General features: G+C 37.0%; 2 protein-coding genes and 1 pseudogene across 2 annotated transcripts; 2 read left to right on the top strand and 1 right to left on the bottom strand.

Moving 5' to 3' along the window:
* Window positions 1-32,011: 32,011 nt before the first annotated feature.
* On the top strand, window positions 32,012-32,947 carry LOC138078674 (olfactory receptor 6C65-like). Its single transcript, XM_068971463.1, has one exon. The coding sequence runs from the start codon at window positions 32,012-32,014 to the stop codon at window positions 32,945-32,947; it is 936 nt and encodes a 311-aa protein (XP_068827564.1).
* Window positions 32,948-46,803: 13,856 nt separating this feature from the next.
* Window positions 46,804-50,656, top strand: LOC138078673 (olfactory receptor 6C2-like; annotated as a pseudogene).
* Window positions 50,657-56,463: 5,807 nt separating this feature from the next.
* On the bottom strand, window positions 56,464-57,627 carry LOC138078370 (olfactory receptor 6C70-like). The gene is made up of 2 exons (XM_068971084.1): window positions 56,857-57,627; window positions 56,464-56,631 (listed from the first exon to the last, which is right to left on the bottom strand). The coding sequence occupies exons 1-2, from the start codon at window positions 57,625-57,627 to the stop codon at window positions 56,464-56,466; spliced, it is 939 nt and encodes a 312-aa protein (XP_068827185.1).
* Window positions 57,628-72,089: the final 14,462 nt, after the last annotated feature.

Genomic DNA, 72,089 nt, shown 5'->3' with positions numbered 1-72,089 from the left:
ATGTTCTAGCAACATTTGTACCACTATTGAAACAGAAAACGGAAGATTATGTCCAAACTGCTAGAAAAGTATGAGAAATAGGATAGAAATAAATGGAATATTGTGCATATTCTCTATATAAAAATATCTAAACCTGCAAAATTTTGGAAAAAGATTTCCTGAATTTTCTAAGTCAGAATTCCTCTGAAGACTAGGCTTTTTTACTTCTTGCTTGCTGAAATACTGGGAATGTATCTCATGTATAAATGTTACACTTTCTTTTCTCATATAATAAAATGTCTCCATAAAATAACTTTGAAAAGGGGCAATTCTCCAAGAAGACCTAAAAATTCCTAATGACTATTCTTAATTTCTAACAAGAGATAAAATATGTCATGCATAAATTAATAGAATGACTAAAAGATAGATGAATGCACTATCACAGTTGGAGACATCAATACCCATCTATCAGAAAGAAACATATCCAGCAGGTATAAAATCAGTAAGGACATAAAGGAACTCAACAAGGTCATCAACCAACTGGTTAAAACTGACACCTATAAAGTACTTCATCCAGTAACAGGAAAATATATGTTCTTTTCAAACTTCATACAGAATTATTGTCAAGACATTTTGGACCATCAAATGCACTAAATGAATTCAAAAATGAGAAATAATATAATGTCTACCCTAAGTAGAGATTGAATTGTTGAATTAAACTACAAATAGTTGAATAGTTGAATTAAACTACAAATAAGTTACAAAAAGATAACTAGAAAGCCACCAAATCTCCATTTAATGAAGATTAAATGACGTGCTTCTAATAACATATGGAGCAAAGAAATGTCAGAATAAGTTTTAAAATATTTTAAGATAAGTAAATAAACTGACCACATCAACATTTGTAGGATACCAAAAGCAGTGTTTAAAAAGAAATTACTGACACTGAAAAAATATTAGAAAAGATGAAAGATCTAAAATTAAAAATCTAAGTTGTGCCTCGGGAAACCAGAAAAAGAAGAAATTAAATGCAAGGTAAGCCACTCATGCAAACTGGTATCAAGTATTCCAGGAGAAATATCATAAACCTTGCATATGCAGATGACACCATTCTTATGGAAGAAAATGAAGAGGAACTAAAGAACCTCTTGATGAAAGTGAAAGAGGAGAGTGAAAAATCTGGCATAAAACTCAAACAATGAAGATCATGGCATCCAGCCCCATCCCTTCATGGCAAATAGAGAGGGAAACAATGGAAACAGTGAGAGACTTTATTTTCTTAGGTTCCAAAATCACTGCAGATGGTGACTGCTGCCATGAAATTAAAAGACACTTGCTCCTTGGAAGAAGAGCTATGATAAACTAGACAGCATATTAAAAAGCAGAGACATTACTTTGCCAACAAAGGTCCTTCTAGTCAAAGCTATGGTTTTTCCAGTAGTCATGTCATGGATGTGAGAGTTGGACCATAAAGAAAGCTGAGCACTGAAAAACTGATACTTTTGAACTGTGGTGTTGGAGAAGAATCTTGAGAGTCCCTTGGGTCAAAAGGAGATCAAATCAGTCAATCCTAAAAGAAATCCATCCTGAGTATTCATTGGAAGGACTGATGCTGAAGGTGAAGCTCCAATACTTTGGCCACCTAATGTGAATAACTGAATAATTAGAAAAGACCCTGGTGCTGGAAAAGATTGAAGGCCAGAAGAAAAGGGGACAACAGCGGATGAGATGGCTCGATGGCATCACTGATTCAATGGACATAAATTTGAACATGATCCGGGAGTTAGTGATGCACAGTGAAGCCCGGGAAGCTGCAGTCCATAGGGTCACAAATTGTCAGATTGGACTGAGCGACTGAACTTAACTGAAACTAAGCTGCTCACACAGTATAAACCTATGTGACTTTTGTCACATTGGTGACATAGAAACAACAAAGGCATCATCCATGAAGTAAATATTTGATAAAATGAACTTCATTAAAATTTAAGACAGGTTGTGAGGAGGACAACGCTTAGAAAAGTATAAGGCAAGCCACAGACTGAGAGAGACATTTGTGAAAGAAACATCTGATAAACAACTGCTATCCAAAATATGCAAAGAATTATTAAAACTAAACAATAAGGAAACAACCGGATTAACAAATAGGTACTAGACTTTAACAGACCTCACCTAAAGAGGATACACAGATGATAAATAAACATATGAAAAGTTATTCATATCATCTCATCGTGGAAATTTAAAATGAAACAATGAGACCTACTGCATAAATACTGGTACGGCCCATTCTGGAATACTGACAACATCAAATGCTGACGGGGATGTGGAGCGACAGGAAACCTCATTCATTAACGATGGGGATGTAAAATGAAACAGCCATTTTGGAAGGCAGTTTGGCAGTTTCTTCCAAAGTTGACCATACTCTCTCTGCAATCCAGTAATCATGCCCCCTGGTATTTACTCAAGGGAGTTAAAAACAAGTTTCCCCCCAAAAGAGGAACTCTTCTTAATGCTTCTTTCCTCATTTCCATGGTCTCCCAAATTGCTATATATTCTGTCCTGGATTCTGGGGCTCTCCAGAAGGTATTTTCTCCTGTGGGAGTTTATTCAATTGGAGTTTCTGTTGAGGTAAGAGAATTGGAGCTTCCTATTCTGCCATCTTGTTGATCTCACACTTCCCTACATTGTTTTCAATACACAGGTAATATTTACCAAAAATAACCATATGGCGGGCTTCCCAAGTGGCTTAATGGTAAAAGAATCTGCCTGCCAATGCAGGAGGCACAGGAGCCTCCAATTTGATCCCTGGGTCTAGAAGATCCCTTGGAGGAGAAAGTTGCCACCCACTTCTTGTTTGGACGATCCCATGGACAGGGGACCCTGGAAGACAGCATGGCAACCCACTCCAGTATTCTTTCTTGGAGAATCCCCATGATGGGCTACAGTCTTTGGAATCAAAATAGTAGGACGTGACTGAAGTGACTAAGCACATGGACAGAGGAGCCTGTCAGGCTATAGTCCACAGAGTCACAAAGAGTCAGCCACAACTGAGCACACACGCACAACCATATGCTGGATTACAAACTGGTTCATAACAAGCCAAGCATTCATAAAAAGGAACAAGTTTCAGTCAGTTGTTGTGAGGTGGATGAATCTAGAGTCTATAATACAGAGTGAAGTAAGTCAGAAAGAGAAAACCAAATATCCTATATTAATGCATACATATGAAATCTAGAAAAACAGTACTGATTAATCTATTTACTGAGAAGAAATGGAGATGAAGACATAGAGAATGGAATTTTGGACACAGCAAGGGAAGTAGAGGCTAGGAGAAATTGAGAAAGTATATATATATATAATAGATAACTAGCAGGAAGTTGCCATGTAACACACGGAGCTCAGCCTGGCACTCTGTGACAACATAAAGGGTTGGAATGGAGGGGAAAAAGAGACTCAAAGGAAGGAGATATATATATAATTCTGACTGATTCACATTGCTGAATGACAGAAACCACCACAACATTGTAAAGCAATTTTCCTCCAATAAAAAAGAGTTAAAGATTTGAAAATATTCTGACCACAGAAGTATTTAGTTAAAAACCATATCAGTCCCAAGTAATAAGGCTTTCAAAGAAGATATTCCAAATGAATACAGGCAGCATGATTAGAGTTTCTGGGTGTCTGAAAAGAATCAATTTTCGCTCTTCCTGTTAGTTACATGTGCACATATTTTTTTCATAATTAGGTGTGTTACACATGTATTTTATGTGTACCTTTCTTGGTAGGACACAACAAATTCAATAAAAACTGAAAGACAATACTGCCGAGGTAATCCTAAAAAGAAGGTGAGGAAACCAGGATAATTATCCTACCAGATAAAGCCACCATAACTAAGACTGTATCAGTTTTACATGGATAGGCAAATAGTAGGACTGAAATATCTCAATACATCATGTTGAGAGGTATTTGATGTCAGCTTTATACTATCAATGATGTTAGTGTTTCTTAATGGTTAGCCAGTTTCTCTACTGTAAAATTCTCCCCTCTGTAAAGGTACTTTCCCCTCTGTAACTAAAAATGACTAGGCAGTGATATTTGTGCAATGAGGGAATATTTTGAGATTGTATAAGTATCATATTCCTTAAGAAACTCTTATCTATTATAATAATTCAGTATTACTTGTTATCTAATCTAGACAGTGGAAATATATAATGGAGTGTCATTAATTTTAACACACTATTTATTTTTCTAAATCTATCAGCTCTTTTACATTTATTAGTTGGGATTTTACCATAAAGAACAGCATTCTTTTCTCTAATCCTGTTAACAATTTGTTAGTTTATTTTGCAGTGTTTTCTACTTAATGTGTTATTATTTATTTATATCACTACATATTTCAGTGGTCAAATGTACTGATATAGAGTACTCCTTCTAAGTGAATCCTTTGTTGACATGTTGCTACACTTTCTAGAACAGTAAGATATTCTAGCTCATCATATTCATCAAATGTTTAGTTCTGGAATCAACCATTTCTCAGAAATGATTTTTAGCAAGAAATGATGCTTAGAACAGTGCATCTGAATGCTTTCTGGGGTTTTGTATTTGAGTTGTCATTACTACTTGGAACTTTCATGAAATAGAGAAAGGAAATGCATAAAAATTAATAGTATCACACTGACAATTTTATTCTAATGCAATAACAGAATTTTTCAACTTCTCTTATACAACATTGGAACTTTCTCTGCCATGAGATACCAGGCTCCAATGTAAATCTGTTAGCCTATCAGTTATTCAGGTTAAAACCCACACAAAATAGTTTCTGAATTGTTCAGTTCAGTTCAGTTACTCCGTCGTGTCAAACACTTTGCGACCCCATGAATTGCAGCACGCCAGGCCTCCCTGTCCATCACCAACTCCCGGGGTTCACTCAGACTCACGTCCATCGAGTCCATGATGCCATCCAACCATCTCATCCTCTGTCATCCCCTTCTCCTCCTGCCCCCAATCCCTCCCAGCATCAGAGTCTTTTCCAGTGAGTCAGCACTTCACATGAGGTGGCCAAAGTACTGGAGTTTCAGCTTCAGCATCATTCCCTCCAAAGAACAACCAGGGCTGATCTCCTTCAGAATGGACTGTTGGATCTCCTTGCAGTCCAAGAGACTGGCAACAGTCTTCTCCAACACCACAGTTCAAAAGCATCAATTCTTCAGAACTCAGCCTTCTTCACAGTACAAATCTCACATCCATACATGACCACAGGAAAAATCATAGCCTTGACTAGATGGACCTTAGTCGGCAAAGTAATGTCTCTGCTTTTGAATATACTATCTAGGTTGGTCATAACTTTTCTTCCAAGGAGTAAGTGTCATTTAATTTCATGGCTGCAGTCACCACCTGCAGTGATTTTGGAGCCCAAAAAATAAAGTCTGACACTGTTTCCACTGTTTCCCCATCGATTTGCCATGAAGTGATGGGACCGGATGCCATGATCTTCATTTTCTGAATGTTGAGCTTTAAGCAAACATTTTCGCTCTCCTCTTTCACTTTCATCAGAGGCTTTTTAGTTCCTCTTCATTTCTGCCATAAAGGGCAGTGTAATCTGCATATCTGAGGTTATTGATATTTCTCTCGGCAATCTTGATTCCAGCTTGTGCTTCTTCCAGCCCAGCATTTCTCATGACGTACTCTGCATATAAGTTAAATAAGAAGGGTGACAATAAACAGCTTTGACATACTCCTCAATGCAAACCATCCAATATCACAGTAATCCAAGTCTGTGCCCCAACCAGTAACACTGGAGAAGCTAAAGTTGAATGGTTCTATGAAGACCTACAAGACCTTTCAGAACTAACAAACACCCCCAAAAGATGTCCTTTTCATTATAGGGGACTGGAATGCAAAAGTAAGAAGTTAAGAAACACCTGGAGTAACAGGCAAATTTGGGCTTGGAACCCAGAATGAAGCAGGGCAAAGATGAATAGAGTTTTGCCTAGAAATTTCTCTGGTCATAGCTAACACCCTCTTCCAACAACACAAGAGAAGACTCTACACATGGACATCACCAGATGGTCAACACCAAAATCAGATTGATTATAATCTCTGCAGAAAAAGATGGAGAAGCTCTATACAGTAGCAAAAACAAGACCAGGAGCTGACTGTGGCTCAGATCATGAACTCCTTATTACCAAATTCAGACTGAAATTGAAGGAAATAGGGAAACCACTAGACCATTCAGCTATGACCTAAATCAAATCCCTTATGATTATACAGTGGAAGTGAAAAATGGATTTAAGGGCCTAGATCTGATAGATAGAGTGCCTGATGAACTATAGAATGAGGTTCGTGACATTGTACAGGAGACAGGGATCAAGACCATCCCCATGGAAAAGAAATGCAAAAAAGCCAAATGGCTGTCTGGGGAGGCCTTATAAATAGCTGTGAAAAAAAAGAGGCAAAAAGCAAAGGAGAAATGAAAAGATATAAGCATCTGAATGCAGAGTCCCAGAGAATAGCAAGAAGAGATAAGGAAGCCTTCTTCAGAGATCAGTGCTAAGAAATAGAGGAAAAAACAGAATGGGAAAGACTAGAGATCTCTTTAAGAAAATTAGAGATACCAAGGGAACATTTCATGCAAAGATGGGCTCAATAAGGGACAGAAATTGTCTGGACCTAACAGAAGCAGAAGATATTAAGAGGTGGCAAAAATACACAGAATAACTGCACAAAAAAGAGCTTCATGACCCATATAATCATGATGGTGTGATCATTCATCTAGAGCCAGACATCCTGGAATGTGAAGTCAAGTGGCCATTAGAAAGCATCACCATGAACAAAGCTAGTGGAGGTGATGATATTCCAGTTGAGCTGTTTCAAATCCTGAAAGATGATGCTGTGAAAGTGCTGCACTCAATATGCCAGCACATTTGGAAATCTCAAGAGTGGCCACAGGACTGGAAAAGGTCAGTTTTCATTCCAATCCCAAAGAAAGGCAATGCCAAAGAATGCTCAAACTACCACACAATTGCACTCATCTCTCACGCTAGTAAAGTAATGCTCAAAATTCTCCAAGAAAGGCTTCAATAATACGTGAACTGTGAACTTCCTGATGTTCAAGCTGGTTTTAGAAAAGGCAGAGGAACCAGAGATCAAATTGCCAATATCTCCTGGATCATGGAAAAAGCAAGAGAGTTCCAGAGATACATCTATTTCTGCTTTATTGAATATGCCAAAGCCTTTGACTGTGTGGATCACAATAAACTGTGGAAAATTCTGAAAGAGATGGGAATACCAGACCACCTGACTTGCCTCTTGAGAAATCTGTATGCAGGTCAGGAAGCAACAGTTAGAACTGGACATGGAGCAACAGACTGGTTCCAAATAGGACAAGGAGTACGTCAAGGCTGTATATTGTCACCCTGCTTATTTAACTTAAATGCAGAGTACATCACGAGAAATGCCGGACTGGAAGAAACACAAGCTGGAATCAAGATTGCTGGGAGAAATCTCAATAACCTCATATATGCAGATGACACCACCCTAATGGCAGAAAGTGAAGAGGAACTAAAGAGCCTCTTGATGAAAGTAAAGGAGGAGAGTGAAAAGTTGGCTTAAAGCTCAACATTCAGAAAATGAAGATCATGGCATCCGGTCCCATCACTGCATGGGAAATAGATGGGGAAACAGTGGAAACAGACTTTTTTGGGGGGGGCTCCAAAATCACTGCAGATGGTGATTGCAGCCATGAAATTAAAAGATGCTTACTCCTTGGAAGAAAAGTTATGACCAACCTAGATAGCATATTCAAAAGCAGAGACATTCCTTTGCCGACTAAGGTCCATCTAGCCAAGGCTATGGTTTTTCCAGTAGTCATGTATGGATGTGTGAGCTGGACTGTGAAGAAGGCTGAGCACTGAAGAATTGATGCTTTTGAACTGTGGTGTTGGAGAAAACTCTTGAGACTTGGACTTGGACTGCAAGTCCTTGGACTGCAAGGAGATCCACCCAATCCATTCTGAAGGAGATCAACCCTGGGATTTCTTTGGAAGGATTGATGCTAAAGCTGAAACTCCAGTACTTTGGCCACCTCATGCGAAGAGCTGACTTATTGGAAAAGACTTTGACGCTGGGAGGGATTGGGAGCAGGAGAAGAAGGGGACGATGAGAATGAGATGGCTGGATGGCATCACTTACCAATGGATGCGAGTCTGGGTGAACTCTGGGAGTTAGTGATGGACAGGGAGGCCTGGCATGCTGCGATTCATGGGGTTGCAAAGAGTCGGACATGACTGAGTGACTGAACTGAACTGAACTGATGATAATATATATGTTTCAATGCCATTCTCCCAAATCATCCCATTCTCGCCCTCTCCCACAGAGTCCAAAATACTGTACTATACATCTGTGTCTCTTTTGCTGTCTCGCATACAGGGTTATTGTTACCATCCTTCTAAATTCCATATATATGCATTAGTATACTGTATTGGCATTGTTCTTCCTGGCTTACTTCACTCTGTATAACAGGCTCCAGTTTCATCCACCTCATTAAAACTGATTCAAATGCATTCTTATAATGGCTGAGTAACACTCCATTGTGTATATGTACTACAGCTTTCTTATCCATCGTCTGCTGATGGACATCTAGGTTGCTTCCCTGTCCTGGCTATTGTAGACAGTGTTGTGATGAACATTGGGGTACACATGTCTCTTTCAATTCTGGTTTCATCAGTGTGTATGCCCAGCAGTGGGATTGTTGGGTCGTATGGCAGTTCTAATTCCAGTTTTTTAAGGAATCTCCACACTGTTCTCCATAGTGGCTGTATTTGTTTGCATTCTCCCCAACAATGTAAGAGGGTTCCCTTTTCTCCACACCCTCTCCAGCATTTATTGCTTGTAGACTTTTGGATAGCAGCCATCTGACTGGCTTGAAGTGCTACCTCATGGTGGTTTTGATTTGCATTTTTCTGATAATCAGTGATCTTGAGCATCTTTCCATGTGTTTGTTAGCCATCTGTATGTCTTCTTTGGAGAAATGTCTGTTTAGTTCTTTGGTCCATTTTTTGTTTGGGTCGTTTATTTTTCTGGAATTGAGCTCCAGGAATTGCTTGCATATTTTTGAGACTAGTTGTTTGTCAGTTGTTTCATTTGTTATTATTTTCTCCCATTCTGAAGACTGTCTTTTCACCTTGTTCATAGTTTTCTTTCTTGTGCAAAAGCTTTTAAGTTTAATTAGATCCCATTTGTTTATTTTTGCTTTTATTTCCAATATTCTGGGAGGTGGGTCATAGAAGATCCTGCTGTGATTTATGTCGGAGAGTGTTTTGCCTATGTTCTCCTCTAGGAGTTTTATAGTTTCTGGTCTTACATTTAGATCTTTAATCCATTTTGAGTTTATTTTTGTGTATGGTGTTAGAAAGTGTTCTAGTTTCATTCTTTTCCAAGTGGTTGACCAGTTTTCCCAGCACCACTTATTAAAAAGATTGTCTTTCCTCTGTTGTATATTCTTGCCTCCTTTGTTGAAGATAAAGTGCCATATGTGTATGGATTTATCACTGGGCTTTCTATTTTGTTCCATTGATCTATATTTCTGTCTTTGTACAAGTACCATACTGTTGTGGTGACTGTGGCTTTGTAGTAGAGCTTGAAGTCAGGCAGGTTGATTCCTCCAGTTCCATTCTTCTTTCTCAAGATTGCTTTGGCTATTCGAGGGTTTTTGTATTTCCATACAAACTGTGAAATTATTTGTTCTATTTCTGTGAAAAATACAATTGGTATCTTGATAGGGCTTGCATTGAATCCATAGATTGCTTTGGGTAGTATACTCATTTTCACTAATTTGATTCTTCTGATCAATGAACACAGTATATTTCTCTATTTGTGTCCTCTTTGGTTTCTTTCACCAGTGCTTTATAGTTTTCTATATATAGGTCTTTTGTTTCTTTAGGTAGATATATTCCTAAGTATTTTATTCTTTTTGTTGCAATGGTGAATGGAATTGTTTTCTTAATTTCTCTTTGTGTTTTCTCATTTTTACTGTATAGGAATGCAAGGGTTTTCTGTGTGTTGATTTTACATCCTGCAAATGTACTATATTTGTTGATTAGCTCTAGTAATTTTCTGGTGGAGTCTTTAGGGTTTTCTATGTAGAGGACCATGTCATCTGCAAACAGTGAGAGTTTTACTTCTTTCCCAATCTGGATTCCTATTATTTCTTTTTCTGCTCTGATTGCTGTGGCCCAAACTTCCAAAACTATGTTGAATAGTAGTGGTAAGAGTGGTCACCTTATCCTGTTCCTGACTTTAGTAGAAATACTTTCAATTTTTCACCATTGAGGATAATGTTTGCTGTGGGTTTGTCATATATAGCTCTATTATGTTGAGGTATATTCCATCTATTCCTAGTTTCTGGAGAGTTTTTATCATAAATGAATATTGAATTTTGTCAAAGGCTTTCTCTGCATCTACTGAGGTATTCATATGGTTTTTATTTTTTAATTTGTTAATGTGGTGTATTACATTGATTAATTTGTGGATATTGAAGAATCCTTGCATCCCTGGGATAAAGCCCACTTGGTCATGATATATGATCTTTTTAATCTGTTGCTGGATTCTGTTTGCTAGAATTTTGTTAAGGATTTTTGAATCCATGTTCATCAGTGATATTGACCTGTAGTTTCCTTTTTTTTTTTTTTTCTGTTTGCTTTTATTTATTTTTTTAATCTTTTTTTTATTTTTATTTTTACTTTATTTTTCTTTACAATACTGTATTGGTTTTGCCATTTTGTGGCATCTTTGTCAGGTATTAGGGTGATGGTGGCATCATAGGATGAGTTTGGAGGTTTAACTTCCTCTGCAATTTTCTGGAAGAGTTGGAGTAGGATACTGTTAGCTCTTCTCTCCATTTTTGGTAGAATTCAGCTGTGAAGCTGTCTGGTCCTGTGCTTTTGTTTGCTGGAAGATTTCTGATTACAATTTCAATGTCCATGCTTGTGATGGGTCTATTAAGATTTTCTATTTCTTCTTGCTTCAGTTTTGGAAAGCTGTACTTTTCTAAGAATTTGTCCATTTCTTCCAAGTTGTCGATTTTATTGACATATAGTTGCTCATAGTAGTCTCTTATGATCCTTTATATTTCTGTGTTGTCTGTTGTGATTTCTCCATTTTCATTTCTAATTCTGTTGATTTGATTCTTCTCCCTTGTTTCTTGATGAGTCTGGCTAATGGTTTGTCAATTTTATTTATCCTTTCAAAGAACCAGCTTTTGGCTTTGTTGATTTTTGCTATGGTCTCTTTGTTTCTTTTGCATTTATTTCTGCCCTAATTTTTAAGATTTATTTCCTTCTACTAACTCTAGGGTTCTCCATTTCTTCCTTTTCTAGTTGCTTTAGGTGTAGAGTTAGGTTATTTATTTGACTTTTATCTTGTGTCTTGAGGTAAGCCTGTATTGCTATGAACCTTCCCCTTAGCACTGCTTTTACAGTGTCCCACAGGTTTTGGGTTGTTGTGTTTTCATTTTCATTCACTTCTATGCATATTTTGATTTCTGTTTTGATTTCTTCTGTGATTTGTTGGTTATTCAGCAGCGTGTTGTTCAGGCTCCATATGTTGGCATTTTTAATAGTTTTTCTCCTGTAATTGAGATCTAATCTTACTGCATTCTGGTCAGAAAAGATGCCTGAAGTGATTTCAATTTTTTTGAATTTACCAAGGCTAGATTTATGGCCAAGGATGTGATCTATCCTGGAGAAGATCCATGTGCACTTGAGAAAAAGGTAAAATTCATTGTTTTGGGGTGAAATGTCCTATAGATATCAATTAGGTCTAACTGGTCTATTGTATCATTTAAAGTTTGTGTTTCCTTGTTAATTTTCTGTTTAGCTGATCTATCCATAGGTGTGAATGGGGTATTAAAGTCTCCCACTATTATTGTGTTATTGTTAATCTTCCCTTTCATACTTGTTAGCATTTGTCTTACATATTGAAGTGCTCCTATGTTGTGTGCATATATATTTATAATTGGTATATCTTCTTCTTGGATTGATCCTTTGATCATTATGTAGTGGCCTTCTTTGTCTCTTTTCACAGCCGTTATTTTAAAGTCTATTTTATCTGATATGAGTACTGCTACTCCTGCTTTCCTTTGGTCTCTATTTGTGTGGAATATCTTTTTCCAGCCCTTCACTTTCAGTCTGTACATGTCCCTTGTTTTGAGGTGGGTCTCTTGTAGACATCATATATAGGGGTCTTGTTTTTGTATCCATTCAGCTAGTCTTTGTCTTTGGTTGGGGCATTCAACCCATTTACATTTAAGGTAATTATTGATAAGTATGGTCCTGTTGCCATTTACTTTGTTGTTTTGGGTTTGAGTTTATACACCCTTTCTCTGTTTCCTGTCTAGAGAAGATCCTTTAACATTTGGTGGAGAGCTGGTTTGGTGGTTCTGAATTCTCTCAGCTTTTGCTTGTCTGTAAAGCTTTTGATTTCACCTTCATATTTGAATGAGATCCTTGGTGGATACAGTAATTTGGGCTGTAGATTTTTTTCTTTCATCACTTTAAGTATGTCCTGCCATTCCCTTCTGGCCTGAAGAGTTTCTACTGAAAGATCAGCTGTTATCTTTATGGGAATCCCCTTGTGTGTTATTTGTTGTTTTTCCGTTGATGCTTTTAATATTTGTTCTTTGTGTTTGATCTTTGTTAATTTGAATAATATGTGTCTTGGGGTGTTTTGCCTTGGGTTTATTCTGTTTGGGACTCTCTGGGTTTCTTGGACTTGGGTGATTATTTCCTTCCCCATTTTAGGGAAGTTTTCAACTATTATCTCCTCAAGTATTTTCTCATGGTCTTTCTTTTTGTCTTCTTCCTCTGGGATTCCTATGACTCGAATGTTGGGGCATTTAACATTGTCCCAGAGGTATCCAAGGTTTTCTTAATTTCTTTTAATTCGTTTTTCTTTTTTCCTCTCTGCTTCATTTATTTCTACCAGTCTATCTTCTACCACACTTATCCTATCTTCTGCCTCTGTTATTCTACTGTTGGTTCCCTCCAGAGTGTTTTTGATCTCATTTGTTGCATTATTCATTATATATTGACTCTCTTTTATTTCTTCTAGGTCCTTGTTAAACATTTCTTGCCTCTTCTTTATCCATGTCTCCAGGCTATTTATCTGTAACTCCATTTTGTTTTCATGATTTTGGATAATTTTCTCTATCATTATTCGGAATTCTTTATCAGGTAGATTCCCTCTCTCTTCCTCTTTTGTTTGGTTTGTTGGGCATTTATCTTGTTGCTTTACCTGTTGGGTATTTCTCTGCCTCTTCATCTTGTTTATAATACCGGGTTTGGGGTGGCCTTTCCATATTCTGGCAGTTTGTGGTTCATCTTTATTGTGGAGGTTCCTTGCTGTGGGTGGGGTTCGACATGTGGCTTGTCGAGGTTTCATGGTTAGGGAAGTTTGTGTCAGTGTTCTGGTGGGTGGAGCTGGATTTTTTCTCTCTGGAGTGCAATGAAGTGTCCAGTAGTGAGTTTTGAGATGTCACTGGGTTTGGTGTGACTTTGGGCAGCCTGTTTATTGAAGCTCAGGGCTATGTTCCTGTGTTGCTGGAGAATTTGTGTGGTATGTGTTGCTATGGAACTTGTTGGCCCTTGAGTGGCACTTGGTTTCAGTGTAGGTATAGAAACGTTTAGTTCACTCCTATTGATTAATGTTCCCTGGAGTCAGAAGTTCTCTGGTGTTCTCAGGATTTGGGCTTAAGCCTCCTGCCTCTGGTTTTCAGTCTTATTCTTACAGTAGCCTCAAGACCTCTATCTATACAGCACTGATGATACAACATATAGGTTAATGATGAAAAGTTTTGCCACAGTGAGGGACACCCAGAGATGTACACAGAGTTACATGGAGAAGAGAAGAGAGAGGAGGGAGATAGAGGTGACCAGGAGGAGAAGAGGGGAAAATCAAAAGGGAAGAGAGCAATCCAATCAGTAATCACTTCGTATGTGCTCTCCACAGTCTGGATCCCTCAGAGATGTTCACCGAGTTACACAGAGAAGAGAAGAAGGAGGAAGGAAACAGAGGTGGCCAGGAGGATAAAAGGGGTAATCAAAAGGAGAGAGACAGATCTAGCCAGTAATCAGTTCCCTAAGTGTTCTCCACAGACCAGAACACACAAAGAGATTCATAGAGTTGGATAGAGAAGAGAAGGGTGTTGGAGGAGATAGAGGCGATGTAGTGGAGAAAAAGGAGAGTCCAAAGGGATAGAGAGCAATCAAGCCAGTAATCTTGCTCCTCAGTAAAAATGGGTACTGAAGATTGGGTTCTTCAAGGTACAAAATTGATAACAAATACCAAAAAGCAAAGATTAAATATCTAGAGTAGAGGTTAGATTCTGAAAAATACAATATTAAAGAAAAAAAACCAAGTCACAAAATTATAATATATATGTATGAAGTTAGCTTTAAAAATAGGGTCTTTTTCTGGCAAAGTAATTGTAGGTTATAAAAATGAAAATTAAAGGTGTAATAGAGGACTTGAAATAATTTTTTTCTATACATCTAATTAGCCTCCAATTAAAATAAATAAATTTAAATTAAAAAATAATGTTTGTTTTTAATTTTAAAATTGATAATAGTAAAAATATATCTAGGACTTTCTTTGGCGTTGTTGTGGTCACTATGGGGTCAGTTCATTTTCAGATAGTTCCTTGATCCGGCTATACTTCTCAAGATCTATAGGCCCCTTCCTACGTAGTCAGTGCTAACTGCAGGGTTTTAATCTGTTGCACCTGTCACTTCAAAGCGGTTCCCTCTGTTTATTTTAGCTTCTTTTGTTTGCTGATCTCTTCAGTGTCTAATTTCACCAGGAGAATTCCCTGGTGGCCCAGATGGTAAATGTCTGTCTGCAATGGAGGAGACCCAGGTTCGATCCCTGGGTTGGGAAGATCCCCTGGAAAAGGAAATGGCAGCCCACTGCAGTATTCTTGCCTGGAAAATCCCATGGACGGCAGAGCCTGGTAGGCTACTGTCCATGGGGTCACAGAGAGTCAGACACGACTGAGCTACTTCACTTGACTTCTTCACTTCACTGTCTAAATTCTGCCCTGACACAAGGGGAAGGTGGTGGTCACTTATTTAGGCTCACTTGTTCAGTTGTGCTGTGAGGAGGGAGGAACACTGCAAACAAATATCACTGGTGTGTGTGGGGAGTGCTCTCAGTGTCGCAACCATACTGGGTTTACCCCCACTCATGGCATGTGTGCTTTCCCTGTCTACACTGCTCAGACTCTAGGTTGCTCTGCCAGGAACTGTCTGATGCTGGCCCTGGGTTGCATGCACTCTCCAGTCTAAGCCGCTCAGGTTCAGGTTCTCAGATACTTCACAAAGGCGCAGACTTGCTTGGTCCTGCATTTTGTGCCCTTCCCAGGTCCGAGCAATTAAGGTGACCAGGTGCTTGGAGAGTGCAGTTACCCCTGGCTGCATCTTATCACCTCCCTCGTCCCAGCTGCTTGGTTTTCTGGGTGTACAACTGGCACACCTTCTCAGGTGTGCCGTGTGTCTCTTCTGGGGAGCTGATTTCTGGCTGTGACCCTCCCGGCAGATGTGGACCATCCAGAATCCCAAGAAATCTTGGTTAGCAATGAAGCCTGTTTGCAGTTTGATAGAGGATGCCTCTCTAGGACCACGATTGCCCCTTTCCGGCTCTGGCTGACCTCGCCTCCCTATCTCTGGTGGGGGATGGGCTGGTCCGCAGCTGGCTAGCTTTGCTCAGTCCTTTGTTCTGTGAGCAGGCCCGGCGATGTCTTAGGTTAGGGCTTTTTGCAGGATAGCTATCCCACAGTCTGGGTTGCTATCTCAAGTTAGTTCCTTCAGATTCCCCTTGGGGCATTAATGCTGGGTTCTTTCCCTAAGCAATGCAGCCCATGCCTCCCTGTCCAGTCCCCGCTTGCTAGTGGTGGATGGGAGTGTCTCCATTGCTTCTCCATTGGGAGTTGCCATTAGGTACGTAATCTGTGGGGTTTAATTATTTATTTATTTTTCCTCCCAGTTATGTTGCCCTCTGAGCTTCCAAGGCTCGCCACAGACTTGCCAGTAAGAGTGTTTCCTGGTGTTTGGAAACTTCTCTCTTTTTTAAGACTCCCTTCCCAGGATGGATTTTCATCCCTAGCTCTTTTGTCTCTCTTTTTATCTTTTATATTTTTTCCTACATCCTTTTCAAGACAATAGGCTGCCTTTCTGGGTGCCTGTTTTCCTCTGCCAGCATTCAGAAGTAGTTTTGTGGAATTTGCTCAGTGTTCAAATGTTCTTTCAATGAATTTGTGGAGGAGAAAGTGCTTCCCATCCTATTCCTCTGCCACCTTAGGACTGCCCTTAATATATATATTTTAAATCCTGATATAGCTATGCCAATTTTAGTCAATGATGACATTAAAGAAGAAAAGTGTGCTTCAGATAAAGAGGAATTGGTAGGTTTTCATAATGATAAATAATTATGCCCCAGAAGATATAACAGTTCCAAATCTGGGGCTTCATAAATACACAGTGTTAATATTTTTAAAAATAAAAACATGGCATGACTGTAAACAGAAAGAAACTGCTCCATAGTTGTTTTGGAAATTTTAAGTAACTCAGTAATGGGGCAAAGAGTAAAAGTACAGATTTAAATCATGAATTATTGACTAGCTGACTCAAACAGAACACTGCATTCAACTACCATTACATATAATTCTCAAGTGTATGAAAATGTTTACAAAAGTCTGATCATATACTAGGCCATAAAGTGAGATTCAAATAATTTAGAAGGATGTAACTTAATTAATACATGTTTTATGATAATATAAGAGGATTCTTTGGAAAATTTTATGTCCAGGAGACCCACCTGTAACAGACTGAGGCCAGTGCAAATCAGTGACTCTCCCCCAAGGGGAAAAAAAATAGTGTGGAGCATGTATCTGGTATCTGGGCTTTTGGGGGACTGGGGAAGCACTAGTGTCTGTGTAGTTTTTCTTGGGGCCTTTATGGGACCTGACAAAAAATAAATGCCTAAGGGATACTGAAGCCAAAAGAGGACTAGGTGATGCACTGTTGCTTCAAGGAGCTGAGTTACAGCAAACAGAAACAGAGGGAGCAAGAAACTATAGACTCCATGCAAAAAAAAAAAAAAAAAAGATAAAATCTTCTAGTTAGGAATCTTCATATACAACTCTGAGAAGACACAGACTTGGAAAAGATTTGAAAGCCCACTCAGAATCTTTAAGTGGACTGATGATGATGGATTCCCCTGTAAAGGTGGTTGTTCTGTAAAATGTGTAGATAACAACACAGAGTTAAAAGTAACATTAAAAAAAAAAAAGAAAAGGGATCCAATCAAACAGATGAAATAAATCTCAAAACACAGACCTTAAAAAATGAAGGTAAATAAATATCTGACATAAAATTTAGAAAAACTGCCATAAATGCATTTAATGAGCTCAAGAAAGTGGAAGTGTTTTAGTTTTAATTGATTTATTTTGAATTTTTAAAATATAAAATATCTTGATAAATACTTAGTGTGAAAATATGCACTTAATTTCACAAAGTATAAAGACTTATATGATATTTTTGGAATGACTTTACTGTATTATAATATATAACAGGTAGATTCTTTAATGTTAAGAAATTATCAGTGTTCATCTTGAAAACACTTCAGATATTACACATTAATTTTGAAACTTTGCATTTAAAATACAATGTGATATCATATCATTTTAAGGACTGATATTTACAGGATTAAAACTATTTTTTCTTTTGCAGTTAATTTAATTTAATTTTATTTTATTTAGTTATATATAGATTTTTAATTTTTTTTTAAAGACATTGCCAACTGGTTTCTAAAGTACATGTACCATCTTATATTCCCATCAGCAGTGCTTACTATTTCTTTTTTTTTTTTTTCTGCTGATGTATTTTATTTTATTCCATTTTTAACTTCACACTATAAAGTATGTCTTAAAGAAATACAATTCTATTCTAGAATATGCTGTAGGATAAATAACTTTTACTATAATTTAAATGTCAATAAACAATGACTGGAGAAATGGAAGAAATGGACTGGAGAATGTATATTAAGTCATGTGGCCTGGTAAGAGGATATAAACAGCAAGCAGAGTTATACAGATATTTAGGAATTTCAGAATTTAACCTAATTGTTCTTTAAAGTGTTTTTGATCAAAAAAAAATCATTTATTAGCAGAAAATACTGCTTTATAGATCATGTCTTTGAAGACTTGTTTTACTTGTTGATTTCTCAAGGTGTATATGAAAGGATTTAGCATGGAGGCCACAGAGGTATTGAGAATAGCTACTCCTTTTTTCAATGATGCCTTTTTTTTGGGCCAAAGGATTAGCATACATGAATATACAGCTTCCATAGGAGATGAAAATGACAATCATGTGAGAGGAACAAGTGGAGAAGGCCTTTTTTCTCTGACTGGCAGATGGGATTCTCAAAATAGTCCTGACAATGTACATAAAAGACAAAATCACTAATGCCAAAATGAAAGCAAACTAACCAAAGCAAAGTAAAAACCCATTACTTCTAGAAGCCATGTATCTGAACAAGAGAATTGTAAAGGGGGGGAATAGTCACACAACAAGTGATCAGTGACATTGGAAGCACAGTAATCCAGCTGGAAGAGAAGCATAAGGGGCAGGAAAATGGTCAGAAACCCACTGAGCCATGCTCAGAGCACAAGCAGGCTGCAGAGTTTCCTGCTCATGATCGTTTGTTTAGTGCAGGGGCTTGCAGATGGCAACATAGCAGTCATAGGACATGGCGGTTAGAATGTAAATTTCAGTCACCCCCATGAACATAGAGAAAAATAGTTGGGCTGCACAGTTTTTGTAAGAAATAGTCTTGTCCCTGGTGATAATTGCCCCCAGAAGTCTAGGTATGCACACAGTAGTAAAGGAGATTTCTAAGAAAGAGAAGTTTCGGAGGAAGAAATACACTGGTCTCTGGAGATGGGAATCCACCCAGGTTAGGGTGATGATAGTCAGGTTTCCAGTGACACTGAATACATATGTGATAAATAAAAAGAGGAAAATCACAATCTGAAGGTCAGGATCATCAGAAAGGCCTAGGAGGACAAACTCTGTGATCACAGTGTGGTACATTTCTCTCTCTCTTTTTAAAATATATTTAGGTTAAAAGTGTATTAAAAGGGAAGAGATGAAAGAGATAATTTATTATAATCAAAGTCATTATAATCAGTACAATTCTAAAACATTCTCTCTAATTCTTGCTGATGTCACTTTTTTGGCCTATTTTCATTATATCTTAAAACATATACCTGGCTCCTGCTTTATATAATACTTCTCTTATTCTAATTAGAAAATCTTCATACAATAAATCACATTATTGAGAGATGATAAATGAAATGTATGCTTTTTATTTTGTCCATTTAATGGAAATCCTTGTAACTTTGTTGGAATAATCCTACAAAATATTCATTTCTTTTTTTCTGTCATATATTTATTAGAAGATGCCACCACTTAAAAAACAGGAATGGATGATCTCATTTCCTTCAAAAGATCAAAAATGAAATTTAAAAAACTAAAGTAGCAACCCATTTTTCTTTGTGTATGACTCATTACTTTTATGATATAAATCAATTAAAGATTTTCTTATCAAATAAAATAAACTTTAAAATGTTTAATAAATTATTAATTTTATTTTAATATTAATATTGATATTTATGAAGTAATTATCAACATAACATAAGAATGCTCTATATTTATATATGTATTTATAATAAAATAGAATAAATAGCTGAATTATGTTATTTAATAGGAAATATAGTCACTTAAAGATTTGTCTGTAATTTCATTGAAATCATTAATGTTTGGTATCTTCTGTGATTTTCTAAGAATATACATATACAAGCATTTCTATTTTGAACTTAAGGATATGCAGCATTTATTTACTTTTCTTTTTGTATTGAAGCACAAACTGAAAAGTAGCTACTTGCCTCAGATCATAGCGCCTCTGTCACCCAGATTGCAGCCCAGTACAATTTCCGTTTGAACATCCTTATTTCTCAGTTATTAAGCTTTATTAAAAAGCATTTTATTTCCTTGAAGCTCTGCCCCACATTTGTCTTTTGCATGAAGCAACTGAAAAAAAAGGATATTCCAGAAATGTGTAGGGAAACCTCTCCTATGCACACAAACCTATTCACTTAATTCCCATCCCTGCTAGATATATCATTCTGTTTATTTGTTTTGCTAAAATCATGACAGATCCCTTCTCCTTATTTCTGATATTCACATTTCTGCTGTGAGTAATAAAATGCAAAATCATTGCTCCCTCCCAGACACTAGCACATGTCACATTAATCAAATTTCATTAAATTTTCTCTGTTTTATGGTGACTCAAGGGAAATAGTTCAGGAAATAAAAACAATGTCAGAAACCTATAGAAGATTGGAAATACACTATCCTCCCTTTCAATAAAGTTGGTCTAGAAGTTTAAGGGAGCCATATTTTAAGAGAAAACTGTAAGGAATATGACAATATTGGGTATTAAGAGCATAGATACTTAAACTAGGATCTGGTATCTCTCTGGCTGCACGAATAGCTCAAATTTTTCATGTCCAGTTGTTCTGACCTATGAAGAAAGTCATACATTGATCTCCTGGGAATGAAGCAAAGTCGAGGCCAAATCTGTGCTAAGGTATAGACCATGAGGGATTTCTGGAAACCATACTTGGCATTCTCAGTAGCCTCCTAATTCCCCTCTATAGTGAATCTCTCTTGAGAATGGCTATGTTCATCTTTGTATCCCATAGAAGACTTCAATGTTGACTTTTATAAAATAACCACTTCCATTAACCACAATTATTTAATATTTCATGAGTAATAGAAATAAATGGGGAATCTTACGAACATAGAACTTTAAATCTAACATGCCCTTGATAAATAGACAGCATATACAAATAGCAGATTCTCAAAGCAATAAGGATCTAACCAATTAGTTAATGTGTTTCTTCTGAAGTCAATAATGACTTCATTAGACAATGAAACCTTGGTATTCTACATGATACACTAGCAAGGCAGAAGTCACCTAGAATTAAGTGCCTACTAAATCAAGGTTGAAGAAACTTGTATAATGAGTAGGAGTCCTGTGCATTGTGCTGGCATCTTCCAAATGCATCTGAGAGCTAAGAGAAATATTATATATATATAGCTTTAATATTTCAGTCATCTCATAACCAATGAGATGGTATTACCAATAATAAATCCTGGTCCTACATCTCCTTAATTATATAAATGATTTGATTTACAACATTTCCACCTGTCTCATGTAACTATTAGTCTTATGTGACTGGGAAAGGTTGGGGACTGAGAATTAATATAAAGCTTCTATAGATTCAGGTGCCTCAAAACTTGAATTTAGAGGCACCATGTAGACTCCCTTGCCAAGAAAACGATCCATATCCCTCTGCTTCATGAAGCTAGCCATGCATTGTTTAAGGACACTGTCATTGCTTCACATGAAGGAGCTATTTTCTTCATGTGTGCATTTGTCACTTCCCTGGTGGCTCAGAGGTTAAAGCGTCTGCCTCCAATGCGGGAAACCCGGGTTCGATCCCTGGGTCGGGAAGATCCCCTGGAAAAGAAAATGGTAACCCACTCCACTATTCTTGCCTGGAGAATCCCATGGATGGAGAAGCCTGCTGGGCTACAGTCCACGGGGTCGCAAAGAGTCGGACACGACTGAGCGACTTCACCTCACTTCAAACTATTTTTTAAGTTTATAGCATGTATACATGTCAGGAATTATTCAGGAGATGGTAAACATCAAAAAAAAAAAAACTAAAAATAACTTTGTACATGAAAAATTTCACAAATTTTTGCTATTTTTGCAAACTTTTTCTTTTTTTCTTTTTATTTTTTATTGAAAGTTAATTGCTTTACAAAATTTTGTTGTTTTCAACATCAAATAAATCATCCATAAGTATACATGTATCCCCTCCCTTTTGAACCTCCTTCCAATCTCCCTCCCCACCCTACTCCTCTAGGTTGATACAGAGTCCCTGTTTGAGTTTCCTGACCCATACAGCAACTTCTTGTTGGATATCCATTTTATATAGGGTAATGTAAATTTCCATGTTACTCTTTCCATACATCTCACCCTCTCCTCCCCTCTCCTATGTCCGTAAGTCTATTCTCTATATTTCTCTATTGCTGCCTTGTAAATCATTTTTTTATACCATTCTTCTAGAGTCCATATGTATGTGTTAGAATACGATATTTATCTTTCTCTTTCTGACTCATATCACTCTGTATAATAGGTTCTAGGTTCATCCACCTCATTAGAACTGACTCAAATGCATTCTTTTTTTATGGCTGAGTAATATTCCATTGTGTATATGTACCAAAACTTTATCCATTCATCTGTCAATGGACATCTAGGTTGCTTCCATGTTCCAGCTATTGTAAATAGTGCTGCAATGAACAATGGGACACATGTGTCTTTTTCGATTTTGATTTCCTCAGGGTATATGCCTAGGAGTGAGATTGGTGGATCATATGGTGGTTCTATTCCTAGATTTTAAGGAATCTCCAAATCATCTTCCATAATGGCTGTATTGATTTAGATTACCATCAACAGTGCAAGAGTGTTCCGTTTTCTCCACACCCTCTCCAGAATTTGTTTGTAGACTTTTTGATGATGGCCATTCTGACCAGTATGATGTGATATCTCATTGTAGTTTTAATTTGCATTTTTCTAATAATGAGCAATGTTGAGCATCTTTTCATGTGTTTTTTAGCCATCTGTATGTCTTCTTTGGAGAAATGTCTGTTTAGGTATTTTCCCCACTTTTTGATTGGGTTGTTTGTTTTTCTGGCATTGAGTTGTATGAACTGTTTGTATATTTTGGAAATTAAAGTTTGTCAGTTGTTTTATTTGCTATTGTTTCCTCCCATTCTGAGGGTTGTCTTTTCACCTTGCTTATAGTTTCCTTTGCTGTGCAAAAGCTTTTAAGTTTAATCAGGTCCCACTTGTTTACTTTTGCTTTTATTTCCATTACTCTAGGAGGTGGGTCATAGAGAATCTTGCTTTGATTTATGTCACTGAGTGTTCTGCCTATGTTTCCCTCTCAGAGTTTTATAGCTTCTGGTCTTACATTTAGGTCTTTGATCCATTTTGAGTTTATCTTTGTGTATGGTGTTAGGAAGTGTTCTGATTTCATTCTTTCACATGTAGATGTCCAGCACCACTTATTGAAGAGGCTGTCTTTGTCTCATTGTCTATTCTTGCCTCCTTTGTCAAAAATAAGGTACCCATAGGTGCATGGGTTTATTTCTGGGCTTTCTATCTTGTTCTCTTGGTCTATATTTCTGTTTTTGTGCCAATACCATACTGTCTTGATGGCTGCAGCTTTGTAGTATGATCTGAAGTCAGGAACGTTGATTCCTTCAAATCCATTCTTCATTCTCAAGACTAATTTTGCTACTCTGGGTCTTTTGTGCTTCCCTAAGAATTGTGAAATTTGCCATTGGTAATTTGTTAGGGATCATATTGAATCTGTAGATTACATTTGGTAGTATAGTCATTTTCACAATATTGATTCTTCCTACCCAGGAACATGGAATATCTCTCCATCTGTTTATGTCATCTTTGATTTATTTCATTAGTGTCTTGTAATTTTCTGTGTACAATTCTTTTGTCTCCTTAGGTAAGTTTATTCCTAGATATTTAATACTTATTGTTGAAATGGTGAATGGGATTGATTTCTTAATTTCTCTTTCTGAATTTTCATTCTTAGTACATAGAAATGCAAGTGATTTCTGTGTATTGATTTTGTATCCTGCAACTTTGCTAAATTCACTGATTAGCTCAAGTAATTTTCTGATACCATCTTCAGGGTTTTCCATGTACAGTATCATGTCATCTGCAAACTAAGAATTTTACTTCTTTTCTGATCTGGATTCCTTTTATTTCTTTTTCTTCTTTGATTGCTGTTACTAAGACTTTCCAAGCTATGTTGAATAATAGTGGTGAAAGTGGACACCCTTGTCTTGTTCCTGATCCTTTATTAATGATGACAATGAAACAAAACCAGACAAAATGCAGCAAGAGCAGAGGAATGTAGATTATTTTGGCCTCTAAAATTCTGGGATTCAAAACTCTTCTCACTTAAAAACAAGCCCAGCTCCAGAGCATGACTGGCTGGGCTCACTGGACAAGTGGGGAACAAGTGGACTGGGTTTGTGGAGTTTACAACGAGCAGGTGCAAAGCATTACAAGGTCTCTTTCAGCCTGGCAGGGCAAAGATGAAGTCGCAGGAAGGAACACATTGGAAACAGGAATATGGCAGAGCTTTTGTTGTTCAATTCTCCTCCCTGAGGCACCAGAAAGGAGAGACAGCCTCCGTGACTGCAGGAGGCCAATGGTTCAGACACTCAGGACTCAGGACAATTCCAGCAAATTTGGGAACCAGCAGAGGAAGTCTGTGAGCTTCAGGGAGACTCACTGTGAATTTAAACTATTATCTAACCATGAGATAATAGAGTGTCTGTCTTTCCAAGGCCATAAAAATGTTGATGGACAGAACCCCATCTGTTTTATGTTTTCTTTCCTTTTTAAAATTATTTTTACTGAAATACAATTGACATATAACATTGCATTAGTCTCAGGTGTACAACATAATAATTAGATATTTGTATAAATCACAAAATAATCATCAAAATAGGTCTAGTTAACACCTCACCACCACAAATAGTTATAATCATTTTGTGATGAGAACTTTTAAGATCTATTCTCTTAGCAACTTTCAAATACATAACACCGAATTATTAGCTATAGTCACCATGCTTTACATGATGCTAGATTATTTTAACTAATTGCTGATTTATTTTACTATAAATATGGAAATTTATGTTTGGATGAATTCCCATGGCATAGGGGAAAAGAAACATAATTTTATATCATGCTGAATTTACTGAAATGAGTGCACTTATCAAAAATTCTGAATTTTCTATGTCACCTGGGGTAGATGGGAAAAGCACCACTGGATTTTCAGGTGATTAATACATTTCAATTTCAAATTAACTTATTACAAAAGAAGTTGAAATAGCATAAGTTCCTCTATAAAAATTAGAGTTTTAAACATATAGATTAAAGAGACAGATAGATTGGAATTTATTCAGCATATTCAAAGCTATTGATTGGGGAAGAAGAGGGTGATATGATATGAGAGCGTGACATGGGGAACTCAAAGACAGTGCTCTGTGACAACTAACAGGGTGGGATGGAGATGGAGGTGGGTGGGAGGTTCAAGAAGGAGGGGATGTATGTATACCTAATGCAACATAGATAGCATATTGAAAAGCAGAGACATTACTTTGCCAACAAAGGTCCATCTAGTCAAGACTTTGGTTTTTCCAATAATCATGTATGGATGTGAGAGTTGGACTGTGAAGAAGGCTGAGGGCTGAAGAATTGATGCTTTTGAACTGTGGTGTTGGAGAAGACTCTTGAGAGTCCCTTGGACTGCAAGGAGATCCAACCAGTCCATTCTGAAGGAGATCAGCCCTGGGTGTTCTTTGGAAGGAATGATGCTAAAGCTGAAGCTCCAGTACTTTGGCCATCTCATGAGAAGTGTTGACTCATTGGAAAAGACACTGATGCTGGGAGGGATTGGGGGCGGGAGGAGAAGGGGACGACAGAGGATGATATGGCTGGATGACATCACCGATTCAATGAACATAAGTTTGAGTGAACTCTGGGAGATGATGATGGACAGGGAGGCCTGGCGTGCTGTGATTCATGGGGTTGCAGAGTCAGACATGACTGAGCGACTGAACTGAACTGAACTGAATGCTGATTCATGTTGATCTATGGCAAAAGACATCACAATATTATAAAATAATTATTCTCTAATTTAAAAAAATTAAGCTATTGATTGACAGAACAAACTTTATTCTCTAAGATGTCCAGAGTTGAAACAAGTATGTCTTTCCAGTGTCTTTTTTAACAGGGGAAAAAGGGATATGAGATTGACGATTAAAGTGGGAGATCTGCTATTGAAACATGTTAAACATTTCTCCCAACGTTGCCCTTTAAGTCTTGGATTTAAGAAACCTTTACACACATTTCCAGCTGAGGTTAAACAAAATAATGCTCTCCTTTCTTTTTTCAGCTCTTATATCTTAAACACATTCCTTTTCTATGGCCTATCTCATGCCATAATTTTTACGTTTTTGTATTTTTATTGGCAATTTTACTGCTTTAAATGGTCCTCAAAGCCCAGTCTTAAGGTATCATTTCTTAAAAGCATGTACATTCATATAATCCATTATTGAAAACACTGGTAAAAGGCAGATTCTATAAAAAAAAAAACTTTGAAAGCACATGAATTACTATGCTCAGTGAAGATATAAGTTATTGTTTAACATTGTCCTAAGAAGTATTTGTTTTCAGTACTTTACTGGTTTGCATAGTGTTCTTCAAAAAATTCATGTGCATCTAGAGTCTGAAGCTTTGACCTTACTTGAAAATAGGATCTTTGCATATGTAAGCAAGCTAAGATGAGGATTTATACATTAATTTTCCATGTAGCTTTGTTTAGTGACAGGTTGTCCATGATGCATAATTTTTTTAATTTATTTATTTTAATTGGAGGTTAATAACTTTACAATATTGCATTGGTTTTGCCATACATCAACATGAATCTGCGTATACACGTGTTCCCCAGCCTGAACCCCTCTTCCTCCTCTCTTCCCATACCACCCCTCTGGGTCATCTCAGTCCACCAGCCCCAAGCATCCAGTATCATGCATCAAACATGGACTGGCGATTCATTTCATATATGATATTATACATGTTTCAATGCCATTCTCCCAAATCATCCCACCCTCACCCTCTCCCACAGAGTCCAAAAGACAGTTCTATAAGAGACACACATGATGTGTAATTTTAAATGACACTGTGGTTTATAGATAAACATCAGATAAAAGCTATTGTGACATTTATAATTAAAATGAGTATGTTTATGTCATGTTAGTGAAGCTCTTTTTAATAGTCTTTTTCTTCAGTATGTTCTGTGTATTACTTAATATACCATGAATAACTTCATTTGTCTCCCAAAGAAACAGTAAAAATAATTTGAAATTCTTTACTCATGAATTTCTATTAAGATTATGAATAATCCCAGGTTTCATTTAATTTAAGCTATATATTTTATGGAACCCCTGGATTAAAAACAACATAATATAAATCTCAAAAATTTAATGTGAATGGAATACTATAGACATCTTTTCAGATCAAAGCAGTGAGCAAGAAAATGCTGAGAAAGAATATTGCTTATATTGGATAAGAGAATGGGAATCTGAGATTTCAAAAACAATGTAGAATTCTCACACTTTTTGTAAGAAGTGAAAATTATGTAAAAAGCTATCTTTGTCATTTGTATATTCTCAGAAAAAATGTCAAAAATAATTATTGAATGAATCAATGGTAATGGGTCTAATCATGATCAGGTCTTTTATGTCAACATTCAATGAAAGTATATAAAAACTTAAAAATAAGCCTGACATCTTTTACAGTGTAGAATAATTAATACCTTATCAGACTCTTGCCTGGAAAATCCCATGGACGGAGGAGCCTGGTGTCCATGGGATCTCTAAGAGTCGGACATGACTGAAGTGACTTAGCAGTAGCAGCAGTGTAGAATGATGGATGTCTTAACATCACAATGAATTTTTCATGTTTTCTTTATGATTTGAGAAAAACCCACTTTTTCATGGGGCTTCCCTGGTGCCTCAGTCAGTAAAGAGACCACCTGGAATGCAGGAAACCTAGATTTTTTTCCCTGGGTCAGGAAGATCCACTAGAAAAGAGAATGTCAACCCATTTCAGTATTCTTGCCTGCAGAATTCCATGGACAGAAGAGCCTGTTGAGCTACAGTCCATGGGGTTGCAGAGAGTCAGACACAACTGAGTAGCTAACACTTTCATTTGTTCACAGCCTAGTCTGTTGCCACTTGAGTTCAGTTCAGTCGCTCAGTCGTGTCCGACTCTTTGTGACCCCATGAATCGCAGCACGCCAGGCCTCCCTGTCCATCACCAACTCCCGGAGTTCACGCAAACTCACATCCATCGAGTCAGTGATGCCATCCGGCCATCTCATCCACTGTCGTCCCCTTCTCCTCCTGCCCCCAATCCCTCCCAGCATCAAAGTCTTTTCCAATGAGTTAACTCTTCACATGAGGTGGCCGAAGTACTGGAGTTTCAGCTTTAGCATCATTCCTTCCAAAGAAATCCCAGGGCTGATCTCCTTCAGAATGGACTGGTTGGATCTCCTTGCAGTCCAAGGGACTCTCAAGAGTCTTCTCCAACACCACAGTTCAAAAGCATCAATTCTTCAGCCCTCAGCCTTCTTCACAGTCCAACTCTCACATCTATACATGATGACTGAAAAAACCATAGGCTTGACTAGATGGACCTTTGTTAGCAAAGTAACATCTCTGCTTTTGAATATGCTATCTAGGTTGGTCATAACTTTTCTTCCAAGAAGTAAGCATCTTTTAATTTCATGGATGCTGTATCTTAAATGTCTGCAATAATCTCACTGAAGGGAGTAGGGTTGAAAGTTGCTGACCTAAGTAGCTTCAAAATGATTGAAATTTGTAAGACTAAAAACAAAGGAAAGGTACATAAGTTCTACAATCTAGTTAATAAAGGGTTTTCCCATGATTGTATAGGTCAATAATTTTGATAATGTTATATAAGTAGACAGGTATTGAAGATTTAAGTACATGGATAGTGGGTGCCAAGAATCTTACTTTTGCAGTGGGAGCTTACAGAGAAGAAGACCTGAAGTTATTATAATGTATCTGGTAATGAAGATAACAATATAGATTCATTTTTAGTTTAGTATAAATCCAGAAGGTAGCATAAAGATTATACATACATATTGATACACAGGTTCACAGTCTCATAAGTTTTTCCTGGTTCTGTCCTGTTAGAGGACCTAGAATCAATGGCACATGACAGCAATGAACACACACAAGGCCGAGATCCTGGTTTTTATGGCAACTCACTCCAGTATTCTTGCCTGGAGAATTCCATGGACAGAGGAACCTGTTGGGCTACATTCATGAGGTCACAGAGAGTCAGACAGGACTGAGTGACTAACACTTTAATTCTAAAGAATCCAGGCATCATTGAAGAAATAACTGAGGGCTGTGGTAAGGAATATACATGATGATCCTGAAGCATCTTATAATTCCAGAAAATAAAGAAGGGCCTTTTTTTTTTTTTTTTAAGCACCATGATAGCAGTAGGTCAAAAAAAGCAGCAGCCCATTGAAAGGGCTCCCAATGGCCGAAGCTGAGAAAAAATCTAGCAACAAGATAAATTAGCAATGGTTATAATTCAAGGTATAAAATAAATATCCATGAACTCACACTGATCTAAGAAAAAATTGAAAAAATTAACACATGAGACCAATACATTAATTACCCATGTAAAGGAATCTTGAATAACTTTATAACAAAACATTTGAACAGTGCATTGAGTCTCCTGGTTGCCCTAACCTCTTGCTATTTTCTGCTTCTTCACAAGTTTTTATTAACTGAAATATAGTACCTCAGCAGACATTCATATCAAGCAAAAATAAAACAACACTGACAACACAAAATCCAAAATTTCAAAGAAGGCTACTTCCTAGCTGTTGCTTTTTGCAGTTGTACTCTGACATTTAATGTTCTTTAAAAATTATTTCCCAAGGACACCTAATTAAAATTATTCAACTAAATTTATGTTGAACTAATAAGCACCATCTCTCTCCAGAGGCATTTGAATTCTGTTTCACTGCAACAATCCCCTGTGGCTATTTTGAGGAGGAAAAAAAAAAAAAAAAAAGGTAAAAACCAGTCTGTTTGTTTTGGAAACAGTAGTTAGACACTCTAGTCCTCACCCCTGGAAGGTAAACAAGTGAAAACAAAAATTATAAACCATCCTTCTTTCACAAAGGTTACTGAGAGCCAAGTAAGATATTATATTGCTAGATTTTCCTTGTATCTAAGGTTAGACCACTGCTACTTTTATGAAAATTTTGGGAAACAAAGTACAAAATACCTGGCCTTAGATGGTGAAACATGGAATAGATTCAAGTGCATTTTTTTCTTACAAGTTTCTACTGATACGCCATGCATTGCATCTCCTTTCCAGAGCTTCTATTTTTTGATTCTCAGAAAATTTGAGCTCTCTCCTTAGGAACTAGGAGCTTCACTTTATTAACCAGCAAAATATATAACTTTATCACCTTTATTTGCCTGTTTCACCAAAGTAACTACTGTTCTAATCCCACTTTCTTCTTTTCCTTTCCCTTTTTCTGTTATCTCTTTAGTTCTTTGAATCTGACCCACATTTCAGGAAAGCTTGGTCTCTGGTTGGTTCTACTGTGCAACAATTTAACACTTAGAACAAAGTTTTGTTTGGCTGCTACCCTCTCCCATTTCCAGCACTTCTAGCTGTCTTCCTAAACAATAAGCTAGTATCAGAGACACTGTTACTCAATAAAAAATCTTGCAATACTACCCGAGTCTCAGCCTTTCAGACTCAACATGAATTGACTACGTGGGACTGCCATGGAACCTCTGCCACTGTGTCACCCAGTCCTTTCCTGAGGGACCTCTTGAACTCTTTGCTTGTCTTCTGGATGTAACACCTTATACCAGCAACTGGGACTATGTCACTTTTCTGTCAAGACCTCATCAATTTCAGGAATAAACTTTCTACTGGACTTATCTTTCAATATGTCCATCTCACACTACGCAGCCAGGATCATATTGCCAAAATCCACCTACACACTATATACGTATGTTATTGTATGGGAAAATCAAAGGCAGAAACAAGTTGGAAAGTCTATGAAATACTCCATAATTAAAATTCCACACTGACACTCAAATTAAAGCAAAAGATTACTTGAGTTTGAACAGTCAAATTGCTACCACATGGGATTATATAATTGTAAGTGTATTTTTCTTATCTCACTTCATTTATTTTTCTCACTTTCTAATGAATTTATACTTAGATCAATTAACTTTGCTTGTAAAAATCTCTTGTAAAACATAATAGATTGTTATTTAACTCAAAAGAAAAATTTTAACTTCTCAGCTTATTTAGGAGTATATGCATATTAATTTTTATGGCTCTGATCCTTTTGTTAAGTTGTTAATTTTCTATGTAGGCAAGAATGACATTAACGATTTAAACATACAACTCACTAAAAAGACAAATTTTGAAACGTTTTATTTTCAGAAAAATCATTAGACCATATGGTGATTGAGGATTAGAATATTTTATAATGTTCTACCTAATTTTTTACACATATGATCAAACTCTGAAAAGAAACTGAAGCACATGTGATAGGTATATTTTTCCTAAACAAATATGATTATTAGTCTTATCAAGTCACTCCCTCAATATGAAAAGGCTGATGGTCTAGAAGATGTAAGTTTTCTTCTCCTGGCTTAGGTATATTTTCAAAATTCAGTAAAATTTGGTGTCTAATTTACTTCTCCATTATTTATATACATATATATGGGCTTTCCTGGTAGCTCAGCTGGTAAAGATCCACCTGCAATGCAGGAAACCCCAGTTCAATTTCTGGGTCAGGAAGTTCCCCTGGAGAAGGGATAGGATACCCACTCCATATTCTTGGTCTTCTCTGGGGTTCAGCGAGTAAAGAATCTGCCTGCAATGTGGGAGAGCTGGGTGCAATCCCTAGGTTGGGAAGATCCCCTGAAGGAGGGCATGGCAACCCACTCCAGTATTCTTGCCAGGAGAATCTCCGTGGACAGAGGTGCCTGGTGGGCTATAATCCATGGGATCACAAAGAGTGGGACATGACTGAATGACAAAGCACACACACATGCGCACATTTCTTAAACCAGCAGAAGTGATTTTTAAAAAGGTAAAATCCGTAAAACCGTACTCACTAAATCTTGCTTCTCTTTGCATTTATAGACTTGGAATAAGTCAGTAATATGAAATGAAAAATCACACCTCTGTGAAAAAGTTCATTCTTCTGGGATTAACAGATGATCCAGAGCTAAATGTTTTGATTTTTCTATTTCTATTTTGTACATACATACTGAGTATAAGTGGAAACTTAACAATTATCACCCTTACTCTGGTAGACCCACACCTCAAAACACCCATGTATTTCTTCCTTCGGAATTTCTCCTTCCTAGAAATCTCATTCACAACAGTATGTATTCCTAGATTTCTGGTCAGCATTGTGACAGGGGATATGACCATTTCCTATAATTCTTGCATGACTCAAGTGTTTTTCTTGATACTCCTTGGTTCAACAGAATTTTTCCTTTTGACTGTCATGTCCTATGATCGTTATGTGGCTATCTGTAAGCCACTGCATTACACAACAATAATGAATAGCAGAATCTGCAACCAGCTTGTCATTAGTTCTTGGCTGGCTGGGTTTCTCATTATCTTCCCACCTGTGATCATGGGACTTCAATTGGATTTCTGTGATTCCAACATCATTGACCACTTCGCCTGTGACTCTTCCCCCATGCTACTGATCTCCTGCACAGACACAGCCTTCCTAGAGCTCATGGCATTTTTCCTGGCAGTATTCACACTCATGGTAACCCTAACATTAGTGATTCTTTCCTATGTATTCATCCTTAAAACAATTCTGAGGATCCCCTCTGCTGAGCAAAGGAAAAAGGCATTTTCCACTTGTTCCTCACACATGATTGTTGTCTCCATTTCTTATGGAAGTTGCATTTTCATGTATGTCAAAACTTCAGCCAAAGAAGGAGTGGCCTTAACCAAGGGTATAGCAGTGCTTAATACCTCTGTTGCCCCAATGCTAAATCCTTTCATTTACTCCTTAAGGAACCAGCAGGTAAAGCAGTCCTTTAAGAACTTGGTCAAGAAATGCTTCTCAAGTAAATTTTAATTGTAAAGAAATGCATGACCTGAACTTTAAATGGAATCTTATAACACAATTATTAATATTCTTATATTTCTATATCCACTACTATATTCAACTTTTGCTTACTTCAGGTTTTAGTCTCCATCTATTCCATTTTGATCTCAATTGATTCACAATCTTCTTTATATTTGCATGCCCTGAAAATTTTCTGTGCACGAGTGATCTGATGTCACATAAACTGGAATAACAGTGAATAAAAAATCCAAAATTTAGATTTAACAATCACTGAAGAGCTTTCCCTATGGGCATCAATCACGAGCTAAATACAAGTTATCATCAAGCAATTCTAAAAAATGATTTCTCCCAATTTAGCAGCACAGAGTATTAAAACAATGCTTCTGTGAGGATAAAGTCTCCTTCATCTAGTGTGTTTCTATTTATCTTTGTATCTCTATGTCTTTTACATTATGTATGCTGATCTATTCTATTTGGGGCATAGACATTATAACTTCATTGTGAAGCCCATGCTTTAATATGCTTTTCGGAATAAATTTCAAAGTTACTACAAATTTGGAGTTGATATTTCTGTAAGACCCCAATACCTCAACATGAATCATCTTTAACTTACAATACCAGTAATTGATCCATATAGCCCATTATTTTCTTTTAATTTGCTAATGGTTAGTCTGAAGCTCATCAAATACGCCAATAGAAATACCTTGGCATGCCTTTTTCTGCCTAAAATCCGATAGCATCTCTTTGACTTTTTAGACAATTTAAACATATGCTTTTTTCACCCAGATAGTTCTCAAATTTTATGATATATTAACAATATCTTGAAATTTTTTCAGTGTTTTTATAATTACATTCTTATGTATTTATATATATATACATGTATATGTGTGTATAAATTATTTCAAAATTTTGTGAACTTTGGAGTTTGTGGATTTAAGCATATTTACGCTATTGAACCTTGACATAATAAATCTTTTTCATAAGTTTTTATTATACCTCTACACTAGTAAGAATAAAACTTCATTTAGTATTCATCTACCCATTTATTTTCTATCTTCTTGTACGAGGAATATATAAGAAAATGTAATAATTTACATCAGGGCACTTTTCCTTAATATTCATTAGAAACCTAATGCTTGAGTTTATTTTCTCACCATTAACAAATGAGCTCTTCTAAGTTTTTATAGAAACAAGGTTGCTCCTAATGAAAACTATGCAAAAAATAAAATAAGCAATTTCTGAAAGTGTGAATGTTTAAAACATCCATATGACCTTTACATTTTCTTGACTCAACAAAAACACTTACTACATCTGCTTGTAAAAAGTGTTTTACTCAATTTGACAATAGCTTCAGGTAGAATTGGGATGTATACTGGGTTCTTAGGCATCATTTTACTGTTGTTCAGTCACTACATTTTGTCCAACTCTTTGCAACCACATGGACTGCAGCATGCCAGGCCTCCCTGTCCATCACTTTTGCATCATAGGTGTAAATATTTCAGTTATTCCAGAATCACATTTTTGCTTGTCTCTTTGCTTTATGAGAATTTATTTTTTTAGTTGTTGCTTGAGAGAGTCTATGTAAGTGTAAATACTTGCTTTGCATTTGTCGACATAGATATGACTCATGGAATCTAGTGCTCAATAGAATCCAGACCCTTCAATGCATGTGTTTAGAGAAACAGTGTGCTGATGTTTAACAAGCAGTTATCAGGAAAAAAATACAGCTATAGTATAACTTTTACTAATCTAATTTACAAATAATAAAACATGAAATAAACTTCATTGTAGGTTCTATATACCCAATTGATTTTCACAGAATGATTTCACTGACTTTTCCCAACTACATAACCAACCTTTGGTTGAAAACTCAACGCAATTTGATAGATGGATTTGAATCTGACACCAGCACTCAAATGTCCAATTACAGTCAGAAGTTTCAGTTTACTCAATAATTGATAGAAAAAGTTTTTTTTAATTGGAAATATATGAAAGACTTGAACAACCTTATCAATAAAATTGACCAAATTGGCATTTTTAGAACATTCCTCTCAATATCAAAGAATACTTATTCTTTCCAAAATAACATAAAGTATTGTCATATTAGATCCTATTCTGGGTGACAAATAAGTCTTAAGAAATTTATAAGATTTAAGTCATACATTGTATGTTTACTGAAGACTGTGTAATTAACTTAGAAATCAATACGGCAAGATATCTGGAAAATCCACTATTTGCAAACTAAATAATATATTACTATGCAATCCACAGTTCAAAGGAAATCAAAGAAAATTATTAAGGTGTACTTTAAACACAATAACATAGAATTATAAAATACCAAAACTTTGACAAATTACTGGAGACTGAGCACTTACTAGGCTAAGAGTGAGAATTATCCAAGGATTATCTTTAAAAGGGGGTCCCCACTTGTCTGTAGGTTTTGCCTCTAATCCCACCAGGTGTTCAAGCTGAGAAGCTAAGAACCTCCTGATTCAGGCAAGAAGCAGGAAGAGGAACCATTCTGAAATAATCCCCAACTATTCTTGATACAATGACCTATACTCCAAGGGAAAAGACTTTACCAAAAACATTTATGAAGGTCCTTCTAGGCTGACTAAAACACTGAGATCTAATCATAAGATCATAGAATGATACCCTCTGCTACAACTTACAATCAATGTATTTTCCCCCAAATAATTTCAAAGGGAAATCTTTATGATGCAAAGGCCTAAAAGATAGCAATTAACCACACTTAACAAAGTTAACGCCAGTGATAAGACATCTAGATAACATATTCTCCCTGAAGTACTGAAAAAGACATACTGCCTCTGTGGTATTTTCCACAGAAGCTTGTTGCTGTTGTTGTTGTTCATCTGCCCAGTTGTGTACAACTCGTTGTGACCCCATGGACTGCAGGACATCAGACTTCACCATCCTTCACTATCTCCTGGAGCTTGCTCAAACTCATGTCCATTGAGTCAGTGATGCCATCCAACCATCTCATCCTCTTTCGCCCACTTCTCCGGCCCTCAATTTTTCCTAGCATCAGCGTCTTTTCCAGTGAGTCAACCCTAAATATCAGGTGGCCAAAGTATTGGAGCTTTAGCTTCAGCATCACCCTTCCGATGAATATTCAGGATTGATTTCCTTTAGAATTGACTGATTTGATCTCCTTGCAGTCCAAGGGACTCAAGTCTTCTCCAACACCACAGTTCAAAAGCGTCAATCCTTCAGTTCTCAGCCATCTTTATGACAAAATGTGGTCCACAGAAACTATACAACCTCAAAACAATTGTGAGAAAACACCAGAAAAAAAATGGGAGGAATTCTAAAAATTACCTGCTCAGTACTCTTCAAATATATTAAGGTCATGAAAAACAAGGAAAGACAGGAGTTTGTCACAAATTGGGGAAATCAAAGGAACATAATCTCTAATTCAATGAAGGATTTAGGATTTGATCCTCAACAGGTAAAGTATATTGAAAGAAAAATTGACAAAATTCAAATAAAGCATGTAATTTAATCATTATTATTGTAAAAAAATTACTGTGCTTTCCACGTGGCTCTTGGTGAAGAACAGACCTGACAATGCAGGAAATGTTAGAGACATGGGTTTGATCCCAGGATTAGGAAGATCCCCTGGAGGAGAGCATGGCAATCCACTCCACTCTTCTTGCCTGGAGAATCCCATGGACAGAGGATCCTGGCGGGCTACAGATCATGGGGACACAAAGAGAAGAACAGATTGAAGTGACTTAGCACACATGCACAACCCAATTATTTAGTTTCAATAATGTTCTATGCTTATAGATAAGAAGTTGCACTTATAGGAAGTGGTGTAAAATATTAATATATAAGGGAGCTTTGGTACTATTTTCTCAGTCTTTTAAATCGGAATTTATTCCAAAATAAAGTCTATGTCTAATCCCATTTTCCAAAGGCAAGAATCCTCCTAACCATGATTCAATTTCAGTTCAGTTTAGTAGCTTAGTCATGTCTGACTCTTTGTTACCTCATGGACCACAGCATGCTAGGCCTCCCTGTCCATCACCAAATCCCAGAGTTTGCTCAAACTCATGTCCATTGAGTTGGTGATGCCATCCAACCATCGCATCCTCTGTCATTCCCTTCTTGTCCTGCCCTCAATCTTTCCCAGAATCAGGGACTTTTCAAATGAGTCAGCTCTTCCCATCAGGTGGCCAAAGTATTAGAATTTTGTCTTCAACATCAGTCCTTCCAATGAACACCCAGGACTAATCACCTTTAGGATGGACTGGTTGGATCTCCTTGCAGTCCAAGGGACTCTCAAGAGTCTTCTCCAGCACCACAGTTCAAAAGCATCAATTCTTCGGCACTCCACTTTCTTCACAGTCCAACTCTCACATCCATACATGACCACTGGAAAAACCATAGCCTTGACTAGATGGACCTTTATTGGCAAAATAATGTCTCTGCTTTTTAATATACTGTCTAGGTTGTCATGGGCTTCCCTGATGGCTCAGAGGGTAAAGCATCTGCCTGCAGTGTGGGAGACCCGGATTCAATCCCTGGGTCGGGAAGATCACCTGGAGAAGGAAATGCAACCCACTCCAGCATTCTTGCCTGGAGAATCCCATGGATGGAGGAGCCTGGTAGGCTACAGTCCGTGGGGTCGCAAAGAGTCAGACATGACTGACCCATTTCAATTTCACTTTCACTTTCAGGGTGGTCATAACTTTCCATCCAGAAGCAAGGGTCTTTTAGTTTCATGGCTGCAATCACCATCTGCAGTGATTTTGGAGCCCCCCAAAATAAAGTCAGTCACTGTTTCTCACTGTTTCCCCATCTATTTGCCATGAAGTGATGGAATCAGATGCCATGATCTAACTTTTTTGAATGTTGAGCTTTAAGCCAACTTTTTCACTCCCCTCTTTCACTTTCATCAAGAGGCTCTTTAGTTCTTCATTTTCTGGCATAATGATGGTGTCATCTGCATATCTGAGGTTATTGATACTTCTCCCGGCAATCTTGATTCCATCATGTGCTTCATCCAGCCCAGCGTTTCTCATGATGTACTCTGCATACAAGTTAAATAAGCAGGGTGACAATATACAGCCTTGATGTACTCCTTTTCCTATTGGAACCAGTCTGTTGTTCCATGTCCAGTTCTAACTGTTGCTTCCTGACCTGCATACAGATTTCTCAAGAGGCAGATCACTTGGTCTGGTATTCCCATTATTTGAATAATTTTCCACAGTTTATTGTGGTCCGCATAGTCAAAGGCTTTGTCATAGTCAATAAAGCAGAAATAGATGTTTTTCTGGAACTCACTTCCTACTTCAATGATCCAATGGATAGTGGAAATTTGACCTCTGGTTGCTCTGCCTTTTCTAAAACCAGCTTGAACATCTGGAAGTTCACATTTCACATATTGCTGAAGCCTGGCTTGGAGAATTTTGAGCATTACTTTACTGGCATGTGAGAGGAGGGCAATTGTGATATAGTTTGAATATTCTTTGGCATTATCTTTCTTAGGGATTGGAATGAAAACTGACCTTTTCCAGTCCTTGACCACTGCTGAGTTTTCCAAATTTGCTGGCATATTGAGTGCAGCATTTTCACAGCATCATCTTTTAGGATTTTAAAAAGCTCAGCTGGAATTCCATCACCTCCACTAGCTTTGTTCATAGTGATGCTTCATAAGGCCCACTTGACTTCACATTCCAGGATGTCTTGTTTTAGCTGAGTGATCACACCATCGTGGTTATCTGGGTTGTAAAGATCTTTTTTGTATAGTTCTTCTGTGTATTCTTGCCACCTCTTCTTAATATCTTCTGTTTCTGTTAGGTCCATACAATTTCTGTCATTTATTGTGCCATCTAAGCATGAAATGTCCCCTTGGTATCTCTAATTTTCTTGAAGAAATCTCTAGTCCTTCTCATTCTAGTGGTTTCCTCTATTTCTTTGCACTGATCACTGAGGAAGGCTTTGTTATCTCTCCTTGCTATTCTTTGGAACTCTGCATTCAGATGCTTATATCGTTCCTTTTCTCCTTTGCTTTTCGCTTACGTTCTTTTCACAGCTGTTTCTAAGGCCTCCTCCCACAGCCATTTTGCTTTTTTTTTTTTTTTGCATTTCTTTTTCTTGGGGATGGTCTTGCTCCTTGTCTCCTGTATAATGTCACAAACCTCAGTCCATAGTTCATCAGGCACTCTGTCTATCAGATCTAGTCCCTTAAATTTATCTCTCACTTTTGCCATATAATCATAAGCGATTTGACTTAGGTCATACCTGAATGGTCTAGTGGTTTTCCCCACTTTCTTCAATTTAAGTCTGAATTTGGCAATAAGGAGTTCATGATCTGAGCCACAGTCAGTTCCCAGTCTTATTTTTGCTGACTTTGTAGAGCTTCTCCATCTTTGGCTGCAAAGAATATAATCTATCTGATTTCAGTGTTGGCCATCTGGTGATTTCCATGTGTAGAGTCTTCTCTTGTGTTGCTGGGAGAGGGTGTCTGCTATGATCAGTGTGTTCTCTTGGCAAAACTCTATTAGCCTTTGTCCTGATTCATTCTGTACTCCAAGCCCAACTTTGCTTGTTACTCCAGGTTTTTCTTGACTTCCTACTTTTGCACTCCAGTCCTTGATAATGAAAAGGACATCTTTTGGGGGTGCTCATTATAAAAGGTCTTGTAGGTCTTCCTAGAACCGTTCAACTTCAGCTTCTTCAGCATTACTGGTTGGGGCATAGGCTTGGATTACTGTGATATTGAATGGTTTGCCTTTGAAACTAACAGAAACCATTCTGTTGTTTTTGAGATTGCATCCAAGTACTGCATTTTGGACTCTTTTGTTGACCATGATGGCTACTCTATTTCTTCTGAGGGATTCCTGCCCACAGTAGTAGATGTAATTGTCATCTGAGTTCAATCTACTCATTTTAATCCATTTTAATTCGCTGATTCCTAGAATGTTGACGTTCACTCTTGCAATCTCCTATTTGACCACTTCCAGTTTGCCTTGATTCATGGACCTAACATTCCAGGTTCCTATGCAATATTGCTCTTTACAGCATCAGACCTTGCTTCTATCTCCAGTCACATCCACAACTGGGTGTTGTTTTTGCTTTGGCTCCGTCCTTTTATTCTTTCTGGAGTTACTTTTCCACTGATCTCCAGTAGTATATTGGGCACCTACTGACCTGGGAAGTTCATCTTTCAGTGTTCTATCTTTTTGCCTTTTCATACTGTTCATGGGATTCTCAAGGCAAGAATACTGAAGTGGTTTGCCATTCCCTCTCCAGTGGACCACATTTTGTCCAAAACATTGATTTCACCAAAATTTATAACTGAAACACACAGCAACTTTTACCAGAGAAACAATAAATAATTGATTATTTTATCTCTTCTGTCTTCTATCTTTTATCACTTCTTTGAACTATAATTGTTGATGGTGTTTTGGATCCAATATTCTTGAAATACAATTCTCCGTATATATATAAACACAGGGAATGATCTATAGCATTATGGAATGATCTATAGCATTTCCCTATGATATAACATAAGGAAATAGCTAAGGTTAGTCTTATATTAATGTAGGTACTTCCAATAGTATTCATTGTGATGATATTTATCAGAACCTAATTTATTCAAACAGCATATGGCATTAGTATTTTTAGCTATAAATGTATAATAGGATCATGTAAACATATTAACTCATATAAATATATAAAATGATGTATCTACACAATGTGGATGATGACTGAGGCCACAAAATTAAAAGATGCTACTCCTTGGAAGAAAAGCTATGACAAACCTAGACAGTGTATTAAAAAGCAAAGACATCAGTTTGCCAACAAAGGTCTATATAGTCAAAACTACGGTTTTTCCAGCAGTCATGTGTGGATGTGAGAGTGAGCCATAAAGAAAGCTGAGTATCAAAGAATGTATGCTTTTGAACTGTGATGTTGGAGAAGACTCCTGAGAGTCCCTTGGACAGCAAGGATATCAAACCAGCTAATCTTAAAGGAAATCAACCCTGAATATTCTCTGGAAGGACTGGTGCTAAAGCTGAAGCTCAAATAATTTAGCCATCTGATGAGAAGAGCCATCCCTTTGGAAAAGACCCTGATGCTGGTAAAAATTGAGGGCAGGAGGAGAAGGGGGTGACAGAGGATGAGATGCTTGAATGGCATCACTGTCTCAATGACATGAGTTTGAGTAAACTCGTTGAGACAGCGCAGGACAGGGAAGCTTGGTGTGCTTCATGGTATGTTCATGGAGTCACAAAGAGTCAAATACAACTTAGCAACCAAACAACAATATACATATGTCCTTGTATATATATTTACTTGTATATGCTTTTATTTATTTACATGAATATATAAGTATATATATATATATATATATATATATGCTGCCTTAATTTTTTCTTTAAAAGAACTTGGAACTAATTTATGGAATATAGGAATATCTGATATACAAGCAAATATCAAAATTTATGTGTCAAACAATGTTATTTAGAGAAACATGAAAACAAGAAAAGCACCATCTTTGCTATGAAAATTACCTGAGATAATTATCCTAGTGATGACGCCAGATATGGAGATTGCTCTTACAAACCATCCTTTCCACATGCAAGTCTGAAACTGCCAGCATTAGCAACCTATGCACATCCCATGGGCTTTCCAGGTGGCACAGTGGTAAAGAATCCACCTGCCAATACAGGAGACTCGAGAGACACACGTTTGATCCCTGGGTCTGGACAATCCCCTGGAGAAGGAAATGGAGACCCACCTCAGTATTCTTGCCTGGGAAATCCTATGGACAGAGGAATCTGATGGGCTATAGTCCATGGAGTCAAAAAGAGTTGGACACCACTTAGTGACTAAACAACAACAAACAATGGAAGAACTAGAGACAAATGAAATGATTGCTGTCCAACTGTTTACTGAACCCATGGTCTGTAGCCTGCCAAGCTCCTCTGTCATATAAAGTTATGAAGCATCAAATTTGTAATATAGATAAAAAGTGATGGCCAGCAGCATATTTGGAGTCCAAATCCCATTAGAAAAAAAAAATTAATACAATCTTAAAACCAATTATCTAAGCGTTAATGCAAAGGAGATAGGCAAGATATTAACCTAACTAAATTTCAAAGAAAAAAGTAGTAAAGAATAAAGCAGGAAATATAGAAAAACAGAAAAGCAAAATAATAAGCAGGAAAAGAAAGGCTGCAAGGAAAAAGAAAATAAGTGGACTACTGAGATAATTAAATATTTTTTGAGTGATTTAGAAAAAAGAAGAGAAATCCAAGCATTATACTGGGAAATAGCACATCACTGCACATAAATATAGACATAAAAGTAGGATAGTTATAATTTTGCCAGTAAGTTTGAAAATAGTGTTGTTCTATAAAATATAACCGGTACAGAAAAAATATAAAATCTGAATACTTGTATAGTTATTCAGTTCAGTTCAGTTCAGTCGCTCAGTTGTGTCTGACTCTTTGCGACCCCATGAATCGCAGCACACCAGGCCTCCCTGTCCATCACCAGTTCCCGGAGTTCACTCAGACTCACATCCATCCAGTCTGTGATGCCATCCAGCCATCCCATTCTGGGTCGTCCCCTTCCCCTCCTGGCCCCAATGCCTCTTAGCATCAGAGTCCTTTCCAATGAGTTAACTCTTCATATGAGGTGGCCAAAGTACTGGAGCTTCAGCTTTAGCATCATTCCTTCCAAAGAACACCCAGGGCTGATCTTCTTCAGAATGGACTGGTTGGATCTCCTTGCAGTCCAAGGGACTCTCAAGAGTCTTCTCCAACACCACAGTTCAAAAGCATCAATTTTTCGGTGCTCAGCTTTCTTCACAGTCCAACTCTCACATCCATACATGACCACAGGAAAAACCATAGCCTTGACTAGATGGACCTTAGTCGACAATGTAACGTCTCTACTTTTGAATATGCTATCTAGGTTGCTCATAACTTTTCTTCTAAGGAGTAAGCGTCTTTTAATTTCATGGCTGCAATCACCATCTGCAGTGATTTTGGAGCCCCCAAAAATAAAGCCTCACACTGTTTCCACTGTTTCCCCATCTATTTCCCATGAAGTGATGGGACCAGATGACATGATCTTTGTTTTCTGAATGTTGAGCTTTAAGCCAACTTTCTCACTCTCCTCTTTCACTTTCATCAAGAGGCTTTTTAGCTCCTCTTCACTTTCTGCCATAAGGGTGGTGTCATCTGCATATCTGAGGTTATTGATATTTCTCCTGGCAATCTTGATTCCAGCTTGTGTTTCTTCCAGTCCAGCGTTTCTCATGATGTACACTGCATATAAGTTAAATAAGCAGGGTGACAATATACAGCCTTGACGTACTCCTTTTCCTATTTGGAACCAGTCTGTTGTTCCATGTCCAGTTCTAACTGTTGCTTCCTGACCTGCATATAGATTTCTCAAAAGGCAGGTCAGCTGGTCTGGTATTCCCATCTCTTTCAGAATTTTCCACAGTTTATTGTGATCCACACAGTCAAAGGCTTTGGTATAGTCAATAAAGCAGAAATAGATATTTTTCTGGAACTCTCTTGCTTTTTCCATGATCCAGCGGATGTTAGCAATTTGATCTCTGGTTCTTCTGCCTTTTCTAAAACCAGCTTGAACATCAGGGATTTCACAGTTCATGTATTGCTGAAGCCTGGCTTGGAGAAATTTGAGCATTACTTTACTACCATGTGAGATGAATGCAATTGTGTGGTAGTTGAAGCATTCTTTGACGTTGCCTTTCTTTGGGATTGGAATGAAAACTGACATTTTCCAGTCCTGTGGCCACTGCTCAGTTTTCCAAACTTGCTGGCATATTGAGTGCAGCACTTTCACAGCATCATCTTTCAGGATTTGAAACAGCTCAACTGGTATTCCATCACCTCCTCTAGCTTTACAACTCATTAAAAAATCCAGAATCTAATGGTTTCAGCAAAGTATTTAGCAAATATATATGAAAGAATTAATAGCTAGTTCTACACAGATTTCCAGGCATAGCTAAAAGAGTATGTACAAATTTAAAAAAATGAAAACTATAATCTTGACATAAGACTTGACAATGATATTACAAGGGGCTCTCAATGGTTAAAGAAAGTCATGTCCACTGGAAAAAGGAGCTTGTGCCTAGTCCTCACAGGTCAGCCTCCTCCAGCACAGAGCAGGTTGAAGAAGAGTGCAAACAGTAACTAAGTTGTCCATTACTTCATCAGTCAGCAGTTGAGAAGGATGTGATTACAGAGGACAAACAGGAGGTTTCTAAGGTACAGGGATTGTTCTATTTCTTGACCAGTAGTATGGATATCTGAATGACTATACACTGTTTTTCATGCAAAATAGAGTTCATTTAAAAATAAAAGTTTCACTTTAAAGCTATACAATAATACAACTCTATGGTAAGGTAAATTCCATAGGTAAATCCATATAAGCAAACCATAATTTATTCCTAATATTGTTACATGTTTTTGGAAAATCTTAGAGTAAAAATATAACTTGTTATAAGATATATTTATTAAGAATATGACCTTTACTAATTACAAAAATACTGGTTAGATACATCACATATATATTGCATACATATGCTAGTTTTTAAAAAATCAATAGTAAAGGGGATAAACATAAAATAATAAAATACCTAGGACTGAATCCATGTGTAGTTACATAATAGCACTTTCTCAGTATGATTCATTCTTACATGAAGTTCTACATATAAAATCATGATTTTTATAAATTTTAATCAAATGCACTCTTTTAACCTCTTCTATGTCCTAGACCCAAAATTTGAATAGTTCTTGACATGATAATAGCCAAATCCTATAATATAGTCTCCAATAACATAAATCCTAATAATAAATAAAGCTAGATTAGATTAGATTGATCAAAAAGTTCATAAGATGTTATGTAAATCCCAAATGAAAGCAAAATAGGTTAATTATTTAAAAACTCATATTTTTAGGAAATGTAGTAGGGGATTAAATCTGTTTTTCTGTTTGTTTTCCTATTAGTAAAATGGGAACCTGTCCTCTGTGTGATGCTGTTCTTTCATCTACCCTCTCATAAAACAGTGTCCCTGCTGTCGCTTGTTTGTCTTGCTTTGCCAAAGTTCATTAAGCGGAAAAAAAAAAAAAAAAAACGGTTCATTAGTGATGTCAGAACCTAGGTTACTGAGGTTTAGTTACTTTGTTCATTCAGATGATCCCAGGACACCTCTAGAAGATTGAGCAGAAGACTATAAATATCATTAATGTTGGAGTAGGAAAGCCAACTCGCTGCTTAGAAACATCATAGTTCTTCCAGATCCCAAAGGAATTCCTTTTGTTCTCCTTACTTCAGGTCCTCTTCCCTCATGACAGAGCCTAAAGGAAAGTGTTTCCAAGGTTTAAAATAAGAGAGTCTCTAATGAGAGTCTGTACCTGATATGAAAATGGAAAATGCAATATTGAAGACTCCCCAAAGATGACTAGAAAGAAAATGTAGGGCAAAAATGGCTGTCTGAGGAGGCCTTACAAATAGCTGTGAAAGGAAGAGAAGCCAAAAGCAAAGGAGAAAAGGAAAGTATACCCATTTGAATGCAGAGTTCCAAAGAATAGCAAGGAGAGATAAGAAAGCCTTCCTCAGGGATCAGTGCAAAGAAATAGAACAAAACACTAGAATGGGAAAAATTTGAGATCTCTTCAAGAAAATCTGAGATACCAAAGGAACATTTCATGGAAATATGGGCTCAATAAAGGACAGAAATGGTAGGGACTTAACAAAAGCAGAAGATATTAAGAAGAGGTGGTGAGAATACACAGAAGAACTGTACAAAAAGATCTTCATGACCCAGATAATCACAGTGGTGTGATCAATCACCTAGAGCCAGACATCCTGGAATGTGAAGTTAAGTGCACCTTAGGAAATGTCACTACAAACAAAGCTAGTGGAGGTGATGGAATTCCCAATGAACTGTTTCAAGTCCTGAAAGATGGTGCTGAGAACATGCTGCACTCAATATGCCAGCACATTTGGAAAACTCAGCAGTGGCCACAGGACTGGAAAAGGTTAGTTTTCATTCCAATCCCAAAGAAAGGCAATGCCAAAAAATGCTCAAACTACCACATAATTGCACTCATCTCACATGCCAGTAAAGAAATGCTCAAAATTCTCCAAGCCAGGTTTCAGCAATAGGTGAACCATGAACTTACAGATGTTCAAGCTGGTTTTAGAAAAGGCAGAGGAACCAGAGATCAAATTGCCAACATCCACTGGATCATCAAAAAAGCAAGAGAGTTCCAGAGAAATGTCTATTTCTGCTTTATTGACTATGCCAAAGCCTTTGACCGTGTGGGCCACAATAAACTGTGGAAAATTCTGAAAGAAATGGGAATACCAGACCGCCTGATCTGCCTCTTGAGAAATCTGTATTCAGGTCAGGGAGTAACAACTAGAACTGGACGTGGAACAACAGACTGGTTCCTATTAGGAAAAGGAGTATGTCAAGGCTGAATATTGTCACCCCGCTTATTTAACTTATATGCAGAGTACATCATGAGAAATGCTGGGCTGGAAGAAGCACAAACTGGAATCAAGATTGCCAGGAGAAATATCAATAACCTCAGATAGGCAGATAACACCCCCTTATGGCAGAAAGTGAAGAGGAACTAAAAAGCCTCTTGATCAAAGTGAGAGGAGAGTGAAAAAGTTGGCTTAAAGCTCAACATTCAGAAAACTAAGATCATGGCGCCTAGTTCCATCACTTCATGGCAAAACAGTGGCAGACTTTATTTTCTTGGGCTTCCAAATCATTGCATAGTGACTGAAGCCATGAAATAAAAAGACACTTACTCCCTGGAAGAAAAGGAGTAAGTATGTATGTCAGTAAGTCAGTAAGTATGACCAACCTAGACATCATGTTAAAAAGCTGAGACATTACTTTGCCAACAAAGGTTTGTCTAGTCAAGGCTATGGTTTTTCCAGTAGTCATGTATGGATGTGAGGGTTGGCCTATAAAGAAACCTGAACCCTGAAGTATTGATGCTTTTGAACTACGGTGTTGGAGAAGACTCTTGAGAGTCCCTTGGACTGCAAGGAGTTCCAACCAGTCCATCCTAAAGGAGATCCGTCCTGAATGTTCATTGTAAGGACTGATGTTGAAGCTGAAACTCCAATACTTTGGCCACCTGATGCGAAGAACTGACTCACTGGAAAAGACCCTGATGCTGGGAAAGATTGAGGGCAGGACAAGAAGGGGATGACAGAGGATGAGACGGTTGGATGGCATCACCAACTCAATGGACACGAGTTTGAGTAAACTCCGGGTGTTGCTGATGGACAGGGAATCCTGGAGTGCTGCAGTCCATGGGGTCACAAAGAGCTGGACACTACTGAGCTGAACCGAACTGAACTGAACTGAAGACAATCAGAATTAACATTTTGTTCTCCTTTCCAAATAATATTGCTTCTCTAGTAAGAGAAACAATATTAACTGTATAACTGATTTAGTCATAGTCAGTTCATGAGACAATGAGATCAGTGGCTGTGAAAATGGAGCAGGAAACTATTTTGCAATATGAATAACGGTTTAATAATAACTATAAAGTTGATAATTTACTGAATATTGTTATGGATCTCTATAAGTCCAAGTTCTTTTTCGAGTGTGTCTGATTCCAAACTCCTGAGATTTCTACTATGATTTGAGAGAATAGCATTGAAACATGCATATTATCATATGTGAAATAGGTCACCAGTCCAGGTTCAATGCATGAGGCAGGGTGTTCAGGGCTGGTGCACTGGGATGACCCAGAGGGATGGGATGGGGAGGAAGGTGGGTGGGAGGGGATCCAGGATGGGGAACACATGTACACCTATGGCTGATTCATGCCACTGTATGGCAAAAACACTAGTAATTAGCCTCCAATTTAAAAAAAAAAAAACTGTGGGGAAAAAAAAAACTCAACTGTACTCCCACCTCCCAGGGGTTATGAAAAGTCTTTTCTATATTTGGCTCCTAATAGAGAATCAGTACAAAAGAAACCAATACAGCACTAATATACAACTAATATTGTTCACTTGACTGCTGAATAATGAGATTTTTAACTGTGTGGGTCCACTTACAGGCAATTTTTTTCAATAAATATAGTGGGAACACTTTTGGAGATTTGCTACAATTTAAAAAATTAAAAATTCACAGAGGAACCATGTACCCTAGAAATAACAACACATTTACAAAAAAGTTGTGTGTGTCCTAAGTGCAAATACATATATGGATACTAGTCTATCATTGTATATTCAGAAGGCATTGTTGTTGTTCAGCCACTAAGTCATGTCCAATTCTGAAAATATAACCTACCTACCAAACTGTTACTGTTCAGTTGCTAAGTCATGTCCAACTCTTTGCAAGCCCATGAACTGTAGCACACCAGGCTTTCCTGTCTTTCACTGTCTCTCAGAGTTTGTTCAAACTCATGTCTGTGTGAAAAAAGATTCAAAGTTAGAAATATCAGAATGGTATGGGATCCCTTTGAAAAATGACTAATTGGGTCCCCAGTTGCTTGCCCATGATCATAGTAGTGGTTAGTACTCTGACGTGAAAAATGACTGAAATTTAATTTAAAGAACATTTGACTCCAGGTAAAACAGCTACAAAATGGCACCATTGATTTCAAATGTAATAAAAGTTTTATAGGTGTTAGAAGAGCAAAGAGTCATTGGAATTGAAGGTCAGGTTGAAGAAGCTTAAAGCATAAACTGAGCAGTGATGAGATGAGAAGACAAGACACTAATATCTTGTCAAAGGCATTGAAAATATAACAAAAGTAGGCCCAGTGTGGAAGAATAATTTTGATGATATTTAAAGAGCTGTCACTTCAGAGCTTCAGGAGCCACAGCCAGTTATCTGAAAACTAACATGAATGCACATGAGCATATTTCTTTTCCAAATAACACAATCTTTCTTCACACTACAGATAAAATGAGTGTTCAGTCTCTCAGTCATGTCCAACTGTTTGCGACCCCAAGGACAGTAGCCCAGCAGACTCCTCTGTCCATGGGATTCTCCAGGCAAGAATGCTCAAGTGGGTTGCCATTTCCTTCTCCAACAGATAGTAGTAGTGCTTGAAACCAACTATGAATTAAGAATAGGAAAACAAGTAGGAAAAAACAAATGGACAGAGGAAAACATCAGGACCCAGGCTTGTGTTTTGTCATTTTTGTTCTCTGTTTTCCAGGAGAAATGCATCTTACTCTTTAAAGAATCCTTGGAAACTAACAGTTGAAGAGAATTCATCTTCATCGTCTGGATACATCCCATATCCAAGGTTTGTCTTGGATAAAAAAAAAAGGTTAAATACACATGAAGTAATATCATCTTTTTTCCCTACCTTTTTGTAAATTTAGTCCATGTCATGAATTAACAAAACATTTGTAAATTTTGAGGGGCAATGATCTGAGAAAAAGTTGGTTTGATAATAACATAAATCCTAAAGGAATAATCCACTCTCACACTTGTAAATTCAGAAAGACCATCAGAACAGTGATGATCCTGATTATAATGTGAAAGGCTAACTAAATGTAGACCAATGTGAAGGCATAAAGAAATGTAGACTGATGTGATGGGATAAGTAAACATAGACTGGTTTGTTTAGCTCTAACTACAAAGTGTTTTGCTACAGAATTCATATACCAACCTCCTCATAAAATTTCTTTGATTTTCACTTGTCAATTGGGTAGATTTCAAAACTCAGTGGTTGAAAAACCACAGAGCAATAACAACTTTCATCCTTCTGGGACTGACAAATGACCCACAACTGCAAATCGTGCTTTTCATCTTTCTATTTCTCACTTGCCTCTTGAGTGTAACAGGGAACTTGATGATTATCACTCTCACACTGGTAGACTCCCATCTTAAAACTCCTATGTACTTCTTCCTCAGAAATTTTTCCTTCTTGGAAGTCTCATTTACCACTGTCTGTATTCCTAGGTTTCTGTACAGTATATCAGCTGGGGACAATACCATCACCTACAATGCTTGAACAAGTCAAAAGTTTTTATTATTCTGTTTGGAGCAACAGAATTTTTTCTGCTGGCAACCTATGTACTATGTACTAGTGTACTATGACCACTATGTGGCCATCTGTAAACCCCCACATTACATGACCATCATGAACAATAGAGTCTGCACCTTCTTAGTCCTCAGCTGTTGGGTTTCAGGTTTGATGATCATTGTCCCACCCTTAGCTTGGGTCTCCAACTGGAATTCCATGATTCCAATGCCATCGATCATTTTAGATGCAATGCAGGTCCCTTCCTAAAGATCTCATGCTCAGATACATAGGTAATAGAACAAATGGTTATCCTTGTGGCTGTATTTGCCCTCATTACCACCCTAGTGTGTGTATTTCTGTCCTACACATACATCATTAGGACAATTCTGAGGTTTCCCTCAGTCCAGCACAGGAAAAAGGCCTTTTCTACCTGCTCATCCCACATGTTTGTAGTTTCCATCACCTTTGGAAGCTGCATATTCATCTATGTCAAGCCCTCAAGGAAGAGGTGGCCATAAATAAAGGTGTCTCAGTGCCCGCCACTGCTGTAGCCCCTTTGTTAAACCCCTTCATTTACACCCTGAGGAGTAAGCAAGTGAAGCAAGCTTTCAATAACTCCATAAAGAGGATTACATTTCTCTCAAAAGAATCCAAATTGTCATCAATCAGAGGAAAATGAAAATTTTCTAAATACTTAACTACAGCTTCTAATTATTTCATTGCTTTGTACCTATAAGTTCATCACTTTATCCTTCTCAAACACATTTTATACTGCATTCTATGCATGTGAGAGTTGGACTGTGAAGAAGGCTGAGCGCTGAAGAATTGATGCTTTTGGACTGTGGTGTTGGAGAAGACTCTTGAGAGTCCCTTGGACTGCAAGGAGATCCAGCCAGTCCATTCTGAAGAAGATCAGCCCTGGGTGTTCTTTGGAAGGAATGATGCTAAAGCTGAAACTCCAGTACTTTGGCCACCTCATGTGAAGAGTTGACTCATTGGAAAAGACTCTGATGCTGGGAGGGATTGGGGGCAGGAGGAAAAGGGGATGATCCAGGATGAGATGGCTGGATGGCATCACTGACTCGATGGATGTGAGTCTGAGTGAACTCCAGGAGTTAGTGATGGACAGGGAGGCCTGGCGTGCTGCGATTCATGGGGTTGCACAGAGTCAGACACGACCGAGTGACTGAACTGAACTGAACAGAATCTCACCTTAATCGAACTTCTGTCAAACCAAACTCATACATGGTGTTTTCTGTTATTGTGAAACTATAAAATATACTTCCAAGTAATTAAACTTGTCTCCACTTCTGACCTAGTCTTTTCTTCAATGATCTAAGCGAAGTAGTAAAGTAATAATATTTAAAGTATATAAGATACACAGAAGATACATTAGGTAATAATAATACTAATTTTACTAATAGTACTCTAAAATACAGTTATAAGAATTAAGACCATAAATCTAAGAATCAAATAAAACAAAAGTCAAAAACAATAAACATGTATTAAAAATAAATTTGTCCAAATAGGTATTCCAGGCTAATTAAAATACTGAAACAACAAACAGGAAATAAATATATATCAATGGGAGTTTCACAATGATCTGAGTTCTAAAAAATGGAAGAATCTTCACAATCACTAATAAGATGCATTAGCTATATAGTTTCTATTCACTTAAAAGGGATGCATCTAATTTAAAAGAAATTTTAAAATAACATCACTTATTATGAGTTACAAAATTAGAATAGATGTATGAGTGATTTAGAACATCAAATTTTAAATGCTCATAAAACAACTACACGTTAACACAGGGCAACTGACTGATTTTAAAAGATATCAGAGATATCTTAAACAACAGAAATAGAAAGTTACATAAGCAAGTAAATATTGGAATTATGATCAAGGGGACAATTGAAGATAATATTGCTAAATTTGATAAGTTAGAATTTGAAGCAAGTAACAGTGTGCTTGTCAAGAAAAAAATAAATAAAAAGGTAAGAAGGAAGGAATGAAGAAAGAAAGAAAACCTTCCCTGGTAATATATTCACTTTTTCGTTATTTTCATTGAAAGTAAACATTACTTCTACTGACTAAGGAACAAAAAAGACAAAAGAAAAAAAACCCGTTTTAAAAATTTGAAAAATTTTGCCTAATATTAAATGAAAACCTCAGAAATGATTCATTTTTAATTGTAAAGAGGACTTTGAAATGGCAATATTATTTTAAATTATTTCAATTGGCATAATTCTGCCTTTACCAATCCCATAAATATGTTTAAGTTATATTAAAATGTAGACAGAAGAATACTGAGTAAATTAACCAATATATTACAGGTAGCAAACATGGAGTCTGGATTTTAATTTCAAGTCATGTTTAATCTGCTACAGTACATTACCTATCAAGCAGCAATGTGGTTTTGGTGGAGAAGGGACAGGAAAAGGCATTGTAATTGAAAGATAAATGAAAGTAATTGAAAGACACTGTAATTGAAAGTATACACACCAGCTAGTAGGAGAGATCTTTACCTGCAATAATACACTCTTAAGTTATCAATATGCCTAATTACCTCTGCTAAATTTCTTTATTGATATCAAAGAAAAACTACTGTCTAAACATTTCAGAATTTATGTAATAGACTTTAAATAGCATGATCTGTCCTATTGCAGCATATTAAAGAATTTATGTTTTGGTAAGAAAGAACATAAGATAAAATTGGAGTTATCATCTCCCTGCAACTTTGAAACATAAATCATCAACATGACCTCATGAAACATACAACAGAGAGCTCTTAGGTACTAAAATTACTATGAAAAATATCTGAATAAACAAATCTGCACAAGCGACTCTAAAGTAGTCATTGAAACCAGAGTAATTATGTGACACTTAGAAATGTGCAGCTAATAAGTTAATATATGATGAATATAATTATCTATTATACATAATAGCAAAAGAGACAAATAATTTTAATTACTTAATTTAGATAATGTCCTGTAAAAGCTATATGTTAAAACAAGAACAAGTTCAGGACATCAATATGTAAAATTCAGAAAGTATAGGAGCCAAAATTTGCTCCAATTTCTTTATATGTGGAATTTTAAGTGTCACACATGCAGTGCATTCTCAGTCACGTCTAACTCTTTGCAATCCCATGGGCTCTACCGCCAAGATTCTCTGTCCATGGGATTCTCCAGGCAAGAATACAAGAGTACGTTACCATTTCTTCCTCCAGGAGATCTGCCCCAACCAGGGGTCGAATCTGCGTATCCTAAATGGTAGGCGTTTTCTTTACTGCTGAGCCATCTGGGAAGCCCATCAAAACAATGATATTAAGTAATTACTATTCAAGCTACTGAGATTTTATTGTGTTGAAAAGTAGCATCCTTTTATTTTTTAAGTATAAATTTATTTATTTTAATTGGAGGTTACTTACTTTACAATACTGTATTGCTTTTGCCATACATCAACATGAATCCACCACAGGTATACATGTGTTCCCCATTCTGAATCCCCCTCCCACTTCCTTCCCCATACCATCCCTCTGGGTCGTCTGTGGGAGAGGGTGAGGGTGGGATGATTTGGGAGAATGGCACAGAAACATGTATAATATTATACATGAAACGAGTAGCATCCTGTTAAAATGGAGGTGAAAAAAGTGAAATGGTGCAGCATTGTAGCTTGAGAGAAAGAAGACTAAGAAAGCTGAATACAGAGAAGGTCTATTTGGTTAGGATTGCTTACTAGCACTTTTTTTTTTTTTTTTTTTGGTGTAATGTTTCCCTGATTATTTGGGATGTCTGAGGCCTTTGTTGATGTCTGTACATTTGAAGAAGTGAGCACCACTTCCAAGCTTTATAGACTGGCTTTGAGAGGGAAAGCCCATCACCACCCAGCCCTCCTAGAGGTTCTGGGCTCACCATCTGGTAGACCTTGATGCTGAAGTCCAGTACCACTTATTGAAAAGAGTATTGTCGACCTAAAAAATAATGCACAACATGAGAGTTGTGAGTTGTTTCATTTGGGGCATAATGAGGGCTGTAGCCTGGGAGACAGCATTACAGATAGCACTGAGAAACTGACCTCACTGTGGACCCCAGCATCAGGGTCACACAGCTACCTCCTATGCCAGGCTGGGCCCATGGCACAAAGCTCTAGGCCTGCTCCAACATCACCAGCCCATGTGGGTCCAAGATCCAGACTTGCCCTTGTGTTCCCATTCTCCATGAATGTTCCCCACAGACTTAGGCTGAAGGTCCACCCCCATGTACCCAGGCTCCAGAAACAATACCACAGTTTAAGACCAGGCATGCTTCCAGAGACACAGGTGCCAGACCACCCTAGTGGACCCCAACACCAGGATGGTCCCCACAGGCTCCAGAGCAGGTCCATCCCTGGGCATCAGGCTCAACACAGCATCCCACCACCTCTTGCAGACTCAGGCTCATGCTCCATCCTGCACCAGATCATCCTTGGGCACCTGAGTGCCAGGATTGCCATAATGGATTCAGATGTCAGACCTGCCCCAGTGGACCCAAGCTCCAGGCACACACCTGCAGACACAGGCACCAGGTCAGCCCTGGTGGACCTAGGCAGCAGGCCTACTTTACGGAAATGGTAATTAAATGGTAATGGAATGGAAATAGTAATGGTAATGGAAATTAAAACAGAAATAAACAAATGGGACCCAGATAAACTTAGAAGATTTTGCACAGCAAAGGAAAAAGTAAGCACAAGGAAAAGAAAACCAGTAGAATGGGGGGAAATATTTGCAAGTGATGTGACCAACAAAGGATTAATTTCCAAAAATATATAAATAGCTCACACAGCTCACTATCTAAGAAACAAACAACCCAATCAGAAAATGGGCAGAAGATCTAAATAGATATTAATCCAAAGAAGACATACAGGTGGCTAAAAGGCACATGAAAAGATGTTGAAAATACTGATTACTAGAGAAATTCAAATCAAAACTACAACGAGGTACCACCTCATACTAGTCAGTATGGCCATCATCAAAAAATCTACAAACAATAAATGCTAGAGAGGGTGTGGAGAGAAGAGAACACTCCTACATTGTTGATGGAAATGTAAGTTGATGCAGTCACTGAAAAACAGTATGGAGGTTTCTAAAACAACTAAAAACAGAGCTAATGTATGAATCAGCAATCCTACTTCTGGGGACATACCCAGAGTAAAATTTGAAAAGACACATGCACCCCAAAATTCATTTCAACACTATTTATAACAGCCCTTACATGGAAGCAAACTAAACGCTCATCAGCAAATGACTGGATAAAAAAAGTGTGGTACATATACACACAATGAAATATTATTCAACCATCAAGAAAGAATGAAATAATGCCATTTGCAGCAGCATGGATGGACCTAGGGATTATCACAAGGAGTGAAGTAAGCCAGACAGAGAAAGACAAGCATCATATGACTTGGCTCAAGTGGTAAAAATCTGCCTGCAACACAGGAGACAGAGGAGATGCAGGTTTGATTTCCCAGTTCAGGAAGATGTCCTAGAGTAGGAAATGGCAACACGCTGCAGTATTCTTGCTTGAAAATTAGATGCACAGAGGAGCCTGGTGGGTACAGTCCACAGAGGCACAGAGTTGGACACAACTGAGCACACAGTCATGACACACAATTGCTTATATGCGGATTAAAAAAAAATGATACAAATTAACTTACTTACCAAACAGAAATAAACTCACAGACACAAAAAACAAACTTACATTAACCAAAGAGCAAAGGAAGGGTAAATTAGGAGTTTGTGATAATATATGCAACTGCTATAATAAAAATATATAACCAACAAGGACCTACTGTACAGCACAGGAAACTGTGTGCAATACTTTGAAATAACCTACAAGGGAAAAGAGGCTGAAAAAAAGAACATACGTAACTTAATCATTTTGCTGTACACCTGAAACTAATACAACATTATAAATCAACCATGCTTCCATTTAAAAATAGGAAATTATTCTTGTTTACTAAGCTGACAAAAATTTTAAAATTGATTCAAAAAACCTTTACAAAATAATACTCTACATTACACTTTTAAAGATTAAGTTCTCTTGGAGCATCTTAAGCATATTTAATAATTCAGCTTAAGAATTTTTAAAACTATGGCTTTTAAATGAATCATGGAACATTCATTTAAATTACTTAAGGAATACAATACACCAAAAACTTATATTCCATAATACAATCAAATCCCTCCATTCATTTTATTCTAACATGCTATTAGAGAAAATAAATTGTGCAATTTTATATTTCTAACACAGAAATACTTCATTTTGAAGAACAGAAAGTTAACTTCAGATATATAGAATGGAAAGGGTTTCTAATTTCTAAGCTCAGGTAAGCATAAGTGATATAATAAATTAAATATTAGAGATCAATTCTTGTACTAGAAACATCAAAAGTGTTTTTGTTCAATGTTTCTTTTATGTTTCATGTTGATTATTTCAATAAACAGTATTACTTGTCTGAAGCAGAAAATATCTTTCTAAATACATCTCTGAAGTCTTGTTTAACTTGCTGGTTCCTCAGAGTATAAATGAATGGGTTCAACAAAGGGGCAATTGAAGTATTTAATACAGCCACTCCTTTGCTTAAAGTGATCCTTTCATTTGCTGAGGACTTTATGTAGATGATCTTCCCTGGTGGCTATGAGGTTAAAGCGTCTGTCTCCAATGCGGGAGACCTGGGTTCCATCCCTCGGTCGGGAAGATTCCCCTGTAGAAGGAAATGGAAACCCACTCCAGTATTCTTGCCTGGAGAATCCCATGGACGGAGAAGGCTGGTAGGCTACAGTCCGCGGGGTCGCAAAGAGTCGGACACGACTGAGCGACTTCACTTTCACTTTCTTATGTAGATGAATATACAACTACCATAAATGATGGAGACAACAATCATGTGAGAAGAGCAGGTAGAAAAGGCTTTTTTCTTTTGTTGAGCTGAAGGGAATTTTAGAATTGTCTTGATGATATAAGAGTAAGAAAGAATTATCAATAGCAGTGTGACCACGAGGATTATCGCAGCTAATAAAAATGCAATCATTTCTAGTAAATGTGTGTCTGAGCAAGAAAGTTGTAGGATGGGAGAAATATCACAAATGAAATGATCAATAACATTTGATGCACAGAAGTCCAGGTAAAGATCGAAAATCAATGGAGGGAAAATGACCAGGAAGCCAGGTGCCCAAGAACTGAGTACCAGCTGATAACATATTGTGCTGCTCATGATGGATGTATAATGCAAAGGCTTGCAAATGGCAACATAGCGGTCACAGGACATAGCCGCCAGAAGGAAAAATTCTGTAACTCCCAAGAATATGTAAAAAAATAACTGAGACCTGCAACCAATATAAGAAATCGTCTTTTCTCTGTTTACAGTGATGATTAGGAATCTGGGGATGCAAGCACTTGTGAATGAAATTTCCAGGAAAGAGAAATTATGGAGGAAGAAATACATTGGGGTCTTGAGATGGGGATCCAACAGAGTGAGGGCAATGATGGTTAAGTTTCCAATCATACTCAACGAGTAATTTAGAAGCAGAAACAAAAAAATTAGGATCTGTAACTGAGAATCATCTGTCAGTCCCAGAGGGATAAACTCTGTGTGCCTTGTATGGTTCTTCATTTCTCCTCTGTGATGGAGAACAATTTCTTGCAATAAAAAGGTATAAAAATAAGAAACTACAGGAATAGATTTATCTTTAAGATATGATATATTAAAGGATACATGTGCACAAACATAACCATTTGCCTGAGTTTGAAGATATGCTCTAGAACTCTGCTGCAAATACTATTATTATCGAAGTCACCTCCATTTTGGAAATAGACCTACAAAATCTATAAGAGGTGGTTTTTTTCAGTCTTATTTACAAACTCCCATTCAATTACAACTGATTCCAATTTGTCCATTGTTAAATAAATTAAATAAATCCTTGGTTCAGATTTCAAAAATAATTCACTCATGTTTAGTTAACTTCATCAAAATAAAAGTATACCAGTGAAGTGAATTAAAACCTACAGTTAAATTCTGATACTTTAGATTTCATATTAAAGGGACATTTGATTCAATCCCAATTAGTCACCTACAGAAGCCACTTCTCTAGGAACTACTGATGAAGGCAAAGAAAGGACAAGAGAAAAACAGAACATAAGTATGTAGTACCCCAGCAAAATAAATACTAGTTGAATCTAGGAAAACTTGAAAATGAATATAAAGCAGATATAATTACATTTACAAAAAATTAACAATGCATTTAGAACTCCAACATTTTGCCACATGTAATGGAGACCAAATAATAAAAGAGAAAACACAGAAAAGATCATCACAATCTCCACCCAGTTACACATATTCAGAGTCTAACATCACTTGCCATTAAATTATCTTTTAATCAGATATTAAATCACAGTGCATATATGTTTTCATAAAAAGAAAATTTTTCAATAAAATATTTTTGTTCTCTAATTTTTTCATAAAAGCAAAAGAATTTTAGTTAAATCTGAGTACTAATTGATTATATGTTTTAGAGCCATATTTTCAACTAAAATATACCCAATGATTAACTTCATTTTCCTCTTACTCTGAAGAAATCTTTGTCAACCATTTGCGAAATAGGTAGACTATCTCCAAATAAACTTAGACTATAAGCACTAAAAAAAAGGAAAATAGACTACATTGTCGAGTATACCATGTTTTCTTCATTTTAAAATAAAATAATGTAAATTACCTTCCTTCTCAGCAAATATTTTGCCAATCAATATTTTTGCCTGTTCTGAAGCTTTTCTTCCTTTTCTTATTGAATATATAATACTTTTCCTTCTACATGATTTAGCCTGTTACTTCATGTAGGAATTCACAAACCCCACATTATTTAGATATATAATTTTATTTATTATTTATATAACTAAAAGCAAAGGAAATTTTGTTTTTCATTTCATGTATATTAGCATATTCTTCTTTTTTTAAGAATTTATTTTCTTTCACCACTACTATTTAACATAGTTCTGGAAGTTTTGGCCACAGCAATCAGAGCAGAAAAAGAAATAAAAGGAATCCAAATTGGAAAAGATAGCATATTCTTCTTCTCTTAGATTAGTACTCCAATGAATTAGCTAAAGGCTGTTGATGGAAAAGACAGCTCTTAGAGAACCATAGATGAATCTAAACCTTCCTTCCTTGATCTGGTCTTCATTTGACCCTGTTTCTTTTGCTAACATGCTGTTTCCCTAATTTCTACTTTTTTGAACTTTCTTGTAGGTTAATTGTTGGTATCAGAGTAATTTCAAAATCAAGAAGCAGATATTTGTTCTGCAACCAGTGCAGATTTGAAAATCCATACTTATCAGTGATAAAGTGTCATATATCAAAGTGTTGCACCAGAATTAGTACTCCTCAGGGAGTTAATTTTTCTGGTTTTTCAAAAATGTATTAAAACATGTGATATAAATTCTCCAAGAAAAACATCCCCCAACCTTGTAATGTTTGATTGACATCTAGAGTTGCCAAGGTTCTCTTTGTCTAGAGCAGTAGAATAATCATCATTCCCTCCACATTCCCACACAGCAGTGTCTGGTGTAAGCCATGAAGTACTGGAAATGTAAGTGTAAAAACATATCTCAAAGCTTCATGTTCTTGCATTTACAGATTCATAAATAGATGAGAAATAATCAATGCTTTATTCAAAGAGAGTTAATATCACCTTCAAATCACTGTTATTTATTTGTATGTTATTTACAAGGTAGTATTAATTATTCTTAAATATTTAAAAGAAAAATAAGACACTACTTACCGCCATTAGTAAAATATGTTGGTTAACTTTTTTTTTCTCTAGACTATGTAAATAAACATAACCATAATAGAGTCAAACATATTTATTGGAAAATAATATTAAACTCTCATGTTAATTCCAGACAGTAAAGTGTGACTATATTAGTAATGGAATTTTCTTCACTATCACATGAAACTGAATATATGTCTTGAATAATAAAGATTTCTAGCAAACTTCTCTCTGTTACCTGAAAATTTATATCCGATCAACCAATCCCACCATACCAACAGCCATAAAGATTACCACAGCTGAGGTGACTAGTTAGTTTGGTACTTGGGAAATATCTGCCAGGTTCAAATTATTTAAAAGGAGTGAGTGCTTCTTTACAAGAAACCTAAGGGGATAGTGTCTTTACGGGAAAGTAGAAAGATGAAATAACACTCAAAAAGCCACACAAAACACCATTTATCCCTTGTTTTATGATTTAATTAAAAATAAGCTTATTGCTTCAAGCATGCTGATATGAAGTATTGTGAGACTCATCACATTAAAAAATACTCATTTCAAAACAATCATGTATACTCTGCAAACCAGCAGTTTGCCAAGATAAATCCTCTTGAGATTATGTTTTTTCCAAAATGTGAATTATCACTAGGAGATCAGCATGTTGCTACCTACCACAAATACTATTATTGTTTTCTAAAAAAAAACCCTCTCTTCAATATTAAAAAATTAGAACTTCTGTATATTACTATGATTTGAGAATGGATATTTTATTCGGTGATTTGAGGATATGCACCTACATTCAAACTTCTTGAAATATTACTAATTATTATAATGTCCACCTTTTGTTGAAAATTTAGTAGGCATGAACACTGCTATTTGTTGTATTTACAATATTTAAATTAGTCATCAATAGGCAAAGTACACATATGTATGACCTTTACTTTTGTAAAAACTAATACTTAGGGAAATCATTTCACTAATTCACACTCAAGACAAAGTTTAAAAACCATGGAGACATGGTTGCAATCAGATTCATGATTCCAAAGTGTAGCTTGTTACCCATTATGCAATACTTCCAATTAAGTAAATAAGTGGTTAGCTGACAAGCAGACTATAGCTAGATATGATGATAGACAGATTGGTAGGTAGATAGATAAATAATCTAATGGCTTAAACCATACCCAGAATTTGAATGCTTAACTTTTGAGTGAATAAATGTATGATAAATGATTGACATTTTCACACCACTGTCAACTGAAAAAAAATCCACATAAGAGTTGTGAATTAAGTTTTACGTGAGGCAAAATGAGGACAATAACTCTGCAGACAGTATTTTAGATAGCTCTGAGAAACAGCTCCAGAGAGGTAGGGATGAAGGTCATCATTATATGTGATTTTAATGAAGCGTGATACCTGCAGTCAAGCACACATTTTGGGCAAGTCTTGCTGCTAGTCACAAGGAACAGATGTCACCAATAATGATTTTAGTGCTGTCTAGATACAAGGAGTTGCAAAAAAAATGGGCTCATAAAATTTTTGAAAATATCTATCTGAAGGCCTGTTCTATCAGTTTTGTTCCAGAGCACAGGGTTCCTCATTCCTGATCTTCATCCTGAATTCCTTTCATGGGTATTGAAGGTCAGCAGCTGCAGTGGCTCATGATTTAATCCTTGTAGAGGTAACTTGCAAATGCCAGTTTGTAGTTGTCATCATACATGCAAATATTTTGTCAAGAAAATGGTTTTTCCCTTTTAAACAAAACTGGTATTTTTCAACCATATCATTATTTTATGTAAAGTTTAAAGATATTGCAATAAGAAAAACACTGAAATTGAATAAAAATCAAATGAAATAACAGTATTATGCTGTGAATAAAAGAACCACAGGAGTTAAAAGCAAAGAAAGAAATAAAAATGATTTACTGTGTGACTTTTTAAAATATCATGCTCTGATCATGGACCCTCTGTGGGGCAGTCTAAAGGGTAAAAGGAATACAAACATAGCTTTAACTTCATACAGTTTGTATTTTATCATTGATAGTACTGACTGAGTAATTCTGATTTCACCTTGTCTGAATTTTAGCATTTGGTAAACTAGTAAATATACTGATGTTGAGAACTAAGAATTTCACTGAAGGGATAAAAGGAGGAGTGGGGGAGAAGCAAATACAATGAGAAAATAATTCAGTGAATTAAAATTAGAAGCAGCAGTGTAAACTAATGATTTCTTAACATGTTTTTTTTTTTTCCTAGCTTTGTATTTTCAAAGATTGACAACACTACTAGTGGGAAATTCCAAGATGACATAGAAGACTTCTTGAAGATCAAATTTGCAAAATAGTGAATGCTGGAAAAAAATCATCTTAGAAACAAAGAATCATAACACCTAAGAAAATAATTCATAGTGACACCATTACTAATATACATAATGGTATGAATAGTAATGTGCATGTGAATTTATAATGAAGAGGGGAAACTCCATAGGAGAATTATAATACCAAATTATTCACATATAAAGAATGAAAAAATTAAAAAATCAACATTTCCAAACCTCATGGCACATGAAACCCTTTACATTTGTTTTCCATGATACCACACTCACCTGCTATTTGTCCCTCCTACCTCACTATAGACTTTTTCTATATATTTTCTTTTGATACTGCCTTATTTTGTTGACTTCTGCATGTTGGATGCCGATGTTAATATAAAAAAAAATAAGTAATAAAATAATAGGAAGAAAATGTAAGCAAATATATGACAACATCAGAATCAGTAAAGCCATAATGGCAAAAGATTCAGAAACAATAAAAGAAAAGGAAGCATATTTTACCACAATTAAACCAAATTTTCAGGATACCACCAGCACCGTAAGTACTGGTTTGGCCAAAACGTTCAATTGTTTTTTTCTGTGAGTGGACTCTACTAATGTTTAGTTATCTTTAACATCATTCAAAACAATTATTTTTAGACTGTAATGTGACAGCTATTATATCAGTGTGCATTTTAAAAAGACATCAAAATTGGTGAATTTTTGTGAGGCATTTTAATACTGAAAGTGGAAGAAAAAAACAACATTTTCAGCATATTATGCTTTATTATATCAAGAAAGGTAAAAATGCAACTGAAGCACACACACAAAAAGATTTTTGCAGTGTATGAAGATTCTGTGACTGGCTGAAGGTGTCAAAAGTGGTTTGCAGAGTTTTGTGCTGGAGATTTCTCACTGGATGACATTCCACAGTCAAGTCGACCAGTGAAGTTGACAACAGTCAAATAAAGACAATAATGGAGAGTAATGAATGTTACACCAACAGGAGACAGCTGACATACTCAAAATATCCAAATCAAGCACTGAAAATCATTTGCAACAGCTTGGTTATGTTGAAGTGAAGTGAAAGTCATTCAGTCGTGTCCGACTCTTTGCAACCCCAGGGACTGTAGCCTGCCAGGCTCCACAATCCATGGGGATTCTCCAGGCAAGAATACTGGAGTGGGTTGCCATTCCTTTCTCCAGGGGATCTTCAGAACCCAGGGATCAAAGCCAGGTCTCCCGCAATGTAAGTGAATTCTTTACCATCTGAGCCACTAGGGAATTCCATACTGGTTATGTTAATCATTTTAATGTTTGGGTTGCACATAAGTTAAGCATGAAAAAACTTCTTGAGTATATTTCCACATGCAATTCTCTACTTAAAAATAATGAAAATTGAAACAAATTGTGGCAGATGATGAAAAGTGGATACTGTACAATAATATGTAATGAAACAGATTATAGAACAAGCAAAACGAACTACTACCAACCACAGCAAAGGCCCATTTTCAAAGAAGGTGATGTGTATATGATGAGATTGGAAGGGAGTCCTATTATGAGCTCCTTTTGAAAAACCAAGCTATTAATTCCAACAAGTACTGCTCCCAATTCGACCACCTAAAAGCAGCACTCAATGAAAAGCATCTGGAGGTAGTGAACAGAAAACCCATAATATTCCATCAGGGTAATGGAAGACTACATGTTTCCTTGAATACCAGGCAAAAACTGTTATAGCATGGCTGGGAAGTTCTGATTCATCTGACATATTCCCTGGATATTGCACCTTCAGATCTCAATTTATTTCAGTCTTTACACAGCCCTCTTAATGGAAAAAATTCCAATTCACTGGACGTCTGTAAAAGGCAACTTGAACAGCTCTTTGCTCAAAAGTATCAAAAGTTTTGGCAAGATAGAATTATGAAGTTACTTGAAAAATGGTGGAAAGTAGTGAAAGAAAACAGAGAATATGTTGTTCAATGAAGTTCTTAGTGAAAATGAAAAATGTGTCCTTTAATTTTGCTTAAAAACTGAAAAAACTTCTTGGCCAACATAATAGTATTAAATATTAAATAACAAATAGTGAAATAGGATTTACAACAAAAGACTTGCAAAGATTGATATCCTTGAATGTATAAAAATATCTTAGAAAAGCATAAGTTAAGTTCAGTCGCTTAGTCATGTCCGACTCTTTGAGATCCCATGAATCGCAGCACACCAGGCCTCCCTGTTCATCACCAACTCCCGGAGTCCACCCAAACCTATGTCCATCGAGTCAGTGATGCCATCCAACCATCTCATCCTCCGTCGTTCCCTTCCCCTCCTGCCCTCAATCTTTCCTAGCATCAAGGTCTTTTCAAATGAGTCAGCTCTTTGCCTCAGGTGGCCAAAGTATTGGAGTTTCAGCTTCAACATCAGTCCTTTCAATGAACACCCATGACTGATCTCCTTTTGGATGGACAGGTTGGATCGCCTTGCAGTCCAAGGGACTCTCAAGAGTCTTCGCTAACACTACAGTTCAAAAGCATCGATTCTTCGGCACTCAGCTTTCTTCACAGTCCAACTCTCACATCCATACATGACCACTGGAAAAACCATAGCCTTGACTAGATAGAACTTTGTTGACAAAGTAATGTCTCTACTTTTTAACATGTTGTCTAGGTTGATTATAACTTTCCTTCCAATGAGTAAGCGTTTTTTAATTTCATGGCTGCAATCACCATCTGCAGTGATTTTGGAGCCCCCCAAAATAAAGTCTGATACTCTTTCCACTGTTTCCCCATCTATTTGCCATGAAGTGAAGGGACCAGATGTCATGATCTTAATTTTCTGAATGTTGAGCTTTAAGCCAACTTTTTCACTCTCCTCTTTCACTTTCATCAAGAGGCTCTTTAGTTCTTCTTCACTTTCTGCCATAAGGGTGGTGTCATCTGCATATCTGAGGTTATATTTCTCCCAGCAATCTTCATTCCAGCTTGTGCCTTATATGTATCTCCCTACAAATTTCCCTGAAAAAGTACATTTAGTTACAACTCTCAAAATTGTATACCTATAATTCAAAGTCAGATCACATGAGTATACACCCTATGCCTACTGATTTCTAGGTATGACCAGCTGTATGAAATGACCATCATTTGGCTAAATTCTTTCACATGCCATAAATGTAAGACTTTGTGCTTGATGTTAAAAGTAGCTCTCAGGTGCTATTTTGCTGAGTCATCACAAGTGCTGTCTGCCCTGGATTCATCTAAAGGTAGCCTTTCATTTTTGAAAACAAAATTTTCATATAAAAATATATTTATAATTAAATAGAATTTCCATAGGTTGTATATAAATGGTAGATTACAAGTTTTTACAGATTTAGTTATGTACTTGTGGTTGAGGGGAAAAATCTCTGATGCTACTTTTACAACATAATTTATGCTGGTAATTACTAAGTCATTTGTTTTTCCTTTTCATGTTCATATTTTTATAATATCCATGAGTTGTTTAAAGAAAGTGGATAAAGGCTTGTTATGCCAATTTAATTGCCTTATACAATGTAAAAAATAATCAAACTTTTTAAAATTTGTTTTTAAATTTTATCATTTGACTTTTATTATCCTGTACCATCACAGTGTGTCTAATGCTATTGTTGCATTTTCTTGTCCTCAAAGACAATGTTCCCACTGCTACCTTGTGGAAAGTTGATTGCCAAAATTTATACTAACATTCCTTAGCGACTTTTAAATGTGGGTTTCCAAGGACTCTTTTTTTTTTTTTTGGGTTGATTCTATTGACTCATTATAGGTGGGATGGTGCCAAATACATTTTTCTGACCAACAAGTTCATCATATCAACTACTCCTAATCAATTGTTTTCCTATGTTATACCTTTAGCCCTTTAGAAAATACAGTCGTTATTTGAGCTAGCAAGAGAAGAACATATATTCTCAGTGTAAAATGGCACAGTGCCTTTCACAGATGGAGCTCTGTATGATATAGGAGGGCTCTGAACATTTTCAGGGATTTCCTAGCTGAATGTGATTCCCTGAGAAAACAGAATTCACATGTGTCCTCTAGTATATTCCTGTTCAGCATGTGTATCGTTATGAGTATCTTCAAATAAACTGTCAACAGGTGCCATGAAATAACTTAATGGTGACAGGGTAAGTATGAAAATGTTTGCTTCTACAGTCATTTACACACTATGCGTGCATGTTTTCTGGCAGAAGGTGGGAGGTGGATGGGAATGTCATGATAGATTGTTGTCTCTAAGCAAAGTGTCAGACATTTTTAATCGATATTTAAAATTTTTACTGGAGTACAGATTTACATTGTCATATTAGTTTCAAGTGTACAGCAAAGTGCATCAGTTAACTGTGCTCATTGTGTTTAGTGGTTCAGTCATGCCCAACACTTCTGAAACCCCATGGACTATAGCCTGCCAGGCTCCTCTACATGGGATTTTTCAGGCAAGAATAGTGGAGTGGGTTGCCGTTTCCTCCTGCAGGGCATCTTCCTGACCTAGGGATCAAATCCATCTCTCCCGTGTCTCCTACATTGATAGATTCTTAATCACTGAGCGGTCTGGGAAGCCCTGAGTCAGTTATACATATGCATATATCCTCTTCTTTTAGATTTCTTTCCCATATATGCCATTACAGAATATTGAATAGAGGTCCCTGTGCTATATAGTAAGTCCTTATTGGTTGTCTACTTTATATACACTACTGTGTATATATCAATTGAAATCTCCCAATTTATCTCTCCCCTTCCCTGTGTTACACTTAAATAACAAACCAATAAGGTGAATCCTAATGCTAGTATTTGATGGAAATTTCCAACAGTCATTTTTCTAGAATGATGGCCCCTAGAAATCATTAGCTGATTTGGTTTGGGAATAACACACACACACACACACACACACACACACACACACACATATCAATAGCAGAGATTTTATTTATTTTGTTAACCTTTTTCAAAATTAAAATGTTTTGTTAAATTTAAATACTTAAAGCAGGATTTTGCCAATTTGAATATGTCAGCATTTTTAAATATTTATTTATGAACAGCTGGACTCAGGGAAAAACAATATATTGATTACTAAAGATAAGATCATTTCAAGACCCAAGCAAATCTGAATCAGATATGAAAGGAACTACTGGGTGGTGAACTGCATTCATGAAAAGAAGGAAACAAGACAGGGATTCTCAGTGTGAGCTACAGTCACCATCAGATGACAATAAACTGTCAAAGAGGGTATCAGCTTTTCATCCAACTTTATCTACCCTGAGCCTCAATTAATATCCCACCCTTTGACAGGGTCTGTCAGCCACTGCACCTATAGTAGCATAAGACAGGGTTTACCGGCTTAAACTAAAGAGAAAGATCTGGCTCAAAGCATTGGAAACTAAGTTAAGACAAACACTACATGATGTCACATACATGTGGAATCCAAAAAACAGAAACAACAACACACCAAAAAAACCCCAGCTCAGAGATACAGAGGACAGATTGGTGGTTTTCAGAGGTAGGGTGGGGGCAGGGGAACAATGAGTGAAGAGGGTCAAAAGATACAACTTTCAATTATAAAGTAATAAGTCCTGAAAATGTAATTTACAGCTGGGAGACTATAGATAATTATACTGCATTACATGTTTGAAACTTACTAAGACATCAGATATTAAAAGGTCTCATCACAAGGAAAGTATTTTAGGTAACTAAGTAAAGTGGTGAATGTTGGTTAGACTTATTATGATGATTATTTTACAATGTATACAGACAATGAATTGTTTTGCTGTGCATCTGTAACTGAAATGGGGTCTTCATGCTTGCCACTCAAAAGACATTAAATAGGCCAAAAGACATTAAATGTTGGTAGAAAGAAAAGTTTGTTTTATTTTGGATACCAGTAACAGGTTGGGGGAATGATGATGCCTGTCCAAAGACGGAGGCCCTCTCACTGACCATCAGCTAGTTAGAGCTTTTATACATTGAGGGAGAAGGGCTACTGGCAGAAACAGCACAGTCAGCTCTAATAGTCATATTGATATTGCTCAACAGTGATTTGATCAGCATTATCTTGATTATTTTAAGTACAACTCATCTTCAGTTCCAAGGTTGGTTTGTTTCCATTTCCTTGAGGCTAATTCTTAGAATGCAGTGGCTTGTGTATGCCTACATGGCTGGTCATCATGTAGCTACTTCTCCACCTGGTGGGGATTCAGTATTTGTAAGACAGCTCATGGGACATGGCTCAGAATATTATCCACAGCCCCAGAGAAGGAACTAAATGTCCTTGACAATGCTTAATGACTAAACTATTATTATTTGGCCTCCTTTGCCTGTTTTCCTTTGTTTCTGCATTTTCTCACTTCTCTGATTAAACTTACTCATTGGCTATTTTTTCCACAGACAAAAGTCAGTTTGAGAACATGAGGGTGAAGGACCATATGGTCCTGCTCTGTTTCACAGTTGAAACTAATATAAAGTTAAATATTGACTATAAATTTTTAAAAATATTCCTGCGGTTCTGTGGGGGATGCTAGGGAAACAACAAACTGTTTTGAAAATTATCAATAAAAAAAAAAAAGAATCAAAAAAGCTTTGGTAGTATATGTCTCAAGACTTTTTGAAAGGAATGTTCTAAAACAATAAAGTGCATTATTCGCGGAGGATCCATCTTTCATTTAGTAAAATAAGAAAACTTGGAGCACTAAGACATTACTTGCAAGTTCAGTTCAGTTCAGTTCAATCGCTGAGTCGATTCCGACTCTTTGCAACCCCATGAATCGCAGCACGCCAGGCCTCCCTGTCCATCATCGACTCCCGGAGTTCACTCAAACTCATGCCCATCGACTCGGTGATGCCATCCAGCCATCTCATCCTCTGTCGTCCCCTTCTCCTCCTGCCCCAATCCCTCCCAGCATCAGGGTCTTTTTCAATGAGCCAACTCTTCGCATGAGGTGGCCAAAGTACTGGAGTTTCAGCTTTAGCATCAGTCTTTCCAATGAACACCCAGCACTGATCTCCTTTAGGATAGACTGTTTGGATCTTCGTGCAGTACAAGGGACTTTCAAGAGTCTTCTCCAACACCACACTTCAAAAGCATCAATTATTTGGTGCTCAGCTTTCATCACAGTCCAACTTTCACATCCATACATGACCACTGGAGAAACGATAGTCTTGGCTAGATGGACCTTTCTTGGCCAGTAATATCTCTGCTTTTGAATCTGCTATCTAGGTTGGTCATAACTTTTCTTCCAAGGAGCAAGCATCTTTTAATTTCATGGCTGCAATAACCATCTGCAGTGATTTTGGAGCCCCCCAAAATAAAGTCTCACACTGTTTCCACTGTTTCCCCATCTATTTGCCATGAAGTGATGGGACCGGATGCCATGATCTTCGTTTTCGAATGTTGAGCTTTAAGCCAACTTTTTCACTCTCCTCTTTCATTCATCAAGAGGCTTTTTAGTTCCTCTTCACTTTCTGTCATAGTGTGGTGTTATCTGCATATCTGAGGTTACTGATATTTCTCTTGGCTATCTTGATTCCAGCTTGTGCTTCCTCCAGCCCAGTGTTTCTCTTGATGTACTCTGCATATAAGTTAAATAAGCAGGGTGACAATATACAGCCTTAACGTACTCCTTTTCCTAGTTGGAACCAGTCTGTTCTTCCATGTCCAGTTCTAACTATTGCTTTCTGACCTGCATATAAGTTTCTCAAGAGCCAGGTCAGGTGGTCTGGTATTCCCATCTCTTTCAGAATTTTCACCAGTTGATTGTGATCTACACAGACAAAGGCTTTGGTATAGTCAATAAAGCAGAAATAGATGTTTTTCTGGAACTCTCTTGCTTTTTTGATGATCCAGCGGATGTTGGCAATTTGCTCTCTGGTTCCTCTGCCTTTTCTAAAACCAGCTTGAACATCTGGAAGGTCATGGCTCATGTACTGCTGAAGCCTGGCTTGGAGAATTTTGAGCATTCCTTTACTAGCATGTGAGATGAATGCAATAGAGTGGTAGTTTAAGCATTCTTTGGCATTGCCTTTGTTTGGGATTGAAATGAAAAACTGACCTTTTCCAGTCCTGTGGCCACTGCTGAGTTTTACAAATTTGCTGGCATATTGAGTGCAGCACTTTCACAGCATCATCTTTCAGGATTTGAAATCGCTCAACTGGAATTTCATCACCTCCACTAGTTTTGTTCATAGTGATGCTTTCTAAGGCCCATTTGACTTCACATTCCAGAATGTCTGGCTCTAAGTGAGTGATCACACCATCGTGATTATCTGGGTGGTGAAACTCTTTTTTGTACAGTTCGTCTGTGTATTCTTGCCACCTCTTTTAATATCTTCTGTTTCTGTTAGGTTCATACATTTTCCATCCTTAGAAACCTATAATTATCTATCAATGAAATGGAGGACATATGAAAAGTAACTCTCACCTAGATTGATCTTAACCCAGAATAATATAGTCCTTAGTCTTCAGTCTTAGTATTTCTGGAGAGAAATATTGAGCAAACATGGAAGGATCAACATACTAACAGGAAAAAGAATAAAATGGAAAATTAGCCAGTAGCACTTTGTAATCTCAGTCAGTTCTGATATTATACATGAGCTGAGTGGTTGCTTATAAACTGAGTGGCATACATTTAGTTTTTGTTGTAAATAGCCCATTTACACCAGTTGTAGCAACATAATTATTATAACTGCCCCTTTTTTCTTCTCAAGTTACCTTTGTTTGACAATAAATATTATAGTAACACTATCTTTTTTATAAACATTAGCAATACAAATACTGTTCATGAAACCAAGATATTCAGGTAAATGTGCATCAATAATCAGAATGCAGTGATTCAAGCCTGGGACTCTGGAGTTGCTCTGTGTGGCTACTTAATATTAGAAAATCTTGAAAGTAAACTGTATCTCTCTGTGCCTCAGTTTTTCCACTTTTAATGTGGAAATAATATACCCATTGATAAGGAAATGGCAAACCACTCCAGTATTTTTGCTCGGAGAATCCCATGAACAGAGGTGCCTGGTGGGTTACAGTCCATGGGTTTTCAAACAGTCGGACATGACTTAGTGACTAACACCTTAATATATCTCCTACTTCATAAGATGTTCTAACTATTATATAGATAACATATGTAATGGACAATTGAATGGAACATAGAAAGAAACATAAGTATACAGTATTATCAATTCAGTTCACTTCAGTGGCTCAGTCATGTCCAACTCTTTATGACCCCTTGGACTGCAGCACACTTACTCCTTGGAAGAAAAGTTGTGACCAACCTAGACAGCATATTAAAAATCAGAGACATTATTTTGCCAACAAAGGTCCATCTAGTCAAGGTTATGGTTTTTCCAGTAGTCATGTATGGATGTGAGAGTTGTCCTGTAAATAAAGCTGAGTGCCACAGATTAATGCTTTTAAACTGTGGTGTTGGAGAAGACTCTTGAGAGTCCCTTGGACTACAAGGAGATCCAAGCAGTCCATCATAAAGAAAATCAGACCTGAATATTCATTGGAAGGATTGATGGTGAAGCTGAAACTCCAATACTTCGGCCACCTGATGCAAAGAACTGACTCATTGGAAAACACCCTGATGCTAGGAAAGATTGAAGGCAGGAGGAGAAGGGGACCACAGAGGATGAGATGGTTGGATGGCATCACGACTCAATGAACATGAGTTTGAGTAAACTCCAAGAGTTGGTGGTGGACAGGGAAACCTGGTGTGCTGCAGTCCATGGAGTCACAAAGAGTCAGACACGACTGAGCAACTAAACTGAACTGGACTGCAGCACACCAGGCATCCATGTCTATCACCAACTCCTGGAGCTTACTCAAACTCATGTCCATCAAGTTGGTGATGCCATCCAACCATCTCATCCTCAGTGGTCCCCTTCTCCTCCTGCCTTCAATCTTTTCTAGCAACCGGGTCTTTTCCATTGAGTCAGTTCTTTGTATCAGGTGGCCAGCATATTGGAGTTTCAGCCTCACCATCAGTTCTTCCAATGAA

This window comes from Capricornis sumatraensis, chromosome 4, assembly GCF_032405125.1.
Source record: "Capricornis sumatraensis isolate serow.1 chromosome 4, serow.2, whole genome shotgun sequence".
NCBI lineage: Eukaryota > Metazoa > Chordata > Mammalia > Artiodactyla > Bovidae > Capricornis > Capricornis sumatraensis.
Note: the sequence above shows the minus strand (reverse complement) of the source record. Positions and strands in the feature narration are given on the sequence as shown.

Excerpts from the sequence above, each read along its gene's own strand:
- LOC138078674 (XM_068971463.1), top strand. The coding sequence starts at position 32,012 with ATGAAAAATCACACCTCTGTGAAAAAGTTCATTCTTCTGGGATTAACA.
- LOC138078370 (XM_068971084.1), bottom strand. The coding sequence starts at position 57,627 with ATGAAGAACCATACAAGGCACACAGAGTTTATCCCTCTGGGACTGACA. Across the intron at positions 56,632-56,856 it reads GTAGTTGTATATTCATCTAC|ATAAAGTCCTCAGCAAATGA; the intron begins ATAAGAAAGTGA and ends AAGATCATCTAC.